Source organism: Molossus molossus, unplaced genomic scaffold (assembly GCF_014108415.1).
Source record: "Molossus molossus isolate mMolMol1 unplaced genomic scaffold, mMolMol1.p scaffold_m16_p_3, whole genome shotgun sequence".
Classification (NCBI taxonomy): domain Eukaryota; kingdom Metazoa; phylum Chordata; class Mammalia; order Chiroptera; family Molossidae; genus Molossus; species Molossus molossus.
The window spans coordinates 123,664,876-123,728,985 of NW_023425366.1; the positions used below are offsets into that span (position 1 = coordinate 123,664,876).

A 64,110-nucleotide genomic window follows, 5' to 3' on the forward strand; every position below is an offset into this window, starting at 1 on the left:
CGTGGTCGTGCAGGAGACAACCAGTTGATGTGTCTCTCTCACATACACGTTTCTCTCTCTCCCTCCCTCCCTCCCACTTTATCTGAAGATAAATGGGAAAAATATCCTGGGGTGAGGATTAAAAAAAAACAACTGTGAAAATTTTAATGTCAACAGGGAGATATCTCTAATGATAAGAGACATGTAACATCTGTATATCTTTTGCAGTTTAAGGCCTGCATATACAAAAATCTCCAAACCTTCCCTACACCTACCAACTTCATGAAGTAGACAAAAGAAGAAAAGAAAAGAAGTCCCTATGAGCAGCATATATTTATTTTATTTATTTTTGTTGTTGTTAATCCTCACCTGAGCATATTTTTTCTATTTTTTAGAGAGAGTGGAAGGGAGGGAGAAAGAGAGAGAGAAATATCAATGTGAGAGAAACACAGCAATTGGTTGCCTTCTGCACGACCCCGACTGGGGCTGGGGATCCAACCTGCAACCTCGGTATATGCCCTTGACCAGGAATTGAACCTGTGACACTTTGGTCTGAGGGCCGATGCTCTAACCACTGAGCAACCGGCCAGGGCTGAGGAGCATATATTTCAGATTGGAGACTCAAGGAAAGGCTCTGTGTGGAGGTTATTGGGCCAATACATGGGAAGCAATACTCCTACTATACTTCCACTGGTCAGACTACATATAGAAAATGGCACTCTAGCCCTAGCCGGTTTGGCTCAGCGATTAGAGCATTGGCCTGCAAACCAAAGAGTCATGGGTCGGGTTCGGTCAAGGGCATGTACCTTGGTTGCACGTACCTTGGTTGCAGTGTGATTTGTCCTTGGCCCTGGTCAGGGTCCTCGGGGAGGCAACTAGTCAATGTATCCCTCTCATGTCAATGTTTCTCTCTCCCTCTCTTATCTTCTCTCTCCCTTCCTTCCACTCAATCTGAAGACATGTAGAAAAATGTCCTCGGGTGAAGATTAAAAGAAAATGGCACTCTATTTGGATGCTGCATTTTAACAGGAACAGAGTCAACCCTCAGCTCATCCAGGAAACACACCCCAGCTGATAAAGAGTGTGCAGACCGTGCCAAAAATATTCAATTCCCTCACTCAACAAACATTTATTGAGTGCAAAACATTACTTGATACTGGAGAGGGTTTAAAAGTAAGGACATCAACATTATGGCTTTCAAAAATTTTTACAATCTAGCCCTGGCTGATGTGGCTCAATTGGTTGAACGTTGTCCTGTGCACCAGGAGGTTGCTGGTTCGATTCCCAGTCAAGGGCACATGCCTGGGTTTGGGGCTTGATCCCCAGTAGGGGATGTGCAAGAGGCAGCCAGCCAATCAATGTTGTGCTCTCACATTGATATTTCTCTCTCTCTCCCTCTCCCTTCCTCTCTCTCGAAAAATCAATAAACTAGTCTTTGGGGGGGGGGGGTAGAGAGGGCAAGATGCATACATACATATAATAAAAAGTTTATATTTGTGCTAAGACATAAGAAGTACAGATACAGCATATGCTGATGACAGAGGATACCAGAAACACCTCAGGAAGGGGTGGTATTTGAGTTATTCCTGGATAGGAAAAGGTTTCCTTTCATCGAAAAACCCATTCCACCTAAGGACATCCCAAATGACAGAAGCAGCATGAGCAAAGGTGCAGAAACAGGAATGTGTATGGTATGCAAGCCATTGAGAAATTCAGTTTGACTAGAGCAAAAAGCTCATTGAGAAAATGAATCTAAACAGTAAAATCTCAGACATCTCATGTAGCAGTATTTTCACTGATACATTGTCTAGAGCAAAGAAAACAAAGAAAGCGCCCTGGTCGGTTTGGCTCAGCGGTTGGAGCGTCAGCCTGCGGACCAGAGAATCCCAGGTTCGGTTCCTGCTAGGGGCACGTACCAAAAGAAAAAAAAAAAAAGAAAACAAAGAAAAAAATTAACAAATGGGACTACATCAAACTAAAAAGCTTCTGCACAGCAAAAGAAATCATCAACAAAATGAAAAAGGAACCTACTGTATGGGAGAACATATTTGTCAATGATACATCTGATAAGGGTTTAATTTCCAGAATATACAAAGAACTCATACAACTCAACAACAGGAAGACAAAAATCCAATTAAAAATGGGAAAATGCCCTGGCTGATTTGGCTCAGCAGTTAGAACGTTGGTCCGTGGACCAGAGAGTCCCAGGTTTGAGTTCTGCTAAGGGCACGTGACTTGGTTGCAGTTTGTTCCCAGCACCGGTTGGGGTCGTGTGGGTGGCAACCAGTCGATGTGTCTCTCCCACATGGATGTCTCTCTCTCTCTCTCTCTTCCTCCCTCTCTCTCTCCCATTCTATCTGAAGATTAATGCAAAAATGTCCTCAGGTAAGGATAAAGGGGAAAAAAAAAGGGCAAAGAGCCTGAATAGACACTTCTCCAAAGAGGACATACAAATGGCCAAAAGACATAAGAAAAAATGCTCAACATCATGAATCATCAGAGAGATGCAAATTAAAACAACTATGAGGCATCACCTCACACCTGTCAGAATGGCTGCCATCAACAAATCATCAAACAAGTGCTGGCGAGGGTGTGAAGAAAAGGGAACCCTAATGCAATGAGGGTGGGAATGCAGATTGGTGCAGCCACTGTGGAGAAAAGTATGGAGGTTCCTCAAAAATTTTAAAATGGAACTGCTGTTTGACCCAGAGATCCACTTCTGAGAATATATCCTAAGAAGCCTGAAACACCAATCAGAAAGAATACATGTACCCCTATGTTCATAGCAGCACTATTTACAATAGCTAAGAATGGAAACAGCCTAAGTGCCCATCAGCAGGTGCGTGAATGAAAAAGCTGTGGTACATTTACACAATGGAACACTATGCAGCTGTAAAAAAAAAAAAAAAAAAAAAACGAGCTCTTACCCTTTCAGATATCATGGATGGCCCTGGAGACTATTATATTAAGCAAAATAAGCCGGTTAGAGAAAGACAAAAATCACATGATCTCACTTATATGTGGAATCTAATGAATAAAATAAACTGATGAAGAAAATCGGTCCAGCCCTGGCCAGTTTGGCTCAGCGGTTAGAGCGTCGGCCTGCGGTCCGGAGAGACCCAGGTTCGGTTCCTGCTAAGGGCACGTACTTTGGTTGCAGTTTGTCCCCGGCCCTGGTTGGTCGTGCGGGTGGCAGCCACTCGATGTGTCCCTTCACGTCGATGTTTCTCTCTCTCTCTCCCTTCCACTCTATCTGTACAAAAAAATGGAAAAATATCCTCGGGTGAGGATAAAAAATAAATAAATAAATAAGAAAATCGGTCCAGAGGCACGGATGCAAGAAACAGAGTAACAGGAGGGTCCCCAACGGCCATCCAGGATGCGCACGGGGCCTGGCATGGTGGCCTCCAGGGTCCGTTATGTAAACAAGGAGATGTTGCCTGTGTTACCAATTGAAGGCAAGCTTTGCACCCACAAAAAGACTACTACTCGAGCCCTGGCCGGTTTGACTCAGCGGTTAGAGCATCAGCCTGCGGTCCAGAGAGACCCGGGTTTGGTTCCCACTAAGGGCACGTACCTCGGTTGCAGTTTGTCCCCGGCTCTGGTTGGGGTCGTGTGGGTGGCAGCCACTCGATGTGTCTCTTTCACGTTGATGTTTCTCTCTCTCTCTTCCTCCCTCTCTCTTTCCCACACTATCTGAAGATAAATGCAAAAAAAAAAATGTCCTCGAGTGAGGATTAAAAAAAAGATTACTACTCACTTGATTGCAATACTGGCTTTGTTGTGGTGGTTTGGAACGGAATTCACAGTACCTCCCAGAAAGGTGAGCCCAACATACTCGATGCTGACACAAGAAATTACTTCCCTGGTTCAAGAGCTGAAGGAAGAGAGATTCAAACACTCAGACAAGAGGAGGAGATGGCAAGTCCCTAGAAGAGGATGTGACCATCATCATCTCACAAAGAGCTTTTCCAAACCTGCCAGGAGGCTAGTCAAGCGCTGACGGGCCTCTCCCAGGAGTGGACCCAGGTCTTAAAGCAGCACTGTTCCCTCTTCCCCAGTCAGGCCTCCCCAGCTGCCAGGGTCTCCTCCTTGCGCTGGGGTTCCTTGCTGCACACAAGGTCAGCTCCTACGTGGACAGTCCTTCCAAATGTAAACAACATGAGACTTACTACAACACACCAAGAAATGGGGGGACTTCTTTATAGAAACAGAATGTTTGGATTCTTTCTCAGTAGCAATGAAAGAAATGCTGTACTTAGATGCATCTTTTACTCACGTTGAATCTTCATGAAACTACATTTTTCAACCAGTGTTTTGTAGTATTACGTACATATTTATCTTTTTTTATTATTGATTAATTTTTGTTACAGATGATTCTCCTTTTTCCCCCCACTGATTCCCCCCTCCCGCTCCCCTCCCTGCCCCTGCCCCAGATTGTTGTCCATGTCCACTGTTCATGCATACATGCGTATAAGTTCTGTGGTTCATCCCTCCCCCACCTCCCCACTCCTTAAGGGATTGTCAGTACATATTTATCTTTTAAGTAAAGTACTTATAAGTAAAGTACAAATGAAAGTACTTAGCATACAGAAACCTAGCATTTCTCCTAGCATTTATATTTTGTTCTCTTCTTAAATATTGTATTATAATTTGAAAATGTATGCAGCTTTGCAATAAAGACTTTTAATAGTAAAAAAAAGAAAGAAAGAAACAGTAACAGAGCTCAGTCAGTGGTGGGGGAGGGGCAGGAAGAGATTAACCAAAGAACATATATGCATAACCCATGGACACAGACAATAGCATGGGGTGGGGGTGAGGGAGTTGGATGGAGGGGGCAAAAAGGGAGAAAATGGGAGACACTTGTAATACTGTGAACAACCAAAAAAACAAAATTTTGTACTGTGAATTTCAATAAATACCATGGTCAGTTAAGAAAAAGAAAGAAAGCCCTGGCCGGTTTGGCTCAGCGGTTAGAGCATCGGCCTGCGGTCCGGAGAGACCCGGGTTCGGTTCCCGCTAAGGGCATGTACCTTGGTTGCAGTTTGTCCCCAGCCCTGGTTGGGTCGTGTGGGTGGCAAACACTCGATGTGTCGCTTTCGCGTCAATGTTTCTCTCTCTCTCTCTCTCCCTCTCACTCTATCTGAACAAACTATCGAAAAATGGCCCTGGCCGGTTTGGCTCAGCGGTTAGAGCGTCGGCCTGCGGTCCTGAGAGACCCGGGTTCGGTTCCCGCTAAGGGCGCGTACCTCGGTTGCAGTTTGTCCCCGGCCCTGGTCAGTTGTGCGGGTGGCAGCCACTCGATGTGTTCCTTTCGCATCGATGTTTCACTCTCTCTCTCTCTGTTCCTCTCTCTCCCTCCCACTCTACCTGAACAACAACAAAAAAAATATATCGAAAAATGTCCTCGGGTGAGGATAAAAAAGAAAAAGAAAGAAAGAAAATGAGTCTGAAAAAATAGATTTGGATCAGAGTAGGTAGGGCCTTGGTTATCGGTAAAGGAATTTGGACTTCACTTGGTAGCTAATGGGAAGAACTTAGAATTTCTAAACAGAAACTTTGAAATGGACACTGTCTTTTATCTGCTCAACACCTTCTGGGCAGAGCATCCCATCTGGGGCGCGCAGTCCATTTTCATTGAGAAAGCCATCCTTCCCCGGCCCAGTTCGTGTCATGCAAGTAGAGATAACTAAACCCCCAATTCCACACTGACTGGTTCAGGGATTTGAACAGGCTCTGAACAGACCAGTAACCAATGGGCGTCACATCTGGGGCTTTAGTTATAAGGAGACAGAAAGAGAGAGAGACAGACAGACACAGGAAGATGAGCTTTTTCCCTTCTGGAGTTCCTGGGGGGAAAGCAGACATGAATCTGCAACTCCTGGCAGCCATCTTGAGAAGAACCACCTGAGAGAAAGCACCTGAGAGAGACTGGAACTGATTCAGAAGAAAGCAGAACCTCAGAGATGGGACCAAAGTCCGAAGGCCATTTTTTGAGTCCCTGGAGCCACCTGTGCCTTAACATCTACCTCTAAGCTTTTCTGCACGTCAGCCAATGAATTTCCTTTCCTGTTTAAGTCCGATTGAGCTGGGCCTTTGACCTCTTGTTACTGAAAGATTCCTGCTTAAACAGGCCTATCTGAGGAGAAAGAAGACAGAAGGAAAAGAGACCGGTTAGCACAGTAGCAATAGTACAGTGAGAAAGTAAAGGCAACGTGAAATGAGGAACCACAAGGAAACATCAGACCAACCCAAACTGAGGAAAGTTTACAAAATAACTAGACTGTAATCTTCAAAATTGTCAAGGTCATGAGGGACACAAAAAGAAGACTAAGGAACTATTCCAGTTTAAAAGAAATGAAGGAGTCATAACAACTGAATGCAACATATGGTCCTGAACCAAAAAATGGAGATTAATGGAACCAATGGCAAAATTTGAAAAAGATCTATAGATTAATTATATTAATGTTAATGTCTTGATTTTAATAATTGCACTGTTTTTGTTTTTGTTTTTTAATGTTTTTCTTTATTGATTTTTAGAGAGAGAGGAAGGGGGAGAGAGATAGAAACATTGATGTGAGAGAGAATCATCGATCGGCTGCCTCCTGCACGCCCCCTACTGGGGATGAGCCCACAACCTGGGCATGTGCCCTGACCAGGAATCCAACCAGCAACCTCTTGGTGCATGGTTGGACGCTCAACCACTGAGCCACACCAGCTGGGCTGTACTGTGTTTTTTTAATGTTAACATTGAGAGAGTGTTGATGAAGGGTATACAGAAATTCTTTCAACTCTTTTTGCAACTTTTAGGTAAATTCTGAAATTATTTTAAAAAGTAAAATATAAAATTAGGGCTTTACATAAAATATAAAATCAATGGTAGAGAGGATGGCTTCAGGAAATACTATGGTAATAAAATGGCAAGGAGATGGCAAGATATGGAGAGATGGAAAAATAAGAAAATAACAGGGTTCAACTCTGAAAGAATGATGGTGGTACTAAAGGAAACAGAATCTGGAAGCGAAACAGGTTTGGGGGTAAAAGGGAAACTTTTGCTGGACATCTGAAGTCTGTGTATCGGCCAGCCTGCAGGTCAAGCTGTTCAGCAAACAAGGACACTTTGGAACTGAACCCAGGCAGAAAGGCAATGGCTAAGGTTAGACATTTTACATAAGGGAAAAGGTTGTCACCATAGAAATAGGATGTAACTAAAGGAGACCCTGCGGAGAAAGAAGGCTGGTGAGGACAGCCCAGGAAGGAGCCCAGTGGCAGCAGGCAGAGCTGACCACAAAGATTTCTGAGAAGGTATCAGCAGAAGAATGCTTATACCAGAGGTGAGATATTTGGTCATAGCCAATCTCTAATACATGATAAAGTGTCACAAGAAAACTAGAACCAAGGTTTTTTGGATTGAAAAAATGGTCAGTAATTAAATCTTAATAAATGATTAAATGTGTCTGACCCCTATTCCTATACAGTTGCTGCTTTCTCAGTTGGTGCTGGCTAGCTGAGATCATTGAAATGGGAATGGTTATTGGACCTCTTCAAATGGTATTCATTTGTGTTACCCTGGGCAAATTACTCACTGGCCTCTTCTGTGACCTTGATATCACAAACAGAGAAGAACTGGTTTAAGACTTAGTCTAGGTAAATCTAAGAGGACAGAGCTAAGCCACATAGCAGCTGTTAGAAAAACTCAAACAGTGTAGTGAGCTATGAGGTAATGAACTACCTGATGGAGAAAATGATTCTTCAAGCTTCTTCCAACTCCATAGCTCAGTAAGCTTCTGCTTTGTTCCCTGTTAAATGTTCATGGTATCTACTTCATATGACTGTTGTGAGGATGGTAAGAGATAAAGTACATAAAAGTGCCTGGCACAGAATAGACGTTGAATATAAATCTATGAAATAGAGAAATCCCAGTCCAATCTCCAAGGAAGTACCAACCTCGGCCACTAGAGGGGAATCTCAGTCACATGCCTTTGGGTGAGAGTAAGACACAGCATGAGGTGGCAGGCACCCCTCTGACTACACCAGCCTTTCCTAAACCAGGAAACTCACTCCCACTCAGGAAACCTGGCTCCATGCTGAACTCCATGGTGTTTCTCTGAGTCATTATATTCTCCCGCAGTTGCAAAATGGTCTGGCAAAAGTCCCTCAAAGGCTTTTACTGCTTCCTGAGTAACATCTAAACTTGCCAGAATCCAAGGCCTTCTTCAATCTGGTCCCAACCTCGCTCTCCAGCCTGGACTCCCCTTAATCCTTTATACTGCAGCCACAGAGGACAAATCATGCTCCTGCCTCTATGCCCGGACTCATGGTGCTCCTTCTTCTTGATGTCTTTCCTCTATCCCAAACTTCTGAAATCCTACTGCTTTTTCAATGACACAAATGCCACCTCCTCATTTCTCTAGAAAGAGTGATCCCACCCACACCTGAGCTCACATACTGTATATTACATCCATCTATCTTGTATTAAATTGATTTATGTATGTGCATCTTTTCAATAGATTAGAAACTCCATGAGTAGAGAGGCCAGTAGGTAATCTACCCAGGGTAACACAGTGGCAAAAATGGGATTCTAACCTGGGTAATCTGGATCCAGAGAGCTCTTACTCTTAACCACTAATTCACTATACAGTAATCTTTCATCTGCCACAGTGCCTAGTTCAGAGCTTTGCACACAGTGCCATTCAACAGCTTATCAAATGAATAACTTTTTAAGACATTGATCTAATTAGCACCTCTTGAACCTTCACTGACTTTTGGGCTATTGGAAACCAGCAATTTGATCTCATTAATCTGAATTAGAGTGCCTGGCCACAGATCTAATTATGAGCAATCTCAGAATCATAATTACTGTTCCACTTTGTCTCTTGATCTATAATGCATAGAAGGACCTCCTCCTAGGTTCTAAGGGAGAGAAAAACAATGCAATACTTACTGAAGCCTAGCAAATGTTTTTCTGAAGCTTCCAGCTCACATCTTCACTGCGAGTGAGGGAGCTGGACTGGATAGTCTCTGAGGGCCCTTTCTCCAGTTTTAACCGTCTGTGATTCTGGGAGACAGAATGGAATTTTAAAAAGCCTCTGCCTCTGTGTTAGAAGACATCATTTTGAGTCTCAGCTCCACAACTCTCAGGCCCTTCATTTGTAAAACTTGATTCATCCATTCAAAAACGTTTAAGAGTACAAGTGCCAGGCATTGTACAGTAATGAACAAGACAGCCATGGCCCGGCTCATCCAGCTAAGAAAATAAGATGACACCTTGATTGTGGAGTTGTCCAGTGAAAGAAACTGAAGTGGTCAAATAATTGTGTAAACTATGAAGTCTAGTACAGAATCAAAAGATGATGAACTTACGGGAAGTGGGGGGAAGTAGAAAAGGGTATAGGGGGGATAAATGGTGATGCAAGGAGACTTGACTTGGGGTGGTGAACACACAATACAATATACAGATGATATTATAGAATTGTACCCCTGAAACCTATATAATTTTATTAACCAATGTCATCCCAATAAATTCAAATCCCAGTAAAAAAAAAAAAAAAGGATGATCTTGACAGGATTCCAGTTTTGCAAAATCCAGTGACAACAAAAATGTTACCTATGTTGCTGTTTTTGAGAAAAGCCTGGTGGTATATTTTAACCAAACCCAGTCAACATTGCAGGCAGCTTTCTCGCCTTTCCCCTTTGGTCCATGCAAAGGTAGGCTGGGCTTGTCTGTCCCCTGCTAAGGGCACTGCACACTGCTGGCAGGGGCCAGGTCCCTGGCCCACTCCCACAGTTCCCCAGCCCTCCGTGGTCTGAGTGATGCCAAGTCGTCAGCCCCGACTCCGGCTTCAGTTTCCTCGCTGTGAGAGGCGGGCCACGTCTGCGAGGAAGCCTCTCCCGTGGCTTCCTGAAGTACGGACGGGATCAGGTCGTCGGGCCGAGGCTGGCCCCAGAGCCCCAGGCCGCCCCTCGGCTGCAGCGGCTCTGCCAGGCGACCCCACCCGGGTCCCAGCTCCAGCGCACACTTGCTGGGTGGCTGTGGGTGTAGGGCAGCTAGGCACCGGCCGGAAGGTCTGCGGGTGCCGGGCGCGCGCTAGCGCGGGTCACGTGACGGGCGCGCGGGCGCGCGGGCGCGCGGGGACAGCCCTGGCGCGCGCGGCTCCGCGGGTGACACGGCGGGCGGGAAGGGGCGGGGCCTCGGGCGGGGCGCTGGGGAGAGGCGGGCGGGCGGGAGGGGAGGAGTGGAGATGGCGGCGGCGGCGGCTCAGGGGGGCGGGGGCGGGGAGCCCCGGGGAGCCGATGGGGTCGGCCTGGGGGTCCCCGGGGAAGTGGAGGTAGTGAAGGGGCAGCCGTTCGACGTGGGCCCGCGCTACACGCAGCTGCAGTACATCGGCGAGGGCGCTTATGGCATGGTCAGGTGAGGGGGCGTTCCGGGGCAGGGGGCGTCTCGGGGGGAAGGGTCTGGGAGGGGTGCTGGGTGCTGGGAGCTTTCTAGCCCTTGGAGATCTGCGCGTCTGGACGAGGCGGGGGCTTCCCGAGGCTGGGGGCGTCCCAGGGAGGGGGCCTTGGAGTGCTTTCTGCGTGCGTTCGGCCGCGAGGGGCTTGGAGCCTTTGAGCCGACCGTTCTGTAATGAAGGGAGGGGCATCTGAGTATATGGCGGGGAGCTGTGGGGACCCTGTAGACATGGGGTGAGATGAAGAGAATAGGTATTCTTGGGACGGTTCTATCCTTAGTGAAGAGGGAGTGAAGGACCCTTCTTTGGGGAGAGGATACCTTGGATTCCCCCAGGGAGGCCTGCCAGGGAAGTTTGAGAGAGAAGAGCAGAGCTCAGGGCTGGGCAGGGTGGGGCAGTGCTTTGGGCCTGGGGCCAGGGGCCCAGTAAGACTTGAGGGGTCCAGGAGTGCCTCCTTGCAACTTTTAGGAGGGGTCCCATCCCCACTGTGTGCTCTGGGCCTTTGTTCATCTGGGAACAGCTCTGCTGCCCAGGTACTTTGCCCTGACACCCGTGCCTGCCTTTTCCCTTCCCTCCAGTTCCTCCTATGACTCCCTCCTTCTCCTTGTATTTGCCTCACTGTATGTCCTCCCCTCATTTCCCAGCCCCTGGACCTGTCTTGGGTTGAAGGAGCCCATTAAGGGAAGGGGAGACTGAAGGGTCAGGGCAACTAGAATGGAAAGAGTTGAGGAGAGGGGAAGTCTGTGAGTGGTCAGTCTCTTCCTCTCTTTGTGAAGTCACTGAAGGGCTGCCTGGCTGGTCCCCAGCTTTCTCCCTGGAGATCCCAGGCCTTTACAGCAGGAAGGAACCAGCATTGTTTACGACTTGGCCAGAGCTCTCTCTTGCTCCCTCCCTTCCCTGCCCCGGTCTGGGTGGGGCCACCAGGCCTGCACTCCCCTTTGTAAGACCACACCAACAACACCTCTCTGGCCCCCTCAGCTCAGCTTATGATCACGTACGCAAGACACGTGTGGCCATCAAGAAAATCAGCCCCTTCGAGCATCAGACCTACTGCCAGCGCACACTTCGGGAAATCCAGATCTTGCTGCGCTTCCGCCATGAGAATGTCATTGGCATCCGAGACATTCTTCGGGCACCTACCCTGGATGCTATGAGGGATGTGTATCCTTCACCTTGGCCAGGCATGGCCTCAAGAGCTGGGCTGGGAGAACATTGGCTTTCTTTCTGTTTCTTTCTTCCCTGTCACCCTCCAAAGCAAACCCAGTGAAAGAAACCTAGCAGAAAAGAGGCCATGAAGTGTAAGAGGACTATGAGGCATCAGATGAATCCTGGCCCGCTGCAGCCAGGCAGTGTGGCCTTGGACAAGTCTGTTCTCTACAGTATGCCCTGTGGGGGTCTGGGCATGATGGTCTCTGTGGGAGTTTCGTCTCCTGACATAGTCAATCCTGTGACATGACCCAGCCTCTGCCTAGTCAGTTCTTGTTTAACAGACAGTTCTTTCCCCTCTGGATCCTCAGACTGGAAGGCAAGTAGGAAGGAAGAAAACTGCCTCTCTTTGAGGGCCTACTATGAGTCAGGTGCAGTGCATGCCCAGGGCTATGGCATTTCTGATTCTACCTCCCAACCTTCCTATAAGATGGATCTCAGCTCCCTTTCATAGATGAGGAAATTGAGCCTCAGAAAGCCTAAAATTAAGTGCTTCTGTTGCTGCCTCTGCCCCTTCTCCAAAAGAGACCCAGTCCTTTCTCCAGGACTTGCCACTCAGAACCCCACCTGTGAACTTGCACCTTGACCAGGGAGGGACAGCCTTGCCTTTGTTGCCCTCCCCGCTTATCACTTTCCTAGTGTGTTGTCCACTTCCTGCCTGGCTCTGTTGTTAGCAGCTTGTAATATCCGTCACCTCTCCCCCACTCCACCCACCCCCAGTCAGTCCCAGTTCTCTGCCCAAGTGTGGGGATTTGTACTGCAGTGTCTGCAGCCCCCACCACAAACTGTGGGCAGGAAACCTCCATGCTCACTCCCAGCTCTCTGTGTGACCTTCAGCATCTTGGTGGGTGGGCCTCTTCGTCTATAAAAGAGCAGGGTTGGTCCATATGTTCTCAGAAGGCCCTTTTGAGGCTGATTCTAAAAGATAGTCCTGACTTATTCTTGCAGAGACAAGCCAAGAGACATTTATGTGTGATTTATGTATGTATGTATGTATGTTTAATCTTAAAATATATAAGGACATCTACTCTATCTTCTGATGCATGGCCAAGCACTCTTTGAGTAGGAGCATGCTGTTGGGAGTTTTTCTTCGTTTGTCTTGCACAAACTATTCCCATAAGGTAGGCATTTATTTTTAAGCAAACGTGCCAGATGGTATTCATACATTATCTCATTTAACCCTCTCAATAGCCATGTGGCTCAGGCATTTACAATAGCAATAGTGGTTCATGTTTGCTGAACATTTACAACATGCCAAGCACTGGGCTGGCTGCTTTACATGGGTCATCTCATCTCACTGTCACAACCACTCTCCAAAGAACTATTTCCCCTACTTTTCAAATGAGGAAATAGAGGTGCAGACAGGTTGAGGTCATAAAATCAATGAGCAGTGGGGGTGGGGATTTCAGACACCAGCAGGTTAACCCCAGAGCTGTTACTCTTAACTGTGAAGTTATCCTGCCTCCTACTTTTATTGTCCCCACTTGTCCCAGTAGGGAAACTGGGGCCACAGAATGGAAGTGCTTTTGCTCAGGGTGACCAACTGAGATGCAGCAGATGCCCTGAGCCCAACTTCTGAGTATGGGCCTTGCCCAGCTTGTGATATGGGTTGGCAGATCTGTTGAGTCCTAGGGGTGCCAACTGGAGGGACATGAAGCCTGGTCACCAGAGCCCATTCTTCTTAACCAAGTGCCTCCCACTACCCCCACCTGTGGGGTCTCCGATACCATCCTCAGCTACATTGTGCAGGACCTGATGGAGACAGACCTGTATAAGTTGCTCAAAAGCCAGCAGCTGAGCAACGACCACGTCTGCTACTTCCTCTACCAGATCCTGCGAGGCCTCAAGTATATCCACTCAGCCAACGTGCTCCACCGGGATTTAAAGCCCTCCAACCTGCTCATCAACACCACCTGCGACCTTAAGGTCAGAGGATTGGGTGCTCACCACACCCCCCCCCAGGGGTCTTGGGCTTCCATATGACTAATAGTCCCCTAGAGTAGGAAAGCATTGCGGGCAAAGGTAACAGCATGGGCAGAGGCATGGTGACATGATTGCTTGGGCCGTGGAGAACTTGAGCACCACGCTTAACAGTCTGGGTTGGATTCCAGATCTGTGATTTTGGCCTGGCCCGGATCGCTGATCCTGAGCATGACCACACTGGCTTCCTGACAGAATACGTGGCCACACGCTGGTACCGGGCCCCAGAGATCATGCTTAACTCCAAGGTAGGGGGCCACCCACCCCCAAAGGGGAGGGGCCAAGTCCCAGAAAGCCCTGGAGCCACCAGGACAGTGACCCCCATAAAGCAGGAAGTTTACCCCCTGGGCCATGTCACATTACTCTGGTGCTTAGGAGCTAAACGTTAGCTCCTCTCCCGGCCTCTGCCCTCTGCCTCCCTGAAGCATTGAATTAAGGTTGGGAAGGTGGCTTAGCCCAGACAACAGGGACCTGTTGAGGCTGGCCCAGGAGCCCACCACTTTCTCCTCCTCCCAAGGGCTACACCAAGTCCATCGACATCTGGTCTGTGGGCTGCATTCTGGCTGAGATGCTCTCCAATCGGCCCATCTTCCCTGGCAAGCACTACCTGGACCAGCTCAACCACATTCTGGGTGAGGGGGGCCTGGCCAGCTGAGTGGAAGGGAGATTAGCATATTAGAGGTGAGATTTCTTTAGGGTCAGGGCTGGTGAGTATGTGAGAGTTGGATCAGGGGTACCACCACATTTGGAGCCTCTACAGCATCTTACAGTGTTTCAATGAGATATAGATACTATCCCATTTGATAAATGGGAAAAGCAAGGTTACATTCCACAATTAGGAAGTACTGGAGCTGAGATTTGAACCTGGGGCTGCCCAAATCCAGACCCCTTGCTTCACCGCCATAGTATTGGCTGGGAGATAACTGTCAGGAATGGGTTGGTGGGAGCTCTTGTTCTTGGCTCCTTCTGTTCATAGAAGGGAGAGAAGATCTCTCACCAAGTCCCCTGCCCTACCCACAGGTATCCTGGGCTCCCCATCCCAGGAGGACCTGAATTGTATCATCAACATGAAGGCCCGAAACTACCTACAGTCTCTGCCTTCCAAGACCAAGGTGGCCTGGGCTAAGCTATTTCCCAAGTCAGACTCCAAAGGTGAGAGAGACAAAGTGGCTGATATGGGATAAAAACTGGGTGCATAAGTCCAGCAGCTTCCTGAGTAGACAGGCCCCCTGCACAGAGAAGTGAAACAGTAGTTCTGGGAACTTCCCTAGCCTTACCTTTGACCCCTGATTCCTGCCCTTCACTAGCCCTTGACCTGCTGGATCGGATGTTGACCTTTAACCCCAATAAACGGATCACAGTAGAAGAAGCCCTGGCTCACCCCTACCTGGAGCAGTACTACGACCCAACAGATGAGGTGGGCCAGCTATCAGCAGCAGGTCTGGTGGGTAAGTGGGTGGATAGGCATCCCTCAGTATCTGGCCTGAGCCTCACTTCTATGCCACTCCAGCCAGTGGCCGAGGAACCTTTCACCTTTGACATGGAGCTGGATGATCTACCCAAGGAGCGGCTGAAGGAGCTCATATTCCAGGAAACCGCCCGCTTCCAGCCTGGGGTGCTGGAGGCCACCTAACCTGAACAGATGCCTCTGCTCTCTGGGGCTGGGTGAGTGCTCCCCACTGCCCGTGCACCCTGAGACATGGTTACCCAGCACACCATACAGTCAAAAGCTTGCTCATGCCCATGATCCATGTATATGGTAGCAACAGAAGGGCCAGAGCCTGCCCAGGCTGTGGCCATCTGAGGACCGGAGCCAGGTTTTGCCTTGCCCAGTATGGGCACAGAGGCAGGTGGGGCAGTAATTGCTTTGGGAAGAGTTAGCAGCACTCAGCCTGACCCAGATGCCACACCTAGGCAAGCAGTTCACACACGTTTGGGGGACTCTTGGGCCTGTCCCAACCCACACGGCTGTTCCCTTCTCCAGTCTTGCTGTCTTTCTGCCAGCTGTAGTCTAATGGAAGGAAGGCAGACACACCTGGGTTCAAACCCCAGCTCAGACACTTAGTAAGAGCAGTGTGATATTGTGTAAGACACCTCACCTCTGCTGCTCAGCTTCCTGGAAACAGTCCTGATAATGAGAGCACACACAGCACTAAGCTTGTTCTAAGAGGTTTATGTGTATGAACTCATTTAATCCTTATAGCAGTATCATGAGTTAGGTACTAATGTTATCCCCGTTAAAGATGAGGAAACTGAGACACATCTCACTCAACTGTAAGGATAAAATGAGAGTTGAGGTCAGGGCTCTGGCAGGTGCTCTCATGGGTACTAATGGTTCCTTTCCTGCTTGCCTTTTTGTTTAGGCCCTGCTTCCTGCCTGCCCCTCCCCTGCTGGACTGTTAGAAAATGGACACTGCCCAGCCCGGACCTGGCAGCCCAGTTCGGGGCACAGGGCGGGCCTGGCCACCTTCCCTTGCTTTGCTCGGGCCTCCTGCTTTAGGCAGGCCAAGGCTCCCTCCATCCCACCCCTCCCAGACCAGTGGGGCTCGTGGCCCCAGAGCACATTCCCCTCAGCTGCTCTGCCTTCCTCTGCCCAGCTATCCCAGTCTCTGGTAGTTCTGGAATCAAAGGGCTCTGGCTGCCCTTTGACCTACTGAGGAGTGAGAGGAGATGGAAGACACTGAGTAGGGACTCAGGGCCAGCCTTGCCCCACTCACCTCATTAACACCCCACCCATTTTCCCTCAAGGAACATTCCTAGGGCTCAAGGGCTAGTATCCTTGAGGAGCAGGGCCCTGTCTAACCCCCTCCCCTAAGCTGCCACACCTAACTCCTGCTGCTTCTGTGTGTGGGTGAACAGAAGTGGAGGTGGGGGCACATGGAGAGCCCAGTGCCCCTGCCCGCTCCTGAGCCTGTATCTAATATATAAATATAGAGATGTGTATATGATGGCCCTGGCTCTGTCTGTGTTTGATGATGCTGTGTCCCTCACCATTGCTGCTTTGAAGACTGACACTCCAGCCCAGCTGCTCCCCAGTTGTGGCTTTACCTGGCCCTGGTGACCTTTGGCTCCCTAGCTGGCCAGGGTTGAAGATGGGAGTGTAAGAAGCTCCAGTCTCCTGGACAGAGTGGAATCAATTTTCTCTTTAGTCACTGTCCTCTCCTCTCTCGAATGGGGTGATTCAGGGGTGACTCGGGCACTCTACACACCCCTGAATTTTCTGGAAACAGCAAGGGGTGGTGTGTTGTGCCCCCTGGCCACATGCATGAGTGGTTAGGAGGAAGGTTATAGCAGACCTATGGGATGAACCTGACTCCCCCCGTGTGGCCAAGGAAAAGAGGGGCGCTGGGGTCTGTGAAGGATCTGGAGGTGTGAGGGCCAGAGCTGCCTAGCCTCTCCTGCATCCCCAGCTGAGCCCTGCAGCCTGGCCCTGGGCCAAGAGCAGGCTGAGCAGGTCCCAGGGGCGTGGTGGTGACCAGTGGTGGAACCAGCCTACATCAGGCCAGGCAGTCGGGCAAGGCAGTGCAATTCGTCAGGGACAGCGGAGCTCACAGCAGCCGGAGCCCGGAGCCCGGAGAGGCAGTGCGGCATGAGCTCTGTGTTGTACTACGCCCTGCCCGCCCTGGGCAGCTATGCCATGCTCTCCATCTTCTTCCTGCGCCGGCCTCGCCTGCTGCACACACCCTACGTTCCGGCCTTCAGGACCCGCCTGGGGGCCCACCGGGGAGGTGAGCTGAGTCAGGGGAGGGGGGGTGTTGGCTACTGAGGGTGGAATAGGATAGCAACGTGTGCCAAGGTGGACGTCAAAGAGTGGTAGGGCTAAGGGGCCAAATGTTAGAAAGAGGCAGAGACCGAGGTAGGAGGAGAGCAGCTGGCAGGGCGTGATGTGGAATGAGGAAGAAGAGGCTGCTTAACCTGGATGATGGGGTGATGAGGCAGGGGCGAGGGGAGAAGTGGGAAGGCCAGACCCCGGGACCCACTGCACTGCCCCACACAGGATCTGGAGAGAAGCTGGAGAACACCATGGAGGCCATGGAGAAGTGAGTGCACCTGTCCATCTGAGCTGCTGCGTAAGGTCATGCCAGCTCTGCGTGGCATGATGCCAAGGGGTGCCATGCACTTCCCGGTGCAGGTGGCTGGAACCCCCTGGAGGCATTACACAGCCTGCATATCCCACTTTAAACTCTCCCCCATGCTCCCCTAAACCTCCCTCCCACCCTGCAGCCTGGCTCATGTCCCTGCGCTGCACACTCTACTGACCTTTGCCCCCCACAGCTCTATGTCCCAGCGCGCGGACCTCCTGGAGCTGGACTGTCAGCTGACTCGGGATGGTGTGGTGGTGGTGTCTCATGACGAGAACCTGTCTCGCCAGTCAGGCGTGAACAGGGATGTGAGCAGCCTGGAATTTGAGGTGGGCCTTGCTCCAGCCCCTCCACCATACCCAGAAAGCCTCCCTCTGAGCTTCCTGATGACATGCTCCCTGCTCTCCCCAGGAGCTGCCTCTCTACAAGGAAGAGCTGGAGATTTACTTCTCACCAGGTAAGAGCATGGGCTGTGAGCCCTGGGCTGGGCCGGCCTGAGTGGGTCATGGCCTCAACTTCTGCCCTCTCTTCTCCTCTGAGACTTGCCCCTCTTCCCCTGAGTTCTTACCTTCACCCCTCCAATCCTCTGATCTCTTCCCACAACCCCCCAGGCCAGTTTGCGCATGGGTCAGACAGGCACATGATACGTTTGGAGGATATGTTCCAGAGGTTCCCTCGGACGCCCATGAGTGTGGAGGTCAAAGAGGGAAACGACAAGCTCATTCACAAGGTGGTGCAGCAGGCAGGGTGGGGGGCCTGTGGCCTGGAGAGAGGCCTAACTCCCCTTCATCTCCTCTCCTCCTTCCAGATAGCCAGCCTGGTGAGGCACTTTGACAGAAATGAAATAACCATCTGGGCCTCAGAGAAGAGCTCGGTCATGAGGAAGTGCAAAGCTGCCGTGAGTCCCTTAGCCCTCGCCACTCCAGCAGCCCCTCCTCCAGGAGCTGGAACCCAGCCTGACCTGAGGGGCCTAGGCTAGAGGGATCTGAGGGGTTCTGGAGGATTTGGAGAGGTGAGGTGGTGGAGGAAGTATGTGAGTAGTCATGCTGGTGCGAACAGGGAGCGTGCGTTTAGGCCTTGCGTGCTGGGCCAAGATGTGACTTTTGTCCTGCAGGTAGTAGGGTTTCCTGAATGTTTGCCCTGTATCCCAAGCCTCTCTACTTCCCCAGAGCAGACTGATCCCCTCTCGCCTCCACTTGCCCCCCAGAACCCTGAGATGCCGATATCCTTCACAGTAAGCCGATCAGTCTGGTTGTTACTACTGTATTACCTGGGGCTGCTGCCCTTCATCCCTATCCCCGAGAGGTTCTTCTTGTGCTTCCTGCCCACCATCATCAACAGGTACGCACAGGGTCCCCATCTCCCTTCTTCATCCCCCAGGCTTCCAGCTGCTCCTGTCCTTGGAAAAACACCCCCATCTCCAGCTCCATTTTGTAGGATCCCCAGCTACCCTCAGGATAACCCCATGGTGCTTTGAAAACAGTGGTTTTTACCCAGCATTCATGAATACTAAGGGTCCATGAACCACCTGAAATTCAATGCAAATGTGTATTGATGCTTTAGAACAAAGGGTTCATTTACTTATCTATTCATCCAACAAATATTTATTGAATTCCTACTCTGTTCCAGGTGCAGTTACACTAGTAAAGAAAACCAATGTGGGTGGAATAAGGCCGCCTCTCAGCTTATTGTTTGGCTAGGGAGACAGATGTTAATTAGTTACAGCATCACATTGATTCTCAAAAGGAAATGCAAGTGTTTTCCTGTTGGGAGACAAGGATTAACAAAGTAACATCTGGGTAAAGTATCAGGAATTTGGATACTTCACCAGCTCTCAGGCCAGCCCCTCCCTTTGCTTTCAGAGAAGTCTGTGGTGGCCCTGTGCTTTCTGCTCCTCTCTATTGTCATGAAGGAAGCTCCTAGCCAGCCCCCACAATCCTTTGCTACAAAGACATCATTACTGCAGAACTCTGTATACATAACCTTTGAAGCAGGATTTACAGTGTTTTCACACCCTTTAGTTCAGTTGAGCTTTACTTTGCAGCACCCCCAGGAGGGACAGGAATCCTGACCAGTACCCATGGAGAACCTGGGGCTCAGAGAGCTTCTATAACTTGCTCGAGGTCATCCAGCTAGAATTACAGAGCCTGGTTTGCCCTGGGTCTGACTCCAAAGCCTGCCCTGGGACATTGTGAAGGGCCTCTGAAGTCACCACTGGAGCGGGACAGTTAGAGGCAGGTAGCCGACCCATGAAATGCTGTCTGGTCTCAGGAAGCTGGTCAGGCCCAACCAGGAGGACCTCCAGATTTTGTGTCCAGCTTGGGAATCAAGCTGGACTTCGGTCCTGGCCCCACCATAGACTTGCTATATGACCTCGGTCAAGTTAATATAACTCCAAAATTCAGTTTCCTTTTCTATAAAACAGCCAAGGATAGGCACACCCTCAAAGCCTGGAGTCAAGGACATAGTAGGATCTCACTGAACAATGGATGAACTGTTCATCTGGACAACTGCAAAGATTCTTTTAGAGAGGCCATATTTCACTGGTCAGGGATCACTACCACCCACACTCCCCACCTCCCACCTCTGTGACACAGACCCATGGACTGACCACCATACTACCTCTCCGCAGAACCTACTTCCCATTCTCCCGCCCTGTGCTGAACCAGCTAGCAGCTGCAGTTTCTAAATGGTGAGGTGGGCGAGAAGGCTGGGTGGAGACCTACCTCTGCCCTTCTCCTTAATCTCTCTCATCGTGGCCTTTGCCATCTCCCTCCCACCAGGCTCATCATGAGGAAAAGCCTGATCCAACACCTGGAGCAGCGAGGCGTGCAGGTGAGGCCAGACCAGCACCTCTTAGTTCACAGCATGGGCCCTGCACAGCATTCCAGTCAACAGCTCTGCTGCTGACCAGCCGGGCGCCTTGCACGGGTCACCTTCTGAGTCTTGGTTTCTTCACCTGTAAATGGGGATAATGATATATCTAGCTCTCCTGGGTATGTAACTGGTACTTAGCAAGGGTCTGATAAATGCTAGCCATTGTAGTGATGTATTAGACTGTCCTGATCCCTGATGAGGGGGGCTGGGCAAAGATCAGAGAAGGGAAAAAACAGCCCAGCCCACCTCCTCCCGCTCCAACCATCAGCTTTGACCAGGCCGTTTAGTTAGCAAACCTTTGTTGAGAATATATTCCAGGAACTGTGGTACTGAGGACTGGGTAAGGATTTACCACAGAGAACGAACCTTTGTTGAGAATATATTCCAGGAACTGTGGTACTGAGGACTGGGTAAGGATTTACCACAGAGAACGAACCTTTGTTGAGAATATATTCCAGGAACTGTGGTACTGAGGACTGGGTAAGGATTTACCACAGAGAACGAAGCAGGCCATCACAGGGGCAACTCACTCGTGGACCGAAAGGAAACAGTGTGGTGGTCTGTGGGGTCAGAGAAGCCTTCTGGAACAAGTGAAGAGCTGGCTCAAGGGGAGGGGCAAGGGAAAGCAACTCAGGCAAGAGGCTTAGCATGTGAGAAGGGCCAGAGGAGCAAGAGGGCTTGGCTGTCTGAGAAGCAGAGGGGCTCCACCAGGCTGCGGTCTGGAGGAAGCGGCACGGGGAGCTGCGGGGAGCTGCAGAAGGCAGCAGAGGCTGAGGCAGGCAACCTAAGGACCTCAGGAAGGAGCCTGGACTGCAGCCCAAAGGGAGGGGAAGCTTTTGAGGGAAGCGACCTGATCCAGTGGAGATTTGTTGAGTGAGGGTCATCCTGGCCACCAAGTGGAGAGGTGACTGCGGGGGCCATTGTGGAAGAAGAGTTGCATGAGGAGGCTGATGCCGCCACTGACAGGATTTGGGCTCAAGTGGTAACAGTGGGGATGGGTGGAAGAGTTTACTCACAGACAAGCCATGGGTTTGGATTTGGGGGTAAGTAAGGATGACCTGGCTCCTTCAGATCAGCCCTCCCACGCCTTGGGGCTTCACCACAGCTCTAGGAGGCTGGACCATAACTCTCAGTTGTCACATTAGGAAACCGAAAGGTCCAGTGACCTGCCCAGGACACAGATCTCATCCCGCCTCTGTCAGTGCCCACAGGAGAGGACTCGGGAGTCGGGGAAGATGAAGAGCAGCAGCAGATGTGGGCATGCTGTGAGGCACTGGCATGCTGGCAAACAGTCCACACCTGGCTCTCCGGGGGGGAAAGGTGCCCTGATTTGAGCAATTCCCTGGTGTATATACTTGGCCAATTTCAGGCCACCAATGTGAAGTCACTGAACACATAATTGGGAGGAGGTGTGAAGTAGCACCTCATTACAGAGTACTTTCCTCGTACACATTTGACAGACTTAAGTAACCTCCAGAGCATAGGTGATAGTAAAATTATTAGGAAGTGATGAGTGTGTAGTATTTATTAGTATTTTGTATGTATCACCTTTTCAAAACCAATTTGAAGAATTTCTGAAAATTTAACAATCAGCTCCCCAGCATACTGCTGCTGGGAGGTCTCCACAGAGGAGAGCTCTAACCATCTGGATGCCAGGGGGGAGTTCCAGGTAAAGTTATTCGGAAACTACCAGCCCGTTTTCTCCCCTCTCAGGTGGTATTTTGGTGCCTTAACGAAGAGTCAGATTTTGAATTGGCCTACAGTCTGGGGGCCACTGGCGTCATGACCGATTATCCTACAGCCCTGAGGCGGTACCTGGACAACCGTAGAGCAGCTGCCCAGGTCTCCTGAGCCAGCAGGTCTCCTTTCCCTCTCCAGTATGTCCCAATAAATATTTTCTTTTCAGTCAGGCCTCTTTGCATTCTTTTTCACTGGGGAGGGGGTGTCTGAGATCCTAGGAAACTGAAGATGACAGAAGAGGCCACCTAAGGCCAGTCTGGGGCCCTAATTAGCCTGACCCACTGGTTCAGCCACATTCCAGACCCAGAGTAATGCCACGCCCTGTGCCAGGCTGGCCTCCACTTTCCTCAGGAATGTCCCTTCAGAGCCACAGATAATGGTTCCATTCTTCTGAGGCCATTAAAAGCACCAGGCACACAGCGAGGGGTTTGACTTGCCCCTGTGGGCCTCGACTTGCCCATGTGGGCATGGCTGGGACAGCCGAGTTCTCAGCACCATGCTGCCTGAACCATTCCAACCTTCCACTCCCGTGTTTCCTATTCCAAAAGCTCTCCAAATTCCTCAGACCTCTCCAGCCCTAGTAACACAATGCAGCATGGATTTCACAAACGTGTATCGACTACACTAGGCCAGACTGGGTACTGGGGCCATGGCAGGGGACAATTCAAGTTTAGAATGGAAGACGTGTTGAAATACATTCAGAGGTGAGAAAGGGAAAAGTGGAAGCACACAGCAGACACCAACTCAGCCTGGAGGAACAGGGGCATCAGAGGAGCCTGCTGCCTGGAGGAGGTGGCTTGTTCCAAGGCTCTGGCTCCCAGGGGTCTAACACCACTGGACACCTTTAGCTCTTCCATTCCAAGAGTCTAGAATGGTGCTTTGGCCAAGACCGTGGACTCGGACCAAACTGAGAATCCCAACTTTGCCTCTTATCAGCTGGATAACCTCGGGAGAGGTGCTAGACTTCTTTGGACCTCAGTTCACCAGCTAAATGAGAACAATAGCAGAAGCTGCCTCAGGATTGCTGCGGGGATTATGAGTGGGGCACGGGCTGTGGGGAACACAGATAATTATGACTAGTATGTCTCCTGGGGGCGTGCATCCAGACGCCGCCCCCTCCTAACCCCACGCCAAGTCAGGTACCTCAGATACGGGCCCCTTCAAGAATCGCAGGAGGCCAGAGGGGCGACCAGATTGGGGCCGCACCGGCCCGCTGGCTGGATTGCGGGCAGCAGCCGCATTTCCGGGCGGGCCGAGCCCGGAGCAGGGGGAAGGGTAGCCCAGGCCTGCGCTGGCCGCTGTGTGACGCGCCCCCTTATTTGCATGCTGTACGCCGATTGGCCACGGCGACCGCCGGGACCAGGGGCCAGCCCCCTCCCCCTCCCGCCGCAGCGGCGGCAGCAGCTGGTCTCGGTGTAAACAAGTCGGGCGACTGCGAACCCGGGCCGGGGGAGGGGGGGAAGGCGCCCACCAGGGCCCCCCACTCCCAGGCCAACCACCCCGGCGGACCGGGCTCCCGCACGCCCAGGCGAGGTGAGGTCCGCATCATCAGGGCTGCGCGTCGCCCCGCGCCCCCACCCCCGCCCCGCCAGCGAGGACTGTCCCCTTCCCCGGCGCCCGCCCCCTTCCCCCGCGCCCCAGGTGAGCCCCGAGGTCTCAGGTAAGGCTCCGCGATGCAGGTAAGAGCCCCTCGGTATAGACAAGGCCTCAGCGTCCCCGGGTAAGAGCTCCTCCCTCCTCGGTGACCCTCCAACTTCAGTGAGGCCTCCAGCTTTCTCCAGGGGAAGGACCTTAACCCTAGGTGAACTCCCTGTACCTTAAGTACAATCGCCTCCTAGCCCCGCCCTCCGCCGTTCAGATGAGGTCCTAAAGACCATCCAATTCCTAACCCCTGCATGCTCCCCGAAACAGAGAACTGACAGCTCATCCACTCTAAAGCCCCTTCCTCCAGTTTCAATTGCCAGGTCAGCAGGATTGAGGCTGAAAACAGGTGGGTGACTCATCTTGGGCTCCTCCTAGCCTCAGTTTCCCCGCTGATGCAACTTGAGGCCTCCTCAGTGAGTCAAAACTAAGCTGGCTCTGGCCCCTGGAGAGACTGCTGGCTCTGGGGAGAGGAGACAGCAGCCAAGTGTGACAGAGAGAGAGTCCCTGTGGCCCTGGGCGTGCCTGCTTGCGTGTGTCCAGGGTCCTGACAATCCACCCACTCACTCCCTCCCAAACAGGCACTGGGCTCCCTCTGCTCCCCGTGGGCCGCTCCCCGCGTGGGGCCACTGCCCCCGGCCCCCGCCATGGTGCGGATTTCAAAACCCAAGACGTTTCAGGCCTACTTGGATGATTGTCATCGGAGGTATAGCTGTGCCCACTGCCGTGCTCACCTGGCCAACCACGACGACCTCATCTCCAAGGTAACCAGGTCACAGTTGGAGCTGGAATGGGAGGCTAGAGGGGCTCCCCACCAATAACCCTGACCCCCTCTTCTCTCCCTTCCATCCTTTAGTCCTTCCAGGGCAGTCAGGGGCGTGCCTACCTCTTCAATTCTGTGTGAGTATTTAGCCTCCCTTCTTTCTTTTCCTGACCTCTATTGTGACCTGTGATCCATGGCATCATGCTGAGGCTCTCAAAGTTCCCTGGTTCAGGCAAGAAGCTAAGGACAGACACAGTCGGATATAAGCTAGAGGTGGGCTTTGTGATGGTGGGACCCTCCCTGGGACTGCCCCATGTCCCCACAGGGTGAACGTGGGCTGCGGGCCAGCCGAGGAGCGGGTGCTGCTGACAGGCCTTCATGCTGTCGCTGACATCCACTGCGAGAACTGCAAGACCACTTTGGGCTGGAAATATGTGAGTCAGTGACCTCTGACCCCAGGCTAACCTTTGACATGACCTCACACCACAAGCAGTCATCTGATCATCTTTCAGAGTGTATAGACCCAGCTCACACAAGTCAAACAGTTTTCTCATCCCGACTGTTTTCTTTCACATCCTGCAAAGACTTAGAATTTTTCTCTTCATTCATCCCTCTCCTCACAGGCACAAGCATCCCCATTTTAGATGATGACATAATTAGAATTGCCATTTATTGCATACTTATTGTTTTGCACTGTTTTGTGCTTGACCATTACACATATGGCCAAATAATGGTATAAATAATTATACCGTTATTTCATTCAATCATTACAACAGTCCTGTTGGTAGAGTCTACTTCATCTTCACTTTACAGAAGAAAGGAAGGCCCAGAGATGTTAGGTAACAGAATAGGGACCAGAATCCTACTTTGTTTTGTTTTTAACTCTAAACCCTTGATCCCAGCTTCTGTTACCATTCAGAGTTTCAGAGAAATTGCCCAAGACCCCACAGCAACACAGAGCTTGGGTCCATGTGCCTCCTTTTCCACTGCCCTCGTTGCCACTGCTGCTGTCCAGGGTTTGATTTCACTACTCTGAGTTTCATTTCCTTATCTGGCAGTGAAGGATAAAGCCACCACTTGGCACCCAAGATTGTTATGGAGATCAGATTAGATGCAGCAAAAGAAGATGCTCTTGGGAAACTGCAGTTGCTTGGAGTTGTGGTGCCTTGATGATGTGGATGTCCCAGGCAAAGACAGGCAGATAGCCCTGTCCTGAGTTCACCTCTGGCCCTGCCACAGATTTGCTTTGTGTCCCTGGGCGGGTGGCTTAGCCTCTCTAGACCTTTCTAAAATAAACAGTTGGCCAGTTTAGAGGTCAAAAACTCAAGTGCCTGCAGGGCCAAGCAGATACTGTGGATCTGCAAAAGAGGCAACATAGATTGGGGGCCCAGGGGAAGGGCAGCCTGTGCCATACTAGAGTGAGCATGGCCTGCCTATATACTAGTATTTCAAAGTTATTTTTACTAAACTCTCTGCTGGCCAAACAAAACACACGTGCAGGCCAAATTTGGCACTCAGGCTACCAATTTGTAATCCCTGGATTTTATAGACATTGCCATATCCTTTGTTGGAGCCAACATTAATACTTAAAAAGTACTTGCCCTGGCCGGTTTGGCTCAGCGGTTAGAGCGTCGGCCTGCAGTCCAGAGAGACCCAGATTCGGTTCCTGCTAAGGGCACGTATCTCGGTTGCAGTTTGTCCCGGCCCTGCTTGGGTTGTGTGGGTGGCAACCACTCGATGTGTACCTTTCACATCGATGTTTCTCTCTCTCACTCCTTCCTACTCTATCTGAACAAAATATGAAAAAATGTCCTTGGGTGACGATAAAAAAAAAAAAAAAAAAATCACAGATTCTGGCTTGAAATGCCAAAATCTCAACAAACAAAAAATAAAATTCAGAGAAGTACATATTTAAAAAAAAAAAAAAGTACCAATGATTCAGAGAGTTCTGTCTATCCCATTAGTGAGAAACTCAGCCCTGCCACTTACCAGCTAGCTCTGTGTCTGTGGGCAGATGGCTTGGCTGCTTTGGGTGCGTTTTCTCATATATGAAATAGGGCCAATCGTATCCATGCCCAACCTCTATCCCTGTTGGTAAGGTAAGGCCCTCGCTCCAGGGATGACGGCCTCTCCCCTTTTTTCAGGAACAGGCCTTCGAGAGCAGTCAGAAGTACAAAGAGGGGAAGTACATCATTGAACTCAACCACATGATCAAAGACAACGGCTGGGACTGACCCCTGCTCTTGCCGCATGTGGCTCCAGCCCGGCCTGGCCGCCAGGGGGCGCTACTGGCTTCCCTTCGCTGCCGGGAGGGAGCTCTGGACCATCAGAGCCCCTGCAGAGGAAGGATTCAGCTCCTGTACATATATTTTATTGCATGCACTGTGACCTTGGGGGGAGATCAGAAGGTGGACGACACCCCCACACACACACCTCCCTGTGATCTGGCTGGCTTGGATCTCATTTTTTTAACCTCTTCCTGCCCCACCTACCCTTATAGATATGGCCTGCGTGCTGTTCTCTTCGCACAGTGTATCATCTGCCCTGTGAACTCCTCCCACTGGGCCCCTCTTACCGCACGCGTGTCTGCTCCCCTTGTTCTGTAGCATTTGTATATAATAAAACAATGGAGTGTAGACAGCCCCATGCTTATGTGGAATCGGGAATCGGGAAGGGGGAACTCAAGTGCAGATTCCTGCCTCTATTGGTCTGTTCCTTCCTGAGGCCCTTGGGGCAGTGGGTGCAGGCACTGCCACCAAAGGTGGGAGTCTGCGCTCCTGGGGCCTGGCTTCAGCCATCCTCTCTAGGACCCAGGACAGGTCTCACTGCCCGTGATTCTGGAGCCCACTGGCTCCCTAGACCTTGACTTCCGCTGATCTGCGTCTTACCAACCTTAGTGTTTTGCCACAGCTGGATCTTCTCCGTACCCAAGTCGGCACTGGGCCTGCTGGGAAGTGTAGTTCCCAGGGTTCTTCAGCACCAGACCTTCAGTCAGGCGCCAGACTGTAGAGCTATGGGGACCTCTAAACTTTTGAGACTTGGATGAGGGTGGAGAATGGAAACCAGGAAGAATTCCAGGGTTTGGCCTTCGGCTGGGGACTCCAGTACACTGCCTAAAAATATGCTCAGGCTGGTCCCTCTAGCCCTGCTCTTTCCCTCCATTCATTCTTCCTCCCTCCAGGCCCCTTCCTCCAAATGAATGGGGGGGGGGGGGAGTGGCGAGCTAGGGGTCACCTGCCAGGAAAGTCTGTGGCGCAAGGTCTGCCCCAGGACTCCAGGCTCCATCCCAGGGTCCAGGCCCCGCCCCCTCAGTAGCTTATTCCTAGCTGGGGCTCCCACCGTGGGAACGGGGACCAGCTGGCCGGAAGCGCCAAACTGCATCCCTGTCCAAGCCCCGGGGATCAATCAGGCCGAGGAGTTAATTATGTAATGAGGGGGCAGGGGGTCGAGGCTAATGAAGACTGGGGGGGAGGGGAGAAGGGGAGGGTACCCAGGTATCCGGCCCCCTCTTGTACCCCTTCCAGGCCCCAGGGGTCTCCACCCCAGCCCAACTCCAGGGCCCCAAAGAGGGAGGGGCTGTGATCCTGGGTCTAGAAGGGGCTGAGCTGTGAGCTATAAAGGGGGCATCTCTCAGCACCGGGGGACTCTAGGCAGCAGGACCTGAGGCCAGACAAGACTACTCCATGTATCATCCAAGAGAGTTGTACCCCTCCCTGGGGACCGGCTACCGCCTTGGGCCCCCCCAGCCAGTGAGTGATTCCAGCTTCCCGCCTGCCCTGGCAGAGGGCTACCGCTACCCTGGTGAGCTTTGGGATGAGCTCCTATGAAGGGATTGGGGGTTGCTGTGACCCTGGGCTGGCTCCTCATTCTCCCCCCATCTCCAGATTTGGACACTACCAAACTGGATTGCTTCCTCTCCGGGATTGAGGCTGCTCCCCGCACCCTGGCTGCTCCCCCACCTCTGCCCCCTCTGCCCCCAGCCCTGGGCACTGAGCCGTCTCCTCCAGCCCCAGAGGCCCTTCATTCACTCCCTGGAGTCAGCCTGAGCCTGGAGAACCAGGAGCTGTGGAAAGAGTTCAATTCTGTGGGAACAGAGATGATCATCACCAAAGCTGGGAGGTGAGGGGCTGGGCCAGGGTCAGAGGACCCAGTGTGTTCCTGGTGGGGGTCTCTTGGGAAAAGCAGAGTTCCTGGTGATGGGACAAGGTTTGAGGGTTTCTAGGGGACCTAGAGCTCTGCCTAAGTTCAGAATGTGATTGTGGCCTGGGTCAGGGGTTACTCATATTGTGGCAAGAGTCTGTTAAGTCTGTGGCTGGTTTGGAGACCAACCTATGGCAAGGGTCATAGGTCAGTCTGGGCCATGGCCAGAACATCTGGCTGGATTATAGCTTAGTGTGTGGCCTAGATCAAGGGGTCAGTCTGTGGCTGGAATCGGGGTTCAGATTATAACTAGGGTCAAGGGCCAGCCAGTGACCAGCATCAGGGAAATCTGGCTAGGATCAGGGTTAGTATTAGGGTTTGTCAGTATGTGACTAGGTCCAGGGTCACCCTAGGGATAGGGATATGGTCAGTGTGTGGCCTTGTGGGGGTCTTTATCTAGTCCAGGAGCTCAGACCCTAGCGTGGTATCTCCTGCCCCATTGAAAGCAGGGCATTTTATTTTCTGAAGCAAATCTGTCCAGTAGCTGTAGATTCTGGTGCAGATCAGGCTGGGGAGCAAGGAGGCCCCTGGCAAGGTTTCCAAAAGAAAAGTATGCCACCCCTACTACTGCAAATGGAGTTTGAAGGGCCAGGAGTCAGGAGTGCAAGTTCTGCTCCAACCTGCTGTGACCCTGGTCAGGTCACCTAACCTGTCTCTCATGTTTCCTATTAAATGGGATGAAACAAGCTTCTAGACCCTACCCTCAGTTCTAACTCCAGCTTGAATGTTCTCTGACAAAACTCTGTGAGCTGGTGACTTGGCCCCCTTGCCGGTGCTGTGCCTGCCTCTGGCTATTAGGTACCTCCAGGCTCTCCTGTCTCCCCTCACATACAGGCGCATGTTCCCTGCTTGCCGAGTATCAGTCAGCGGCCTGGACCCTGAGGCCCGATACCTATTCCTTCTGGATGTGGTGCCAGTGGACGGAGCTCGCTACCGTTGGCAGGGCCGGCGCTGGGAGCCCAGTGGCAAGGCAGAACCCCGCTTGCCTGACCGTGTCTACATTCACCCCGACTCTCCTGCTACTGGTGCCCACTGGATGCGGCAGCCTGTGTCTTTTCATCGTGTCAAGCTCACCAACAGCACGCTGGACCCCCATGGCCACGTGAGGCCCAGGCTGGGACGCCAGGCTGGGGGTTGGGGGTGGAGCCCAGAGCAAGGGGTCACTCTGTTTCTTCCCTCCCAGCTGATTTTGCACTCCATGCACAAGTATCAGCCCCGTGTACACCTAGTGCGGGCCGCCCAGCTCTGCAGCCAACATTGGGGGGGCGTTGCCTCCTTCCGCTTCCCTGAGACCATGTTCATCTCTGTGACAGCCTACCAAAACCCACGGGTGAGTGACCCTGCTTGAGGGAGGTAGGTGGTGGTACCCTGCCTAGGCTGCAAGAGCTTTGACTTTGGATGTGTGCCCCCAGATCACACAACTGAAGATTGCAGCCAACCCTTTTGCCAAGGGTTTCCGGGAGAATGGCAGAAACTGTAAGAGGTGGGCACCGTTTATTCATTCACTCATTCATGTGACAAATCCTTATTTACCACCTATGTGCCAGGCACAGTTCTAGGCACTGGAAAGGCATCAAAAAGCCCTGTCCTCATGAAACTAGAATTCTGGTGGGCAGAGTAGACGAGAACTAATGTATGTTAGAGAGAAGTTCTAAAGATGAAAGAAATAAAGCAAGGAAGACAGGAAACACTGGAGTGAGGTATTTATTAGATCAGAGGCCTGGAAAAGGCCTCACTGAGGGGACATTTGAGACATGCCGTGGAGTGGAACCAGCATATGCAAGGGCCCTGAGGTGGGAACATACCTGTGGTGTGGCTAGAGTAGAATGAGAAGTGATGGGGAAACAACTTATGTTGAACAGTAAAGGTTTATCCAGGAGTTTGGCCTTTTATTCTGAGTACAGTCCCCTGAGCTGGCCCTTGCCCTCAAGGCAGAAGAGGCAGACATTAATCAAAAGCCTACTCTAACAAATATAATCGTACAATTGTTGACATTATCGGGGAGGACATGTGGTGCTGTGGGAGGACTTCCTGGAGGAAGTTATTGCCTGAACTGAGACAGGAGTTAGGCAGGTGAACAGGGAACAGAAGGCTAAAAGGCAGCTAGTGAAGGTGGCCAGAGTAAGCAAGATGGGAATAGTCTAGTAGCTTGGGAAGAAGTTTCCACTGATTCTAAATGCAATAGGAAACTATTAGAAAGTTCTATGTGGGAAATAAGGCTCCGCTTTGCTACCTTCTAGTCCTTTAACACTCTGGCCTTCAGTTCCTTCATCTGAAAAATGGGTATAATAATGACACCTACCTGGTGGAGTCCCTAGCAGGGTGAATGTCTGGCACCTGGTAAGGCTATTATCATCACTATCACCATATTTCCCAGGGAGCGAGATGCCCGTGTTAAGAGGAAACTGCGGGGTCCAGAGCCAGTAGCCACAGAGGCCTATGGGAGTGGAGGTGAGTGTATTACCAGTAGTGATGGGGCCAGGCCTGAGATGCTGATCCTCTTTAGCCCAACCTGTTTCTTCTGCCTCCCCAGATGCACCAGGTGGTCCCTGCGATTCCACACTAGGTGGGGATGTTCGTGAGTCAGATCCAGAGCAGGCCCCAGCGCCCAGGGAAGCTGTCCCCACCCCAGCTCCTCCATGTGGTGGCTCCAGTGCTGAGGCCTACCTTCTGCACCCTGCAGCTTTCCATGGGGCCCCCAGTCACCTCCCAACCAGGTGAGTGGGACAAGGGCACAGAGCTGAGCTGTTCCTATCTGGGGGTCCCTCTCCCCTGTTCTGATACCCTTTTCCATTTCAGGAACCCCAGCTTTCCTCAAGTTCCAGATTCTGGGCGCCCAGCCCCCTACTCAGCTGCATTCCTAGAGCTGCAGTCGGGGCCAGGAGGCTCAGGATATCCAGCAGCTGCACCCCCAGCACCCTTTGCCTCACATTTCCTCCAGGGGGGCCCCTTGCCCTTACCTTACCCTGGGCCTGGAGCCTACCTGGACATGGGATCCAAACCAATGTACTGAGCCAATGCTAGGCATTTCTGCCTCCCTCCCTCAGTCTTCCATCAAATTTCCAGTTCCCTTCCCCCAGGCCTGTAGCTCCATTTCCACTGGCCCCATCCCCCACACCAAATGGCTGCCTTGGGCCTCCTCCACCCCACTTCACACTTTGACTTCATTCCCACCCCCTCTGGCTTCAAAGCTCTGGCTAAGCTGATGGGAGTCCAGCTGGGGCCAGCTTCCCCTTCCAGGCTCTCACCTCAGTGTGAATAGAGGGAGGCTCTGCCTGGCCAAATGGGGCCTTGGACCAGCACTACCAACTCCTGGGCTTCACCCTTGAGCTCAGCTAGTCGTATCTCCTTGCGCCAGTGTGAGACACACCAGTCTGTTCTCAGAACCAGAGTATTTTTGTTAATAAAACTCAAAAGACATCGGTGCCTTGCAAACACTGGGCTAATGGTGCTTGGCCCTGGGAGGGACTGGGTGAGGAAAGGTTTTGTGGGGAGACCTCGGCCACCGATCTAGACTTGCCATTTCCAGCTGCTTGATCTTGTGCGTATAAACCCACCTGCTCTGGCCTGGTTCCTCAAGAAAACGGGGGAATCAATGTCCTGACTCACTGTTCTGAGAATTAAACAGGGCCATCTCTGAGAACCCGGCCCTCTATCTAGCACTCAGGAAGCCTTCAGGAATGGTCACTATCAGTGGGTGGGGACCAGGAGGCTCTGGGCAAGTGAACTGGCCTGAGCCTCACCTTCCTGGTGGGGTCCATCAGGTCCCAGGACAGCATCACTCATCCCCAATCAAGTCTGACACAAATCCAAAGACCGTATTTCTTCTATTAGAATTTTTTTCTCAAAATTTTTATCTAAAAACAAACAACAAAAAAAAGAAAAAAAAGAAAAACAAAAATTATTGGAAACTTCATGGTTCAGGTGGGGAGAAAGGAGAGAGGCATGGAGCTGAGGCTCCAAGTCTCTCCAGAGAAAGTCCTCACCCTCAAAGTGCCCTCTTGGAGGGGAGAGCAGAGCCAAGGACAGCCCCCATGCCCAGCCTCCATCTGGAGAAGAGGGTAGAGTCACAGTGGTCCAAGGGCCAGAGGGGCTGGAGGGGGGAGCAGGAGCCGAAGGGGTCACAGGAAGTAGTCGGCCACGGGCTTCTTGGAGGGGATGCCCCGCGTCTCTTGGGGAGCAGCCTCAAAGATGATGAAATCCTTTTGAAGATGCTCATCCAGCTCCAAGATGGCTGCCACATTCCCACAGCTGAAATTTGAGGGCGGCAGTTAGAATGTGTCAGCCTAGATCCCCACCCCCATCCCAACCTCCTGACCCAGGAAGCTCACCGGTAGCAGTAGTTGGGTGCCGACCACACAGTGAGCACAGTCTCATTGAAGTGCCACTTGTAACCTTCCATCACCAGTTGGTGGGCACGACAGATCATGTCAATGTCATTGGCTGCATTGAATTGAGCCACCACATCACTGCCGAATAGGTAGCCAGCCCCACGGGGGCTCACACCCCAGCCTGTTGTGTCTGAGGCAAATGAAGGTAGAGATGGGGAGAGGTGTCCTCAAGGCTTCTGACTGCCCACTGCCCTTTGAAAGAGAATGCCCTGTCCCCCTCCCCCAATCAGGCCCGTGGGGCAAGAGGACAGGGCTCGATTGTGTTGTGGATCCTGGGGGATAGGGCAGCAAATGTTGAAGCAGATAAGCTCCAATGAAGAAAGACTTTCCTGATAGTTGGAGTCATCTCATAATCTGAGTGACCATGCAACTTACTATCCAAACAGGTACGTAGGCAAGTGAAAGGAGGTGCTCCTAAGAACCACGTGTGCACAGCAGTTGTGAGCAAGGGCTATGGCAGCTAGTCTGGGAGTATAACGGGGCAGTCGGGCATGGCAGCGAGAGAGCGGAGGCTCTGTGTGTTACAGCAGGCGCAGCCCTGGACTGATACCTGGGAGACCTGGCTTTTAATCTCAGCTTTGCTCCATACTAGCTCAGAACCCCAGAAAATGAGGGGTTCTCGGGTCTTTCAGTCCACACATCTGACATCTGCAGAAGCCCCTTCATATTCAGGGAGCCAGTGACTTTGCCCTAAACAAGCCCCTGATATACAGGCCCTAATTCAGTCAGAGCCCAAAGTGCCCAGTTACCCACGATCCTGCTCTGAGGGTGCCAGCCAGTCTGTAGGTCAAACACAGACCATACCAGCCTGCTCTACTCTTCCCCAAACATACCTGGCCTGACTGTACTTTCAAGGTACCTGCTTTAACAAAAGGACTCCCTTAGTCTCTCGCCAAACTAAGGGTGAAGTCTGGCTGCCACTCCCCACCTGCCCTCACCTTCAGGGTCAGACCAAAGCAGGTCACACATGGGCCCATCGTGAGGCACCTCTTGCTTTCGGTCAATCGTCCGGATCTGATCAAGCGTCTGGATGGAGGGGGAGAGGCCCCCGTGCACACAGAAGATCTACGGGGAGAGCACGGCAGCAGGGAAGGGAAGCTGAGGCCCAGCACCTCTCCCATCCCTCCCATCCCCATGGAGCCTCGTGGCCAGCCTACCTTGCCATCGATGATGGCTGACAGGCTGAGGTAGTCAAAGATCTCAGTGCAGTAGCGCCACACGGTCACCGAGCCATATTTACGCAGGCACTCATCATAGAAGCCGTAGACCTGGGTGATCTGACGGCTCTCATGGTTGCCCCGGATCAGGGTGATTCGATCAGGATAGCGAACCTGGAAGTAATCACCAAGCTAGGACTGGGGTCTAGGCTCTGCCTCTCCCTCCTAGATCTCCTCACATCTGCCAGCCCCTCTCCACCCTCACCAGCACCACCACCCTGGACCAGACTCACGTCATCTCATCTGAATGCTGTTGCACACATCTCACAAGACTCCCAGCCCCTCCTCCAGAGAATACAAAGCTGACCCCCCCCCCCCCCCGCTACAAATCTAACGGCTCCTCTTTTACCTACCAGATGGAGACCAGTCCTTAGCAAGACATTCAAGGTGCTTTGTCATCTGGCCCTTATACTCTCTCTCCTACCAGTGGATGCGGTACCCAGCTGAACTCAACTCCTTGTCACTTTCTAAACATAGAGCCTCTGTTCCCTCCCACACAATGCCATCCTGCTGACCTCACCCTTCAGGGGCCCCATCAGGTGCCCCAAGTCAAGGAAAGTTTGTGACCACCCTTGCCAAGCAGAATCTGTCATCACCAGCAGCACAGCTCAGAGTTGGGGGTGGATGGAGCAGGAGAGGAGGGCAGAAAGGATGCAGACAGGTCAGGCCTGAAGTGGCCCAGGTGTGGGCTCCAGAAGACAGCAGTTCCCACCTTAAGTGCCAGCAGCAGGAGGAACGTTTCAACGCTGTAGAAACCACGATCCACAAAGTCCCCCATGAAGAGGTAGTTGGTCTCAGGGACGTCGCCACCCACCTGGGGGGAGGGAGAAGGTCCTAAACTGTTCCCTACTCAGTCAAGTTGATGCCCTTCTTTCACAAAGGGCCCACCTAACTAGAGGCCTCTTGCCACCACTCAACTCACCCAATTCAAAGCTTTCCCTCTCAAAGGGGCCTTCCAGTCACCCTCCAGGTCACCTTCCCCAGTGTTTACCCACACTCACTCTGAACAGCTCCTTGAGGTCATAGAATTGTCCATGAATGTCACCGCACACCTGGGAAATGAGAAGGTGGGTGGGAACTCAGTCTGAAAGCCTCTGCTCTCAGGGGCTACCTTCAAATTATCCCTCTTGGCTAAGCCTCTACTCTACTTCTCAGGACCCAGTATCTACTCTCCCACCCCAAATTAGCCTGGTCTGGAATCAACCTCCATCCCACACTGAATGCCAACTATTCTCTGGGCAAGAGCTAGAGCCATGTCTTTCCAGCTAGACCTGCAGCTCCTGGAGGACCTGGCCCCATCTTTCCCTACTCCCCTCAAGATACCCAGAATGAAGTTACTGATAACACAGAACACATAGAAACATGTGGAATAGAATCACTTACCAAATTAAGAGTCCTTCTGCCCTGGCCAAGAGTAGCCTTCCAACAAATCAAAAGACCCTTCTGATAACTCCCATTTCTTATAGCAAGGGGGCCCTTGAAGATGGGGCTCCCAGGGATGAGGGAGCCCACAAGACTACAGGAAATGTCTATGTGCCTAAAAGACCAAGCTAAGCTCTAGAGGGACAGAGGGTACTCACTGTGACTGGCGAGTCCACCCTCTGCACGTTGCTCTCCTCTACCAAGATCTCTCTGGAGACAGAAGACCAGGGTCACCACAGCCAGGCCAGCCCAGCCCAATTCCTGACCTTTTTAGTGAGGGGAGGGGAGGATATGCAGTGGTCCTTGAACCTCTACAGGGCAGGAGTGAGGTATGCAATTTCCCCAGGAAAGCCCCCACTGCCAACAGGCCAAAGCCCAAACTCTTGTTCCAGCTTTCCAAGCCTTTTGAAGTAGGCTGTGACTTTCCCAGCCTTGACCTCCCCAACCCCTGCTACTTCCTTTCATGCATCCTGCACTCCCAGCAAACAGATCTCCTCTCCACACAGAGCCCTTTACTCTCGCTGCTCACTCAGCCTGGAGTGCTCCCAGACTATGCCCTTGGGGGAGCTCTTACAGTCCCTCTCCACCCATCACAGGAGCCTTCTCCCAGGCTGTTGTTGGAGGGCACACAGGGCTTGCCGTGGGCAGGCCAGTAATCAAAGTGATCTTCAAAGTGATACACTGTTGCTACTTTTTTCATTATTTCTTAAGAGCAGGGGTGGGGAATGTCCAGCTCCTGGGCCATATAAGGCACTCGAAATCACACACCTCAGCAAAGGGAAGCAGGTCCAGCCATCACATTAGAGATGAGTTAATTAAATGCTTGACCAAATATAGCAGGATAATTTTTAAGTCGATAATTTTGTATGGCCCACAAATGATGTTACAAATATCCAAATGGCCCTTGGCAGAAAAAAGGTTCCCCACCCCTGACTTAGAGGAAGTGAGGACTTCATCTCTCCTTGCAATACAGTCTACTTCTACTTGAGAGAGCATGATATAAAAACACTGTCAGGTTCAGACACCCAATTTAAGTATTTCCAGATTTCCGCCTTGAATAGCAGCGGTGAACGTTCCAATTCACACCAAGCACCAGGACTCCAGTATGAGCTTCGCATGGATGATGCATGCAATCAAACCACCACCCTCAAAGGCAGGCACTGTGATGATTCCCACTTCTCAGATGAAGAAAATGATTGAAGTCATACAGATGGGACTTGAACCAAGGCACCTGCTCGGCCCTCACTCTAACAGTCTCCTTCCACTACACTAACCCCTCCTGAACTCAGGGTCTCCTCTCAGTCCCTTAGGATATTCTGCACGATAAAGGCAGCTCCAGGAAGGTGTACTTGGCTTTCCAGGAATGGGAGGGAGAAGGCACTGGCTGTAGTCTCAGGGCCATGCAGCAACCAGGCTCTCCCACCTGTACTGCATCTTGTGTTGAACATCCTTCCACATCAACTGCTTATAATGACCTTTCCAACTGACTTGGGGAGCGTCTTTTCATCTTCATCTGACAGATAAAGAAACCGAGGCTTAGAGAAAAAAGGGGCAGGACCAAGATCACAAAGCTGGAAAGTGTGATTTGGAACCCAGGAGCCCAACTTCCTGATACTTTATGACAGCCTCTTCCAGACTCCAGGTCAAAACCCCACCTCAGTGCCAGTAGGGCCCCAGCAGGGTCTGGAATCAAGGCCTAGCCTCTAACCCGCTGTCACTTGCAGCACATCACCAGCCCTCTCAGGGCTCACACCAGCTCACCTTTACTTCCACAACTAACAATGCCTTTAGTAAGTGCTTACCAAAGTGCCAGGGCCTGTCCCTGGATATGAAGACTCTCATTTAAGTTTCATAATGATTTCAAAAACTTGGAGAGGAGCCTTGGCCGGTTTGGCTCAGCAGTTAGAGCGTCGGCCTGCGGACCAGAGGGTCCCAGGTTCGGTTCCCGCTAGGGACATGTACCAAAAAAAAAACCAAAAAAACACAACTTGGAGAGGTAAAGTGACTTGACCTGGGTCATACTGTTTACAGAGACAGAATTCATACTGAAGACCACCTAATTCAAAACCCTCTGCTCCTCGAACATACTGACTTTTTAAATAGGAGCAAGTTCAGCTCACACACTCCAAGCCTCTGTAATTCCCAGGGTTTGAGTCTGTATACCCTCTGAGCAAGCCAAAGCTCTTGGCACTACCAGCCTTGGCCTGGGTCCCCTGGTAGGCCAGGTGTTAGGGTTGGTTCTCCTTCAGACTGGGATGATAGTGGCCATCTCAGGCCTCAGTCCTAGCTCCATCTCAGTTTCAGCTGGACAAGACCTTCCCACCCCTCAGTCCTCAGTAGTTCTGCCACCTCTCACATAGTCTAAATGTCTCTGCCTGGCTATCCGTGAGCATGAAGTATAGTAAAAGACCTGGATCCAAAACAAACCTCCCCTCCAACTAGCTGTGAGACTGTGGGCAAGACATCATCTTCTCAGAGACTTGGATTTCTCTTTGGTGAAATACTCAACCTCTGCTCTGACTAGTTCATAGGGTTGCTGCAAAGAACAATGTAGATTGACTATACAACTTCTCTGTTATTCTGGAAACTCCATCATGCTATCCAAGCATTAGCTATCATCACCACCACCAAACTGATCCTGGTCCTACAGGGGCAGATAAGACTTACGGGAAAAAGAATGATGCCAGGCAGCAATTGGTTTAAGTTCCTGAAAATGCCATCAAGACAGAGGAAGCAGACAAAACAGGGAAGAGCCACAGAAAAGCATTTAAAAGGGGGCTTGCCTGTTCACCAAACCCATGCAGGCCCTGTTGGGGAGCAAAGTCAAGCAAAGAGCCTGACAGACACAAGTTCAGAACCCAGCTCTGCCACTTCCTCTCCGGGTGACCTTAGTCAAGTCACTACACCTCTAGTCATGGTCTCCTGTTCTGTAAAATGGAGCAAACAATTCCAACCTCACAAGACTGCTGTGGGAAGAAAATGAATGTAAATTCTTTGCCAGTACAAAGCCAGGGTAATAGTGGACCTGTTCAGTAAATTAGGGTAATTCTACTGGCTCTCTTCCCACAATTCTCCAGTTTGGTGGAGGCCATGGTCAAACAGTACCTCAGAGGAGACAGGTAACTGGTCTCCTCATTGTTACCCACACACCTCAGGGCCTCCACTCCTACTCTCGTCCTGCTTGAAATGCCTTCCTCACTGGCTCTGCTCCCATTAGCTATCCAAATTATTTTCATCTTTCAAGGTCACCTTTTCTTAGAAGCCTTCCCTGATTACTTTAGTCCGTATCAGTACTGCCCTCTTCCTTCATAGTAATAACAATAATACCTAAGGATTGTCAAGCATGTACCAAAGCACTATGCTAAGTTCATCTCAAGCACCAACTTACTGACTCTTCACAACCATCTTATTAAGTACTATCATTCCCAATTTACAGATGAAAACACTGAGTTTCAGAGACCTCAAGATCACCAACTCAGCTAGTAAGTGGCAAAGATCAGATTCCAATCTATAGCTACCTTGACATTCCAAAGCCTAGGATCTTAATCACTACATCATCCCACAGAACTCTGAGTTGGGACCCCCTTCATATCATGCCTAATTCTAGTCTGGCTACCAGGTCTTAGGCTCCCAAACGGAACATGAGAGTGATCCAACTCCACCTTGCATTATGGCCTGAAAAAAACAGGACACAGAGAGAAGACTTCAGACTCCATCCCTTACTTTAAGGGTTATTGTTGGAATTAAAAATATTTTATAAACCAGAGTCTTTAACTTTTCTGCCTTGAACTTCTGTTCTTGATGATATTCCTGTTTGTCATCTTATTCTTCAAAGCCTACCCTCAAAGGTCAGTTTCTTCAAAAAGCCTTCTCTGTTACCCTAACAGTTAGGGCTGTTTCCCCAGAGATAGGGCTGTTTCCCTGAGGGTCTTAAGTACTTTCTCTAACTCCTAACTCCAATAAAAATACACCATCTAATACTTTAAATATCTTTATCCAGGTCTGTCTTCACCTAACAGGCTGGTTGTCCTGGAGGGAAGTGGTCCTATTCTGCTCTTCTCTGGGAATGTTTCCAGGATGAACCAGGCCCAAAGTTCTCGGCTGGGTTTGCCCTAGGCCGGAACCCCTGGGCAGCGGAACCCCTTCCCAGGGCCAGGGGCTCACCTGGCCTTGGCGCACAGGGCCTTGACTTCGCTCTCCTTGATGAGTTCGCAGCGCCGCAGCTGCTCGATCTGCCTGTCCAAGTCGCTGATCTCCGCCATGGCCCACCCCCGGCGCGGGTCAGAGCCGGGGCCGCCGCCCCCTCCGCACCGCACGGGGGTCTCCTAGGAAAGGCGAAGACAAGCCCGGATAAGAATGTCTGTGGGGGATGCCAGGGTTTTGGGGAGGGGGGACAACTCGATTCTGGAGCTGGCCCGCCCCCCCCCAGCCTCTCCTCACATCGTCCCGCGGCCCAGGCTGCCCCCTGCTAACTGCTGTCGAGCCCCGCGGTCCCGCGCTAGGGACGGTGGCCTAGAGGGCTTCCCGACTGTTACCGCCGCTGTGACTTCGGCTCTAGCTCTCGGGATCCCAGCCTTCCTCCTTCCCTCCGCTTTGGGCCGCCGCCACCGCCGCTTCTACTTCCGGCCCCTCCGCGGAAGCACAGGGAGGCCAGTTCCGCCGCGCGTCGGATGTGGCGTCATACACACCCGCCCCTCCCACGCCGCGCCCGTAGCCCCGCCTCTCGAGCCTAGGCCGGGAAACGAGCGGAGCGACCGGATGTCAGCCGCGTGCGGGCGGAAGTCGTGGTGGGCGGGACGCAGGACCGTTCTGAGGCCGAGAAACCCTGGCGGAGTCACCTCCCGGCTCAGTTAGGGACGCTGAAGCCCAGCCGAGCTCCTCTGTGCTTTGTTACACGCTTTTGTTCCCCTGTGTAGTGCCCCCCCCATTAGTCCCCGAGGAATGAACTTTGGTTCACCGTCGCAGCCCCGGTGCTTAGAACAAGGCCTGGCACTGGAGGCACACATCAGTATTTCTTCGGTGGACGAAGGAATTTCAGCCCAAATCTCTTTCCATGGCCAGAGAAATCTCTGCCAAGGAGGACCTCCTAAATTAGAGGCAGAAAGCCCCCCAAGCCTATGCTCCAGTCAGCATGGCCTCCCTGATTCCAGAAGGGTCCCCTTGACACCTTTCAGTTGCCTTCTGTTGTCTGCAGGTTTACTCTTTTTTTTTTTTTTAAGAGGAAACTGGCTTAGAGCGGTTAAGTAACTGGTTCACATTTGCAAAGTTAAGAATTTGGGATTTGAATCAAGGTTGAAATTTGAACCCAGGCTGTGTTCTAATTGATCCTCTGCCTCTTACACTTTCCAGAATTCACTTTGTCATAAGTCCCAAACTCCTCGAGTGGTATGAGTTCCTGTTTTTCCCAGTCTCTTGCCGCAGGCAGAGGAAGCAACTGGTCCTTAAGCAAACTTCATGGTGTCTTGCACACCTTGCCCCCGTTTGGAATGTCCTCACTCTCTCTATTGACCTTTAATTTTCATTTGCTTTATTTCAGATGTTTCAGAGTTGACGGTAGGCACAGAAGTGAGGGACAAAGTTTTGAGGAGCACTAGGTGAGGGTTGATTTTGTATGTAGACAACATATGCAAATGTGCAGAGAAGGAAAGGACCAAGTTCTTAAACTCCTAGAAGGTCCCAGGCAGTTCTATGCCTATCACTACTACATGGACTTAGTAGGTCCAGAAAGATCGTGATTATTTTTTTTCTCTAGAAGGGAGCTCAGACAGGAAAGGGCCCATATCAGGAAATTTGGGAAGTAACAGGAACACTAGGTCCCTGGTTTTGATTAGGATCTTTAACAGCTGAGAATATCTGGTGTATTTACTGCTGCACCCCAGCCTGGGTGATTGGGGAAGGGTGATTGGGATTGGGTAAGTGCAGGACCCTCATTCTGGCTTCATGGAATGCAGCAGCTCGAGGTTCAGTTCCTAACCTAGAACCTGAGTTCTATGTGTGTGTGCATTGTTGAGGAGGTGTTGGAGAGGATTCTAGGTTCTCCAAGGCTTTCCACAGCCCAAGGAGACTAACAAGCCAGTTCTAATCCCATTTCCTATGAAAATGAGAAGACGGACAAGCTCCACAGTGTAGATTAAGGAGATGTGCATTAATGTTCCTGTTTCCACCAAAAAACAGTGTGATCTCCAACTAAAGCCTTAAGCATAAATTGGGAATAACACCTGCTCAGAACACTTATCATGTTGCCTGGCTCATAGACTCAGGAAATCTTGGCTTTTGTCACAGGGGTTTTCTACCCCCTTGAGTTCTAGGCCTAAAGTGAGGCTGAGCCTGCAGCTTCCTACAACTAGCAGTTATACACGCTCCCCAACTATGAGCCTTATCTGATGCTGCTGGTAGGAATGGTAAGAGCCCCTGGTGGTTAGAAGAAAATTTCACAAGCTCTCCTCTTGAAGCCCTGGGCAATTATAAAACAAAACAAAACAGGAAAATGCTACCCCACCCCTTCACCATTTTCCTACCCAAGAAGAACACAAAACAAGGGCTCTTTCTTCTGGAACCTGCCACCTTCCCAGACCCTCCCCTGACCCAGACATTATTGACATGGACAAGAAACTCCCCCTTAAATAGTTGTTTATTGGCAGTGGGCTGGAGAGGATATTGGAGTTGGCATACACAGACAACACCACGCACCAACGTCACAAGGAAGGCAAGATTGCTGGGAAAGAGCAGCCTGGAGCCCCGGATGAGGCCTTCTCTTCGAGGGTGAGTGTGGGAGGGGGTGGAGCCTGGAGTGTTGAAGGGGCAGCCCTAGATCACCTCTGCTTAGTAGGCATGGTTAGAGATGAAGAGGGATTGGCTGGCTGCTGCTCCAGCCTGACCACTCGGGGTGTACTTTCCTTGACAGGCGAGGCTATTGGCCTAAGAGGGGAGAGGAGCCAGAGTAAGAAGGTCTGTTCTCAGAATCCCATCCACCCCAGCAATCTGCCCACCTCCTGCTCCCTCCTCACCAGTGCTCGCTTGACATATTCCTCCTGAGCAGCCTTCAGGTTCTCCTTCTTTCCACCCCAGGCCTTCAGAGCAGAGGCTTGTAGGGCTCGGCCATAGGAGAAGGTCAGGGCCCATGGCTTTAGCAAGGGGCACTTGTTGATTGCGTTGAGGTTGATGGATGCCTCCTCCTCACTCTGACCTCCAGATAGGAAGGTGACCCCTGTAAAACAAAGGGTGAAGTGGGAAAGGGGTTGTAGTCAGAGACCCAGGGCACTGGTAAGAGTTCCTAGAAGCTGACCTGGAAATCAGACCAGTGGGCATGAGGATTATGGGTACAGTTTGTCTACCCCCCCAGAGAGCAAGATAAGAGTATGGGTCTTACCAGGGACAGCTGGGGGCACTGTGCGGCGCAGTGCAGTGACAGTTGCCATGGCAATCTCCTCATTAGAAAATTTCTGGGTACAGGCATGGCCTGGGGTGACCATATTGGGCTTCAGCAAGGTGCCTTCCAGGTAGATGTGGTGGTCACTCAGAGCCTTGTAGACAGCAGCCAGCACCTAGAGTGGGGCAGAACCAAAGTGGAGTGGGGTGGGGTGGGGTAAGGGCGCCGGAGTCAGCCCCAGGGCCCTTGGCCCAGCTGCCTAGCCCACCACACTGCCCGGGGAAGGCAGGCAACCTACCTTTTCAGTTACATACTGACAGCGCTTCAAGTCATGGTCCCCATCAGGGAGGATCTCAGGCTCCACGATAGGCACAATGCCATTCTGTGGGGTGAGGGACAGAGTAACTCTGAGGCCTCCTAGACTGGACCCCTACCTACAGCTCTCCACAGCCACTGGCCAAAGTCTTATCTCCATGAAGACAGAGACCCACGGTTTCAAAGCGCTCAGCTTTGCAGGGTTGTGGGAGATCCACCCACATAAACCCTGCCCTGCCCCTCTGCTCACAGAGCCCTCCAGTGTCCTCCACAGGCCCAAGCCTGATGATGGGCGACGATCCGGAACAGTTGCTTTGGGGGAGGTAGATATCATGACAGATGGGTGGCAAGCTAGCTGAGGCTCGAACCAAATGAGGTGGAAGCTGGCCTGTTGGGGACATGGAGGCTCACCTGCTGGCAGATGCTGGCATAACGGGCCAGAACGTTGGCATTTTCCATGATGGCAAGGGCTGAGGGGGTGTGTTCCCCAATCTTCAGCACACAGCGCCACTTGGCAAAGTCAGCTCCGTCTTTCTTGTACTGGGCACAGCGCTCAGACAGCCCATCCAGCCCTGGAGAGGAGACGGAGAAGTTGGAGGGGGGCAGGTGACTCCCACTCACCCTGGGCACTCAGAGGAGCTCAAACCTGGGTGGGTTGGTGGGTAGGACAGGGAGCCAAACAGTTCTCACCTTGGGTAGTAGTCTCGCCATTTGTTCCTGCCAGGGGTACCACGCCCTTGTCTACCTGTTGGAGTAGAACAACAATATAAGACAGGTAAACCATCTCTACTACCCTTTTCTTCTCTAACACACTCTCTGCCCCCAACTTAATCTCTCAGGTGGTTTCTCCTGGTGTGCAAATATTTTCATTTATAGTACCAGATCCTATGAGGCAAGATACGTGGGGATATTTGACAGACAGCCTGGGAACCCACTACTTCCCAACTCTGAGCAAAACACTTCACTGCCTTGAGCTTCTGGTTTCTCATCTGTACAATGATGGGTATTGCCTTGCTCTTAGAACTTTGAGGATTAAAAATGTCAAGCACGCCCAGCCAGTGTGGCTCAGTGGTTGGGCGTCGACCCATGGACCAAGAGATCACTGGTTCAATTCCCAGTCAGGGCACCTGCCCAGGTTGTGGGCCCGATCCCCAGTGGGGGGCATGCAGGAGGCGGCCAATCGATGTTCTTTCTTATTGATGTTTCTCTCTCTCCCTCTCCCTTCCCCTCTCTCTAAATCAATAAAGCGAAGGGAAAAAAATTTTTTTTTAAATGCCAAGCAGGGCCCAGTTTTTAGCTCCCCTTACATCTGATCTGAGGCAGACTCCATCCAAGTCTCCAGGCTCCCAGCACAATATTCACCCCCCAGCCTATTACCCTGGATTTCTTTTCCCCAGACTCATCTCAGACCTCACATCCTGAGGCCCGGCCTCCTCACCTTGATGCCCACAACACCACCCTTGGATTTAATAACTTGGGGGAAGGGACGCCCATCATCTGTCTTCTGATAGAGTGTCTCATGGAAGAGGATGACACCCCCAATGCAGGGATTCACGCGGTCATCGGCAGTCAGCAGCAGTTGGCGGTAGAAGCGCCGGTTCTCCTCAGTGTTCTCAGTGCCAATGGACTGCAGCCGCTTGGCAATGCTCCCTGGAAGGGAGTAGCTCATGGTCATAAGGGGTTCAGCCCATCACCCCCAACCCTGGGCCCTCCTCCCACTGTGTCCTGTCCGCACCAGTGGACTCATCTGCAGCCAGGATGCCCTTGCCCGGAGCCACAATTCGCTGAGCAATGTCAGACAGCTCCTTCTTTTGCTCCGGGGTCAGCGCTGGGTATTGGTAGGACATGGTGCCAGTCAGCTCCTGGGCAGAGGAGACATATGGGGGAACACTGGTTAGCTGGGTCTTCCCATGGTCTCCCAATGAGCAGAGCCCTTTGCTTGGAGGTCAGGGCACAGGTTCCCTACCTCCCCTGCCCAACACCCAGCAGGTCTTGGGGCACTTCCTGTCCACAGCTCTCCCCTACACCCAACTTCCTTATACTAGGCCTGCCTCCTGTACCTTTCCTAACTCTGTTTGTTGCTGGGTGTTGCCCAGCTGAGGGTGGGGTTGCATACTGGCATCTGGGGTAAAGGAATAGGCCAGAGCCATGGACAGGTGGCTCATGTAGAAGCTGGACCCTTCTGGCTTGCGCCTTGCCATGGGGTCACCTTGCCTAGAAGCAAAACCGAACCGGAATATTTTAGAATTTAGAGGTCATGCATAAGGCAGAGGGCCCAACCCCCTCATCTGAAAGGACCCAGAAAAAGGAAGTCTGTAATTCAAGTCACCCAGCAACCCAAGGGCCAGATCTGAGACTAGAACCCAGATCTTCTGTCACAGGGATGTTCCTTCCAATCCATCCAAGATCCTGGAGGTGGAACAGGCACCAAGGCCTCAAGGACATCCCAAGGTCAGGCTTCTCCCCCCAGGGTGTGGGAGGGCATTAGGAAAGGGGTGTGGAGAAAACTATAGGGAAAATCAGAGGCCCAGCCCCAGGCAGAGGAAAGGGAGGAAAGGGATGAGTTTTGCGGATCTCACTGCTTAGGCAGGGTAAGAGTGTGGAGGAGAGGCATGCGCCCCACCCATTCCCCTGAAAAATGCTCCTGTGTGCTCCAAGGGCTGCAGCTGTTCCAGGCTCAGAATCAAGGTCACCAGATAAGGAAAGACAGGGAAAGTGTTAATAGGGCAACAGGCGCTGCCAAGGGTTGCCCCTCCTCACCAAGGATGCTCGACTCCAAGGGCAGAGGCCAACCACCCGCTTTCGGGAACCCTGAAGCAGTATATGAGCTGGCCCCCACTCCTCACTGCCTCTTAGGATCCCTCCAGGGGCAAAGGGGCCATAATCTTTTGCATCAGGGGGTCCCAGCTAGAAAAGGGAGGGGGAATGGCCCTTCATCTCGTCCTGCTTCCTCCCCCGCCATGACTCAGCGCGCAGAGCCGCCCGCATTGCGCAGTCAACTGAGGGAGCTCCAGCTGGAGAGGTTTGGGGAGTCTGGGCTGGGAGCTTGCGTGTCGTGGTGGAGAAGTTGCTAGGATCAGGACGGGGGGCTCTGCCCGACCCGCCACGGGCCCCAGGATCCTTCTCCATGGCCCTGACTTTCGCACGTGGCGAAGAGCGCTCACCTGGCACAGGAGAGGGGTAGGTTTGCGCGGTGCAGTGGTGGAGGGCGGCGGGCTGGCGAGTACACTGAGGGAGCGAACGCGGTAGTCGTCACTACCACCCTGGTTCTGCGGCGCATTCCAAGAGGAACGCAGCCTCTTAAGCTCCCGGGTGGGCGGGGAGGAGGGAGGTGTTACCGGGCCTTATAAGGTCACCGCTCCACCCTCCACTGGGTTTTTCCTTTTGCTGGCCCTGAGGCGCCCCGGCGTCCAATGGCAGGCGAAGAACTGTGGGAGCGCCCGCCCCCAAAGGCAAAGCCCGGAGACAGCTCTTGGGCGGCGCCAGTGCTGCGAGAACACGATCCCTCCCCCCATCCTCCTCGGACGTGACTCGGGCCACATCCCGCGCGGGTCCCGGCCCTCCCTCTCCCTTTTCTCCCCGCCTGGCGCGCTCTAGGGCGCCGTGACTCAGCCGATTCGGGGCACTGGAAGGGATGGGGATGGGGATGCTGGGGCAGGGGCGCGGGTGGAGGAGCCCGAGAAGACCGAAGCTCAGGCCCGGCCCGGCCCGTTTCCGGCCTGCGTGTGTCGTATTGTCACTGAATCCAGAGCTCTGGCGTCTGGCGGCCTCGCCTGCAGGCTGGACTTTCGGGCTCTGGGGCCGACCCTCCCTGTGTTACTGGCCCAGGTGCAAGTGGCATAGAAGAGGTCAGAGAGTGGACGCAAGAAGGCGGGGAGCTGGGGGGAAGGGGGTAGGCGAGGAGGCAGCAGTTCTGGGTGACTCGCCCGAGCGGGTGTGGCCACCCCATTCACACCGTCAAGCTCCAGGAGCCGCCTAGGCCAGCCTCTCTCGCACTCCGCCTGGGGCCGGCGCCACCTGCCTGAAGCCCGAGCCACCACCCAAGGCTGGACCTCGTCGGAAGTGGCCAGCGGCACTCGGTCCAAGCCGGTCAGAGCCCATGTGAAACTTCTCCTTGGGACTTGACATCGCACTCCTGAATAAAATCTGTCCTGTGCTGGTCAGCCTCCCAGATACGTTCTGAGCACCCCATCCTAGGTCTCCCCTCCTAATCCAAACGCCTTCAGCTCCACCCCACCCAAGCTCTGTCCTGCTGGCGCCCACCTGGAAGAAGCTGCCCCACCCCACCCAGCTCCTTCCCGCTGGCGCCCACCTGGAGGAATCCCAAGAAGTGAAGAAGCGGGCAGAGCCTGGTCAGCAGGAGTGAGCCAGGCAGCACCCCGCTGGCTTATAAGGCAGCTAGCTCCTGCCCTCCCCCAGCCAATGTCCCCAACCTTCTCCGGTGACCCCTGCCCTTTCCTCACCAGGGATCCCCTGGCAGGGACCTATATTTAGGGAAACCTGAAGCTCCTGACATTCAGGCCAGCATGAGGCCTTAAGTAAGGAAAGGGGAGAGGGAGCTGTGTGCCTGCCCTATTTTGAGGGTGTGAGGAGAGCCCCTGCACACTCACCAGTACTTCAGAGGAAATTTTTTCCTTGGAAATCCAGACTTAGGCGCTCAAAAGGGAAATAAATCTTTGGACAGGGATCTGTGGGGAGAGAAGGGGAAAGGGGACTCAGATCATGTGGCCCTCCCTGCCTCCTCTGATCCTCCTCCCCTGACTGGGCTCTAATGGGAGCTGTTATGATTCTCTGGAGCCCGTTTATTTAGAGGGAGAGCAGATGCAGGCGCTGCACTCACACCTCAAAATAACCAAGAACCCATGGACTGGGTATGCTAGGGTACCCTATATCCTGATATTTTAGGTCCAAGTTCCTCCCATAATGCTGTCTATGGTTAGTAGTGTCCCCCAACCTCCCCTTCAAACATGTGTTTACTTGGGGAGGGGAAGAGGAAGGCAGGGGCACCTGCCAGAGCACTAGCCCCTCTTTCCTTCAGCCCTATGAGGGGGCTGCGGTCTCGCGGGCCAAGGGCTCTCTGAGTCTTGCTCTGCCGAGAGCCAAGTTTTCCACTGCTGGTCCCCAGGCCATTGAGCCAGGCAGCCCATTTGTGTTTCCAGTGGCCTGAGGCCCCTCAGGGAAGAGGGCATGCGGGTCCCGGGGGCTGGCCGCTCCCCAAAGGGCAGGGACTCTGAGTCCTCATCGGAGCTTGATCTCAAAGCAGAGACAGTTGAGGCTCTGGCAGTCAGGAAGTTGGCATGCACAGGCACAGTCGCAGAGTGGGCAGCAACGAGGGCAGTGAGGGGCCCAACCCTGTGGGAGAGAAAAAAATAGTTAAGGAGGAAGGGGAACCAGAATCTGAAGGAAGGAGGCCTGCAAAGACCCATTTGCCCAGTGGAACAGAGAGTACCATCCACTATTCCGGGGAACAAATCAAATCCCTGTGCTGTTGAGAAATCAGCAAGGAGGCACTGTTCCCAACAACCGAATTCAGGAGCTGGAAGAAATTTTTCAGGGGGTTCTCTCTTTCTCCCTACTTTGTAGGCAAGGAGACTGAGGACCAGAGAGATCTGGTCCCACGCTAGAATCCAGGTGTCCCAATATTCAGCTCAAAGAGAGTTCAACTACATTTTTGTGGCCCTGTGCAACTGAAAGTCTGTAGACAGGGAAAGCATACACACAGTGTCCATGATGAAAATAATTTGGTTTTGTGGATTTTTTTCCCTGGCATGAGACTAAACTGCAGGATCTCATTCATCAATTCTGAGCACCTACTCTGTGCACAACATATACTACATTCATGAATGAGTTTTTTACATCTTTCTAGTTTTTTCTTTTTAATGGCAATTTGCATATTAAACATTTTATAATGTTTCAAAAAGTAGTATCACTTTAAATTATCAGAATCTTGAGTAAAGGGCCTTTTTACAAAAGGGAAAATAGAGGCTTAAAGAGAAGAGCAGCCTAGTCGATGTGGCTCAGTGGATTGTGTGTATCCCATGGACTGAGAGGTCCCAGTTCGATTCCTGGTCGGCACATGCCCAATTTGGGGCTCAGTCCCCAGTGGGGGGTGTGCAGGAGGCAGCTGATTGATATGTCTCTCTCACATCAATGTTTCTATTTCTCCCATCCTCTCTCTCTTAAAAAAAAATCTATTAAAAAATTATTTTTTAAAAAGAGAGAGGACTGATTGCCTGCAGGGGTGGGGAACGTCCAGCCCAAGGCCTGCGAAATCAATACCAGCTTATATCACACGCCTCACCAAATTAGCTTGACCAAATATAGCAAGCTAATTTTTAAGTTGATAATTTTGTATGGCCCCTGAATGATGTTATAAATATCCAGTGGCCCTTGGCAGAAAACAGGTTCCCAACCCCTGGCCTAAAGGAATCCAACTAGGGAGTGCTGCTGTGATGGACCTGGCCCACCAGCTTCCGGCCTTAGATCCCCCGAGACCCCGCTGCCTCCCCAGGCCAGGGATGTCAGCTTCTTTCTGGGTTTGCAAGAGCAGGGACAGTTCATCTCCCAAAGCACATCACGTTTCTCTCTGTCGGCAAAGAAAATAGAAGGATTCTCAGCTCCCAGGGGAAACAGAAGGTCTGTCTCTTGGAACAGCATGTCCTTGGAGACAGGAGGGAAGAGCAGCCTACTTCAACCCACTCCTCTTCTGTCCTGCAGCAGAAGTGCTCTAAGACTGCTTCAGGTATTAACTGCAGTCAGGCCAAGCGGCTGGGGTGGGGCATGCCCAGGATGTGTGACAGAAGATTGGCATCTTGAGTCCTAAGACAGAGCTAGTGACAGTCACAGTTGCATAGATCAGACACCGGGCCAAGCCAGGAATAGGGGAATGACCTTTTGAGTAGCCGAGGTTTCGGGGTGCGGTGTCAGATTACTGGTGATATCAGATATCATTAGGGGCTCCAGTGAGGGGAAGGGACATAGTGTCTCCTGGTAGAAGGGTCTGAATTGGGCTGCAGCTACTGCCAATAGAATTGGCTCTCAAGGAGGAGGCTAGAAGTGTCATGGTGGGACTGAGAGCAAAGTGGTTTCATTGTTTTTGATGAAGGTGTGGTTTGGGGTGTCTCTGAGGAGTCCCAGTCTGGGGATGAAGTCAGTTCTGTGGGATTCTGGAGGACCACACTGTCATTCTGTGTGCAACATTGGCAGCTGAGAGAGCTCCCCTTCCCTCACTTCAGAGAAGAGTATTAAAAGCATTTCCTGGCTCTGTCCTTTGGATCTAGTCATTAATAACTGGCTAATGGATTTCTCAACTCTCAGGTGGCTTCTGGAAGGAATCTACTGTTTAAGTACATTAAACAAGAACTCCACAAGGCTGTTAACCCTGCGTTTCTCTAGGCTCTGCAGTTTTTCACTTTGATTTCTTTTGCTTCAATTTTGTGAAGACCAGCCATCTTTACCGGTGAGAGCTCAGGCCGTTTTGAATCTAGTTCAGGCCCAGGCTTGGCTAATTCATGTTTTAAGCCTCAGTTTACTCATCTCTGAACCCAATTCTTTTTTTTTTTTAATCCTCACCCAAGGACATTTTTTGTTCAGATAGAGTGGGAGGGAGAGGAAGAGAGAGAGAGAGAGAGAGAGAGAGAGAATCATTGACATGAAAGGGACACATCAAGTGGCCGCCACCCGCACGACCAACCAGGGCCAGGGACAAACTGCAACCGAGGTACGTGCCCTTAGCGAGAACTGAACCCAGGTCTCTCTGGACTGCAGGCTGACGCTCTAATCTCTAAGCCAAACCGGCCAGGGCTCTGAACCCACTTCTTAAAGTCATTGTGAAGAATCAGTAGAAAGAACTAAACACGATGCATGGTGAGCACTCAGTGAAGGGAGCAGTTCTTGTCACAGCAGTTCTTTACCCCAGCGTGGGGCAGGATCACATGAGAACTTTTAGAAATTGATGAACTCGCCCTGGCCGGTTTGGCTCAGCGGTTAGAGCGTCGGCCTGCAGTCGAGAGAGACCCGGGTTTGGTTCCCGCTAAGGGCACGTACCTCGGTTGTAGTTTGTCCCCGGCCCTGGTTGGGTTGTGTGGGTGGCAGCCACTCGATGTGTCCCTTTCACGTCGATGTTTCTCTCTCTCTCTCTCCACCTCCCACTCTATCTGAACAAAATATCGAAAAATGTCCTCAGGTGAGGATAAAAAAAAAAAGAAATTGATGAACTCCAATCCAATTCCAGACCTACTGAGTGGTGGAGCCCAGATGCCTGGCTTTCTGATACCTGCTTCTGACCGACATGGCTGAGAACCAACCACTGCACTATATCACATGGTTTCTCACACTCGACTATAGTGGCCTGTCCTCTGCAAGCCAGACTTCTCCCCGAGGACTCCAACATACTATGGAACAATTTGATATGCAAGACTCTACTGTGGGATATTGGAGAAATAACTAAACTTCTCTAAGACAATTTATTCCCCTGCAAAAGGAGGATACAAATGCTCACCTATCTACATGTACAGGCAGAGAGCTGACCAAGGTGTGATGTCAAGTTAAAAAGGGCAAGTATACCCTGGCTAATTTGGTTAGTGGTTGGAGCATCGGCCCATGGACCAAAGGGTCGTGGGTTCAGTTCTGGTCAAGGGTGTGTACCTGGGTTGTGGGTTCGATCCCCAAGCCCAATCAGGGTTGTGAAGGAGGCAACCAATCGATGCTTCTCTCTCCCTCCCTCCCTTCCACTCTCTCTAAAAATCAATGGAAAAATATCCTCGGGTGAGGATTAACAACAACAACAAAAAAAAGGGGTGAGGGAAGACAAGTAGCAGTTGTAATGATATAGTATACATAGTATGACCCATTTATACCAAATAATACTAAAATACAGCAATGATATTACTGTATATTATTATATGAGGGTCATACACAAAACACAGCAACCTTGATTAGAGAGTTGGTTTATAAAGTGCCTTGTATTGTCTATGTCTTTCTACATGCACACTTTGTAATCAATGCTTTTTGTGATCAGAAAAAATATATATACAGGTTTTTAAAAATATCCAGCTCCCATGGGTCACTGAGAAAATAATAATGGAACATAGTATTCACTCAATAAATAGAATGAGCTCTGTGAGAGGTTCTGCTTTTTCTTTGAACTACCATTTTCAGAAGTGATTGTATGCCTACGTGTTACACATGCCACCGTTCTCTAGCTGACACCTGTTTTTCCCAAGCAGCTTTCATTACTAGAAATGATCTGATATGCTGTTTACGTTCTTTTGGGCTGTCTCCACCTGACCCAGTACCTGGAATTGTACCTGGCCTAGAATAGGTGCTGAATAATAATTGTTGAACAAAAAAAATGAATGCACAGACAGTGCCTAGATCAGGGCTCAAGGGGCAAGGGCTAGTGTGAGAACTCACAGCTTCTGTGGGCTGGGGGCAGCAGGCATCCAGGTAGTGCGCTGGGCTAGGCAAAGGGAAGTCGCAGGCTTCTGCGCAGGTCCAGCAACAGTCCTGGGGCCTGGAGGCGCCTTGCTTCCTGCAGGGGGAGCTGCAATCCGTGCAGCAGCCTTGGGCCTAGGAGATGGCAGGGCTCAGGATCTGGGCCACGTGGCAGGTAGGGATAGCCAAGACGTGGTTTTGGGGAGAAGGGAAGGAGGATGTTCACCAAGAGACAGCAGAGGAGGAACTCTCTGGTCCCATGGAAGGGATAGATGGGGGGACAAAATGGCAAAGGAGTTTCAGAGTAAGGGCCTGCAGATGAGGGCACAGTTTAACCGGGTTTTTTCCAGAGCCCCCCCTGCAGTCCCCATGAGGCTCACCAGCAGGCAGTGCCTCGTCAGCAGCACTAGGCCTAGCAGCAACAAATAGATGCCCACAGCGATGAAGACGATGGCAGGGATGGGGAGCAGCAGGGAAGGACTGCTGACAGGAGCCGGGGTGGGATTCCAAGGGCTAGAGGAGGCCTGAATGAGCACAGGAGGAAGGGGTGACAAGGACGTAGGAGGGGCTGCGGGAACACAGAAATACCAGGAGGGACACTGAAGTAGCTAGAAAAAGGGGAGGAAAGGCCACCAGATGATGGGGAGACCGTCGATAGGACTATACTCTCTTTTCCCCAAAACCTGCCTTTTCCCCTCTCACCCCCATTTCAGCACCATAAAGGGCTTGTTGGTCATTCTAGACTTTACCAAGATTTAGTGAACTTTCTTTCAGAATGTGTCTCTCCAAATGGACCTATTCTCTGACTCTTCACCATCCCTCTGCCAACATTACTGCCCCTTAACTGTCTTCCAATCTGCGGTTCTGTCCCTTTCTACCCCAGCTGCCCTTGTGTATCCCTCCCTTCCTTACAATCCATCAATGGCTCTGGTGACTCAGTCCAAACTTGTCTGTGACAAAGCCCCGGTCCAGCCCCACCCACCTCTCCCTCCTTCCCTACACTCCATCCGTGCTTAAGTTGAGCAGTCCGTCAAATACCCTATCCTCTCTCTCACCCAGGTCTCTACCCACACTGCTCCCTCTGCTTGTAATGCCTCTCCTCCTTGGTTCCTTGGCAAACTCTTCATCTTGCCCGGAAGGGCGGGAAAGGGCCCTCCTGTGGGAAGTCCCCATCCCTGGCATTCTCTCTCCAGCTCTGGTCCTGAGCAGGAAGGTTTATGTAGAGTAGAGAGAGCCACCTCTCCAGACCGGCCTGAACGCAGGCGAAGTCGGGTGGAGTTTAGGGCGCGGAGGGCGCCGCTCCTGAGAGGGTTAGGGGCCTAGGACTCACGTCCATGGGGCAGGACAGCGCCAGTCAGGTCAGGAGCTGCAAAGGAGAGAAAGTCCCGGGCCTCAGAGGCGGAGGGGCCCCTGCACTGGTGTGCCCACCCCCTTCCCCCACTTCCCGCGATGGCTCCTGGTCCGGACAGTGGGGATGGGATCCGGGATTCGAGGGCGGCACCTCCTTCGCAGGCCCCAGGCCGACCCAGGTCACACCCCTCTGCTGTCCCCACATCGCAGCTCGCTCCATCCACCACCCGCATCACCTGCACCCTCGGCGCCGCGGACCGTTCACGGATTCCGCGCCGCGTTGGGTCCCATCGGCCTGGGCGGGTGCACAGTCCATAAACCTCCCGCGGCTTCCTGCTGTTGCCATGGAGACAGCACGCCGCTCCTACGGCAGCCCCGAGACCCAAAATTCTTCTCCCCTCCTCGCTTCCACCGCTGGTTGTCTGTGGCTACCAGCTCTCTCTCTTTTTTATTTTTTATTGTTTTATCCTCACCCGAGGACATTTTTCCTTTTTTTTTTTTTTTTTTTACAGATAGAGTGGGAGGGAGAGAGAGGAAGGGAGAGAGAGAGAGAAACATCGACGTGAAGGGACACATCGAGTGGCTGCCACCCGCACGACTAACCAGGGCCGGGGACAAACTGCAACCGTCTCTCTCTTTTTTAAATTGATTTAAGAGAAAGAGAGATTTGTTGTTCCATTTATTCGTGCATTTATTGGTTGATTCTTGTATGTGCCCTGACCGGGGATGGAACCGAAATCTTGGTGTTTGAGGACGATGCTGTAACCAACTGTGCCGCTGACCAGGGCAACCAGCTCTTTTTTTTTCTCTCTTTATTGATTTTTAGAGAGAGAGGAAGGGAGAGGGAGAGAAAGATAGAAACAGGGAGAGGGAGAGAGAGATAGTAACATCGATGAGTGAAGACACTGATCGGCCGCCTCCTGCACGCCCCACACTGGGGATCGGGGATCAGGCCCACAACCTGGGCATGTGTCCTGACCGGGAATCAAACAGCGACCTCTTGGTGCAGGGGTCCACGCTCAACCACTGAGCCACACTGGCTGGGCACAACCAGCTTTTTCCTTGAGTTCAACTCTTGGGCTTCCCCGCAGTTACAGCCTGGAAATGGAGACTTCCTGCCACCAGCCTCCTGGACAGGATCCTCTTCATACACTGGGTCCTGAGGAAAGACCAACCCCAGGCGACACCACCGACTTGCTGTGTGACTTCTACCAAGTCACCAAGCCTGCTGAGTCCATTCCCTTCTCTGTAAAAGGGGGAACTACCTGCTTCATAGGGACTTTGTAAAAATCAAAGCTACTTTAAAAATTTTTTTTTTTCATCGATTTTTTTCCTTTCTTTCTTTTTTTTTTTTTTAGAGGGACATAGAAACATCTAGAAACATTGATATGCTGCCTCCTGCATACCCCCTATTGGAGAGAAAGCTTGCAACCCAGGCATGTGCCCTGACCGGGAGTTGAACCAGGACCTCTCAGTCCATGGAGGGTGCTCAATCCACTGAGCCACATTGGTGGTGTCAACGCTATTTGTTAATTGCCTGGAATGATTCTCAATATTTTTTTCAACCTGACCCCTGATTTTTTTGACAGTCCCTAAATTTAAGACTTCATAATCTGATTTCTTCAACCATCAATCCTCCTCAGAGTGATTTCCTCCTACCCACAGCAGATCTTGTTCCTTTTCTATTTTTAAACCTCTGAAGGCTTCCCACTGACTCCAGGATAAGCCCAAATGCTTCAGCTGACTGTCAACACCTTCCAGTCTGGGTCCTGCCTGTCTTTGGTTGATTCATTCCCAAACATACCCTACTGGGGACCAAGCACTGCTCTAGGCTCTGGATCTCCTGCACAGGATAAGGCAGACAAATTTCCTCCCCTTCTGCCACTTGCCTTACACTGAAGGAGGGGGAATCAGATAATATGTAAACAAATAAGAGTGTTTTGTGCCCATCAGTTTTTTCAAGTCCCCACCGTAGGATCTGTTCACGGTTCCTGAGCCAGTGCATAGGGTTTCACAGCTCCACACCTTTGCAGGTGCTGTGCCCTCTGCCTAGAACAACATCCTTCCCCTATTTCCCTTCTGCCAAACTCCTCCCTCATCCTTCAAGCCTCTGCTCAATTTTGCCTCAGGGGGGTCTTTCTGCCGACCTCAGGCAGAGGTGGCTGCTTTGGGCACCACATACATGCTGCTGTTTTATCACTTTACCACAAGGTGTTTGAAGTCCCCACTTCAGTGCCTGGCTCCCCAGTTACACTGTGAGTTTCATTCATCTCCATATCCCAAGCCCTAGCACTCGGCCTGGCCTTGGGGGCCTCCAGTGAGAGTAATCACTCACCCTGTGAATGAATCTCATCCAACTGTATCCACCAACGAGGTGTTGTTATCCAGATGCCCTAGTTCCCGTGGCTGTCAGGGAGCCAAGGCACTCAGACTCCTGCTTCCCTTCCTGACCTTTTTGGTTCTACACACATGCTTGCATTTCCCCCTGAAAGCGCTGCTGCCAGGTGCCTGGTGGTGCCCGGTTCTCCACCCAGATGTACCTCCGCAGCTGCTGCCCTGGGATCCCTCCGAAGTTTCCGGGGTCTGTGTCGCTGGGTCCCAAATCTCCCCTCTCACCTTCAACCACACTGAGAGGTCCCAGCCACCATGAGGCCAGCCCCCTTAGAAGGGGCTTCAAACTCAGAACACAGGAGTCTAGCTGTCCCCAATGTCACCATCATTGACTCTAAGGCAGGATCAGATTGTCTTCTTGAGGCTGTCTTCTTTTTTTTTATCCTCATCCGAGGACTTTTTTTTTTCCATTTTTGTTCAGATAGAATGGGAGGGAGGGAGGGAGAGAGACACAGAGAGAGAGAGAGAGAGAGAGAGAGAGAGAGAGAGAGAGAAACAATTACGTGAAAGGGACACATGAGTGGCTGCCTCCTGCAGGACCCCAACCAAGGCCTGGGACAAATCGCAACCAAGGCACGTGCCCTTGGCCGGAACCAAACCCGCAACTCATTGGTCCACGGGCCCACACTCTAACTGCTGAGCCAAACCGGCCAGGGCGAGGCTGTCTTCTTATCTGCCCTGGTCTTCTTTGCAGAATCCCAAGGCCCAAGTTGAGTCCAGTCCCAGGAAAGGCCTCAGGTGACACATACTCCCTCCTTCTCTTCAGCTCCTGCCAACCCAGAGATGTGAGCCTTGGCAAGGCCTCTGGACACTTCTGTGGCCTGCAGTGGCCAGACTCACGGCTGATGGTGTTCTGTTCCTACCATGAGCTCATACATTATGCAGGAGAATGGACAGTGCCAAGCCAGTAGGAGGAGTGATGTATGCTACCCACTTCGCCAGGGTTCCACTCACTCCCACATCGCACCATTTGTTGGAGGCTGGGAGAAATTGACTTCACAATAGCTGGATAACCATCAGGACTCCCTCTACCTACAGTTCAAAGCTGGAGATGTCAGATATCATCATATGTAGTTTTGCAGTGTCTCTGGGAAAGAGAAAAGGGGTGTGTACTCCCAATCATCGTGGGTGGGTGGGAGACCCGAGACGCAGAGGAAGCCCGGATGAAAGAAGCCTCGGCAGGCCTGAGCTTGGTTGTAGGCAGGGACTCTGTCAGGTCTGATTTGATCTCACACTGTCAGCCCCTCCTATGAACATCAGACAACATTGCCTCCCAGAGTCTAAGATGAGGCCCCGCAGCCTTCTCATTATGAAAATGAAAGTCCTGTGCTTAGGTAATCGCCCTGGGGGAATAAGAAGCTGAGCTGGGCTGGAGCAAGCATCAGTCCACGCCTCTTCACAGACTTTGTTCAATCCTAACAGTAGACCTGAGTGGCAGAAACCTTTTCTCTCTCTCTCATTTTATAGATGGAACAGAGTTATGACCCAGTTGAGAAGAAATTTTAGAATTGGGCAAGGTCTAGATTTGAATTCTAGTCCTGCCGCTGAGCATCTGTGTGACCTTGAGCAAGTCAGTTGAGGTCACTAAGGCTCAGTCTTCCTCATCTGAAAGGTAGGGATTACAGAGGAGACTGCAGGGCTAATTGTGATGATGAAAGGAAATGTAGGCAGAGTATCTGGCATAGAACAAGGGCTAATTAAAAACGTAAAAACTCTTTTTTTTAAATTCAAGCCTTGAATATACTTTTTTATTGATTTTTTAGAGAGGGAGGGAGGAAGGGAGGGGAGAGGGGGGAAAAAGAGAGAGAGACAAGAGATATACATCGATTGGTTGCCTCCCATATTTGCCCTAACTGGGATTAAACCCCAAACCTAGGCATGTGCCCCAGGAATTGAACCCATGACCTTTTGGTACACAGGGACAACGCTCCAACCAACTGAGCCACACAGCCAGGGTAACAACAACTCTTAATGAATATCACAATTGGTATTTACACATATCTCATCCAATCATCCCAGTAGCTCTATGTAGAGGTATTGCTCTTGTCCCCATTTTGTGGATAAGAACCCCAGGACTCAGAGGCATTAAATCACGTGCACAAGTCCTCCTGGCTGGTGAGCGACAGAGGTAGGATTTGAGCCTAGGCAATGGGACTGTGTGTGTATACATACAACTGAGGCTCAGAGGGGCCTGACACTTGACCAAGGTTGCACAATCAAGGAGAGAGAAAGGGCCTGGGCCCTTAGTTTTCTGAGTGCAACTCACCTGTTGTGCTCTTCAGCTTTTTCTCTTGCACAGCTGAAGGGTGGGACCAGACTTGTTTGGAACAGTACCTAACCCGGGACCGGTACAATTAAAGCATTAAATAATAAATGTTCTGGCACGCTGGCCAGGGCTCTCCCCAGAGCACGGTCTGGGGAATTGGACCCTTCCCTGGGTATCATGTGGGAAACAGGCCACTTCTGGCTGCTTATTGTTTACTTATTCACAGCCTTCGGTGGTATCACCCCTGCACACCTCTGCAGGGCGGGGGCTGCGCTGCACCAGGTATGAAGAGGATGAACAAGAAAGCATTCGGACAGAGGAGCCTGAAGTAGCAGGAAACGGTAAACTTCAGGCCCAGGGTGAATTGTGTGACACTCTGTGAGGACAGCGTGGGGGTGAGAGACCCACCTGGGGAGCTAGGCTAAGTGGGAAGTGGGCCTAGCCGTGGGAGCCTGGACTGGCACTGGGGCAGTGGGTGCCACCCTACGCTGCCCCCTGTGAGCGCTGCCTTCCAAAGGTGGGCGGGTGGGCGAGGCTGCACCCCTGTGCCAGAACTGGCTGGCCTCGTTCCCCTTCCCGCAGGGATGTTTGGACACTCCCGGATAAGGTGTGTGGAATGCATATCTTGGGTTTATTTTAGGAGGTACACAGATCAGCAAGAAAGCACACACGCACACACAAAAGCTGTTCTTTCCAGTTCTCTTTCAACACTTCTGATTATTCCAGGAGAAAGTCTCATTTTGCTGCCAGAAGCCCTTTAACACCTCTCTATCCAGGTTATCTTGTTGTTGTTTTTTTCTTTAACAAAGAGAGAGCAGGCCTCCAGCTCAGAATTTGGAGCAGGTGGTAGTATCTAGGTAGAATGTTAGAACAAGTTTTCTCACCTTATTGTTTGTAATCTTCTATTTATAAGTGATGATGGTTTTCTAGTTTCTATAGTGATAAAACGTTTCCTTATAAAGTACATGGTTAAAAACAAGTCCTCTGAAAATCATACTACTGGGTTCAAATCCCAGCTCTGTCACTTACTACCTGTGTGACTTTGGGCAAGTCACACAACTTCTATGTGCATCAACTCCCTCATCTGTAAAGATGGCATCTCCCTCTTAGGTTATTGTGGGCATTACATTAATTAATATACGTAAAAGGCACTGATTTGTGACTGACATTAGTAAATGCTGTATAAATGTTTGTTATTATTAGGTCAAATGCGAGAAAAAAATCACAACACGCAGAGAACACTTCTTTGGACCAATCCCACCCTTTTTCAAGTGAGGAAATAAAGCTTTGGAATAGTTAATTAAACAGCTGAGCTAGGATCTCGGTAGGTCTTTGGATTCCCAACCCATTTATGAGCCATTTCAACCCTTTATAATCAATGTAACCTCTAGGGCTTGGTTTATTCATCTACAGAATGGGATTGATACAATTTCATTGGATGTTGGGATGGTGTGTAAAGGCTCAGAAAATGAGTTGGTATGATGTCTCTAATGCATTCTCTCTTTTTTTTTTTTTATCCTCACCTGAGGACATTTTTCGATATTTTGTTCAGATAGAGTGAGTGGGAGAGAGAGAGAGAGAAACATCGACGTGAAAGCGACACATCGAGTGGTTGCCACCCACACGACCCAACCAGGGCTGGGGACAAACTGCAACCGAGGTACGTGCCCTTAGCGGGAACCGAACCCGGGTCTCTCCGGACCGCAGGCCGACGCTCTAACCGCTGAGCCAAACCGGCCAGGGCCATTCTCTCTTTTTTAAAGAAATATTTTTCTTTATTGATTGTAGAAAGAGAGAAAGGGAGAACGATGGAAACACCAATGAGAATGAATATCGACTGGCTGCCTCCTGCATGACCCCCACTGGGGATCTGGCCCACAACCTGGGCATGTGCCCTGACCAGGAATCAAACTGGCAACCTCTTGGTGCATGGGTTGACGCTCAACCACTGAGCCTCACCGGCTGGGCTCTAATGCATTCTCATGAGGCGTAATATGCCCTCAAGGTGGCAAAAATTGGTTCTTGGAGGGCAAAAAAATAAATCATACTTTTTAAATATAAAGATGTACGGTATATCTGTTATCAAAATTTCATGAGGAGTGTCTTCAAAAAGATTAGGAAACAAAGTGTCTTCAAAAAGACTCCTTAGGAGAGCATTAATGAAAAAGAAAAAGGTTGATAAACCAAGGCCTTTCCAACTTGGGTCATTACTCACAATGAAATTGGCTTGCTGGGTCATGGCCAGCACTTGGGAGATGAAACTGCTATAGGAAATGCCCCGATGCACTGCGCATAAGGGGCGATAGGTCTTGTGAGAAAGTTTGGGTTCTGTTTGGCATGTGTGTGCATGTGCTGAGTCAGGAAATAAAATGTATCTCTTGGGGGTTAGTCTAAAAAAAGTTAAAAGCCAGTCCTCTAAACATCTATTTTAATTTTTCTCTCCTGATCCTTTATCTCTCAGACAAATCGTGTGGCCTTGGACTGTTAGAAGAGATTAATTAACAAAGGAAACATAGGAGAGAGTCCAGATTCCGATGAAACTGGGGCCTGACCTTTACCAGCTCATGGCCCGGGGTTCTTCCCTTCCTTATTCTATATTCCAGGGTAAGCCACAGGTACAGAGAATGACTGTCCCTTAGCACCAGAGAGGAAAATACCTCCCACTGGGCTGCTCCTCCTCATCCTTTCCTCTGTTTCCCGCTTCCTTCCTCTCCTGGCTTAGAAGGCAGCAGTCATGTTGGCCCTCGTCTGAGTCCCAGCGCTGCCGTTTACTATGCGACCTGGGGCAAGTCATTTCACTTCCCTGAGCCTCAATTTTGTCAGCTGTAATGTTCATTTATTTATTTTTTTAGTCCTCACCCAAGGATGTTTTTCCATTTACCATCAGACAGAGTGTGAGGGATAGAGAGAAACACAGGTGTGTCTCTCTCACGTCAATTGTTTGCTTCCTGCATGACCCGGACCAGGGCCGGGGACCGAACTGCACCTGAGGTACATGCCCTTGACGGGAATTGAACCCAAGACTCTTTGGTCCAAGGGCCAATGCTCTAACCGTCCAGGGCTCAGTTTTCTCGGCTCTAAAATGGGGAGATTATTTTGAAGATTGTAATGATCCTTAAATGAGAGAATGTATGTAAAGCATATTAGTATTTCAATGCAGGTGCTCATAATAATAGAGTTAACAGGCCCAGGACCCTGTGCAAAGCAATTTATATACATTATACATTGTTTCTATTTAGTCCTGGCAATGAGCCTGCGCGGGAGCTGGGAAGATAACAGAGCAGACACCAGACCACGCCTGGTTTCAAGCCTCAGTTCCGTATCACATATGTTTGAGCGCCATCTATAGTTCTTTGTGACTGCACTGACACCCTTTCAAAAAGCTTTCCTCGGACTCCCACATAGTGACTTCTGCTTACATCATATTGGCCAGGCCTCTGACTGCAGTGGAAGCTGGGAAATCGAGTTTTAAAAAACAGGCACATTTTAGTCCCCAACAAAATAAGAAAGACGATGAGAATGGATACTAGATAGTCAACCAAGGGCCTCATCTTCAACAATCTTATTTAAACCTTTAATTTAATTTTCATGCCTGACCGGTGTGGTCCAGTGCATTGAGCATCGTGCCATGGACCAAGAGGTCCCGTTAGATTTCCAGTCAGGGCTCATGCCCGGATTTCGGGCTCTATCCCCAGTAGGGGGCGTGCAGAAGGCGGCCAATCTATGTATCTCTCTCACATTGATGTTTCTCTCTCTCTCTTTCACTAAAAAAATCCATAAAAACATATTTTAAAAAAAATTTCAGGAGACTATCCAGTGGGCGGGCGGATGGAATAGCTAAGGAAGCAAGAACTATTAATTCTCAGAGATAAGCTCTAAAAATGACTGACGTGTCTAAACTGTATTCAATGATGTTTTGTTTCTTTTTGTTTAACCTTTCAGACCCTATAGAAAAATGAATTATGAGTTTTCTGCATCTGCTTAACATTATAGAGACCAACACATTCTCTATGTATTGGTGGAATGGAAAAAAAAAATAATGGGAAAAAACAAAACCTCTACCTCATTCTCTCACTGACAGTTTAACCGTGGACAAGGTACCAAACCTCTCCCTGTCTCTGTTTTCTCATCTGTAAAATGGGTACATTGATAATCCTTACCCACAATGTTGTTTTGAAAGGCTTAATGTTTTTAAACCCTCAAAGCAGTGTCTGGCCCATAGTAAATGTTACATAAGTAGTATTTAGTAAGCTGATATTATTTTCCCAACTTCACAGAGGAAGAATAGAGGCTGACAGAGGTTGACCCACCATCATTCAAGGAATGGAAGAGCCTACATTTGTTTACCATTTAAAAAATTCTAGTTTAGGCCCTGGCCGGTTTGGCTCAGCAGTTGGAGCATTGGCCTGCAGACCAGAGAGTCCCGGGTTCGGTTCCTGCTAGGGGCACATACCAAAAAAAAAAAAAAATTCTAGTTTAGCCCTGGCTGGTTTGGATCAGAGGTTGGAGCGTCAGCCTGTGGACCAGAGAGTCCCGGGTTCGGTTTCCGCTAGGGGCACGTACCAAAAAAAAAGTCAATAAAAATTCTAGCTTAATTTAAATGCACAAATTATACGTTTTTTTGAGAATATTTACATATGTATGCACCAGTGTTCAATATAAGGTCATTCATTTAGTTTGGGCTCCGAAGGCTCCCTGAATCTCCTCAGTCAACACCTTCCCCCAACTTTAAAGGACGTTCTGATTTTTTACGGAAGATATTTTGCCTGTTTTGAACTTCATCCAAATGGAGCCATACAGAATGTTCCTTTTATTATCCGCGGAGTCTGAGGTTGGCTTCTGCTAGAAAATGCAGTCTAAACTATTATCCTACTGTCTTTTATTTCCGGATGGAACCAGAAACCTTGGCCAGTCGGGATGACGCTCTAACCAACTGAGCTACTGTGCCAGAGTGCCCTATACTGTCATTTATTTATTTATTTATTTATTATTTTTTAACTCTCACCTGAGGATATTTTTTTCATTTATCTTTAGATAA

The 64,110-nt window shown here is 51.1% G+C and overlaps 7 protein-coding genes across 13 annotated transcripts; 4 read left to right on the forward strand and 3 right to left on the reverse strand.

Annotated features, from left to right (window-relative positions):
* Positions 1 to 10,211: 10,211 nt before the first annotated feature.
* On the forward strand, positions 10,212 to 16,560 carry MAPK3 (mitogen-activated protein kinase 3). Of its 2 annotated transcripts, XM_036280004.1 has the most exons (9): positions 10,212 to 10,390; positions 11,406 to 11,588; positions 13,370 to 13,559; positions 13,745 to 13,861; positions 14,131 to 14,245; positions 14,634 to 14,765; positions 14,921 to 15,030; positions 15,124 to 15,278; positions 15,977 to 16,560. In XM_036280004.1, the coding sequence occupies exons 1-8, from the start codon at positions 10,221 to 10,223 to the stop codon at positions 15,244 to 15,246; spliced, it is 1,140 nt and encodes a 379-aa protein (XP_036135897.1). In that variant the 5' UTR covers positions 10,212 to 10,220; the 3' UTR covers positions 15,247 to 15,278; positions 15,977 to 16,560. The 2 variants fall into 2 exon arrangements, with proteins under 2 accessions (XP_036135897.1, XP_036135898.1); XM_036280005.1 differs by lacking the exon at positions 14,634 to 14,765 and having other exon boundaries at positions 10,216 to 10,390; positions 15,977 to 16,558.
* A 116-nt stretch (positions 16,561 to 16,676) lies between these two features.
* GDPD3 (glycerophosphodiester phosphodiesterase domain containing 3) lies at positions 16,677 to 22,477 on the forward strand. Of its 3 annotated transcripts, XM_036280024.1 has the most exons (10): positions 16,677 to 17,341; positions 17,611 to 17,653; positions 17,889 to 18,024; positions 18,107 to 18,152; positions 18,307 to 18,425; positions 18,504 to 18,593; positions 18,903 to 19,036; positions 20,328 to 20,387; positions 20,479 to 20,530; positions 22,286 to 22,477. In XM_036280024.1, exons 1-10 carry the CDS (start codon positions 17,203 to 17,205, stop codon positions 22,421 to 22,423), a joined length of 957 nt encoding a protein of 318 aa, XP_036135917.1. In that variant the 5' UTR covers positions 16,677 to 17,202; the 3' UTR covers positions 22,424 to 22,477. The 3 variants fall into 3 exon arrangements, with proteins under 3 accessions (XP_036135917.1, XP_036135915.1, XP_036135916.1); XM_036280022.1 differs by having other exon boundaries at positions 18,307 to 18,593; XM_036280023.1 differs by lacking the exon at positions 20,328 to 20,387 and having other exon boundaries at positions 18,307 to 18,593.
* A 1,244-nt stretch (positions 22,478 to 23,721) lies between these two features.
* YPEL3 (yippee like 3) lies at positions 23,722 to 27,356 on the forward strand. Its single transcript, XM_036280073.1, has 5 exons — positions 23,722 to 23,845; positions 24,535 to 24,717; positions 24,810 to 24,853; positions 25,042 to 25,150; positions 26,861 to 27,356. The coding sequence occupies exons 2-5, from the start codon at positions 24,601 to 24,603 to the stop codon at positions 26,948 to 26,950; spliced, it is 360 nt and encodes a 119-aa protein (XP_036135966.1). The 5' UTR covers positions 23,722 to 23,845; positions 24,535 to 24,600; the 3' UTR covers positions 26,951 to 27,356.
* Positions 27,357 to 28,350: 994 nt separating this feature from the next.
* TBX6 (T-box transcription factor 6) lies at positions 28,351 to 31,929 on the forward strand. Its single transcript, XM_036279995.1, has 8 exons — positions 28,351 to 28,517; positions 28,601 to 28,835; positions 29,751 to 30,018; positions 30,100 to 30,246; positions 30,329 to 30,399; positions 31,294 to 31,367; positions 31,450 to 31,633; positions 31,716 to 31,929. Exons 1-8 carry the CDS (start codon positions 28,400 to 28,402, stop codon positions 31,927 to 31,929), a joined length of 1,311 nt encoding a protein of 436 aa, XP_036135888.1. The 5' UTR covers positions 28,351 to 28,399.
* Positions 31,930 to 32,738: 809 nt separating this feature from the next.
* On the reverse strand, positions 32,739 to 40,568 carry PPP4C (protein phosphatase 4 catalytic subunit). The gene is made up of 9 exons (XM_036280044.1): positions 40,482 to 40,568; positions 40,111 to 40,271; positions 36,105 to 36,156; positions 35,526 to 35,576; positions 35,237 to 35,338; positions 34,465 to 34,638; positions 34,246 to 34,372; positions 33,248 to 33,437; positions 32,739 to 33,167 (listed from the first exon to the last, which is right to left on the reverse strand). The coding sequence occupies exons 2-9, from the start codon at positions 40,206 to 40,208 to the stop codon at positions 33,038 to 33,040; spliced, it is 924 nt and encodes a 307-aa protein (XP_036135937.1). The 5' UTR covers positions 40,209 to 40,271; positions 40,482 to 40,568; the 3' UTR covers positions 32,739 to 33,037.
* A 1,989-nt stretch (positions 40,569 to 42,557) lies between these two features.
* On the reverse strand, positions 42,558 to 47,995 carry ALDOA (aldolase, fructose-bisphosphate A). Of its 3 annotated transcripts, none has more exons than XM_036280011.1 (9): positions 47,943 to 47,995; positions 45,366 to 45,492; positions 45,069 to 45,280; positions 44,321 to 44,375; positions 44,042 to 44,202; positions 43,614 to 43,697; positions 43,316 to 43,490; positions 42,954 to 43,153; positions 42,558 to 42,864 (listed from the first exon to the last, which is right to left on the reverse strand). In XM_036280011.1, the coding sequence occupies exons 2-9, from the start codon at positions 45,475 to 45,477 to the stop codon at positions 42,769 to 42,771; spliced, it is 1,095 nt and encodes a 364-aa protein (XP_036135904.1). In that variant the 5' UTR covers positions 45,478 to 45,492; positions 47,943 to 47,995; the 3' UTR covers positions 42,558 to 42,768. The 3 variants fall into 3 exon arrangements, with proteins under 3 accessions (XP_036135904.1, XP_036135906.1, XP_036135905.1); XM_036280013.1 differs by lacking the exon at positions 47,943 to 47,995 and adding an exon at positions 45,691 to 46,006; XM_036280012.1 differs by lacking the exon at positions 47,943 to 47,995 and adding an exon at positions 46,795 to 46,953 and having other exon boundaries at positions 42,560 to 42,864.
* An 873-nt stretch (positions 47,996 to 48,868) lies between these two features.
* On the reverse strand, positions 48,869 to 54,719 carry LOC118642340 (keratin-associated protein 10-10). Of its 2 annotated transcripts, XM_036280071.1 has the most exons (5): positions 54,652 to 54,719; positions 54,396 to 54,431; positions 53,446 to 53,589; positions 53,045 to 53,200; positions 48,869 to 48,982 (listed from the first exon to the last, which is right to left on the reverse strand). In XM_036280071.1, exons 2-5 carry the CDS (start codon positions 54,399 to 54,401, stop codon positions 48,869 to 48,871), a joined length of 420 nt encoding a protein of 139 aa, XP_036135964.1. In that variant the 5' UTR covers positions 54,402 to 54,431; positions 54,652 to 54,719. The 2 variants fall into 2 exon arrangements, with proteins under 2 accessions (XP_036135964.1, XP_036135965.1); XM_036280072.1 differs by lacking the exon at positions 53,446 to 53,589.
* Between the last annotated feature and the right edge of the window lie 9,391 nt (positions 54,720 to 64,110).

Coding starts and splice junctions, on each gene's coding strand:
- MAPK3 (XM_036280004.1), top strand. CDS start 10,221: ATGGCGGCGGCGGCGGCTCAGGGGGGCGGGGGCGGGGAGCCCCGGGGA. Junction 13,560..13,744: donor ACACCACCTGCGACCTTAAG/GTCAGAGGATTG, acceptor GTTGGATTCCAG/ATCTGTGATTTTGGCCTGGC. Junction 14,246..14,633: donor CCAGCTCAACCACATTCTGG/GTGAGGGGGGCC, acceptor CCCTACCCACAG/GTATCCTGGGCTCCCCATCC.
- GDPD3 (XM_036280022.1), top strand. CDS start 17,203: ATGAGCTCTGTGTTGTACTACGCCCTGCCCGCCCTGGGCAGCTATGCC. Junction 18,594..18,902: donor TGAGGAAGTGCAAAGCTGCC/GTGAGTCCCTTA, acceptor CTTGCCCCCCAG/AACCCTGAGATGCCGATATC. Junction 19,037..20,327: donor CTGCCCACCATCATCAACAG/GTACGCACAGGG, acceptor ACCTCTCCGCAG/AACCTACTTCCCATTCTCCC.
- YPEL3 (XM_036280073.1), top strand. CDS start 24,601: ATGGTGCGGATTTCAAAACCCAAGACGTTTCAGGCCTACTTGGATGAT. Junction 24,854..25,041: donor GCCTACCTCTTCAATTCTGT/GTGAGTATTTAG, acceptor ATGTCCCCACAG/GGTGAACGTGGGCTGCGGGC. Junction 25,151..26,860: donor CCACTTTGGGCTGGAAATAT/GTGAGTCAGTGA, acceptor CCCTTTTTTCAG/GAACAGGCCTTCGAGAGCAG.
- TBX6 (XM_036279995.1), top strand. CDS start 28,400: ATGTATCATCCAAGAGAGTTGTACCCCTCCCTGGGGACCGGCTACCGC. Junction 30,247..30,328: donor CAGCCTACCAAAACCCACGG/GTGAGTGACCCT, acceptor GTGTGCCCCCAG/ATCACACAACTGAAGATTGC. Junction 30,400..31,293: donor AATGGCAGAAACTGTAAGAG/GTGGGCACCGTT, acceptor CATATTTCCCAG/GGAGCGAGATGCCCGTGTTA.
- PPP4C (XM_036280044.1), bottom strand. CDS start 40,208: ATGGCGGAGATCAGCGACTTGGACAGGCAGATCGAGCAGCTGCGGCGC. Junction 36,157..40,110: donor GCCCTGTGCGCCAAGGCCAG/GTGAGCCCCTGG, acceptor TTCTGTCTCCAG/AGAGATCTTGGTAGAGGAGA. Junction 33,168..33,247: donor GCACCCAACTACTGCTACCG/GTGAGCTTCCTG, acceptor CTCAAATTTCAG/CTGTGGGAATGTGGCAGCCA.
- ALDOA (XM_036280013.1), bottom strand. CDS start 45,831: ATGGCAAGGCGCAAGCCAGAAGGGTCCAGCTTCTACATGAGCCACCTG. Junction 44,203..44,320: donor TGGCGAGACTACTACCCAAG/GTGAGAACTGTT, acceptor TCTCCTCTCCAG/GGCTGGATGGGCTGTCTGAG. Junction 43,491..43,613: donor GTCAGTATGTAACTGAAAAG/GTAGGTTGCCTG, acceptor GCCCCACTCTAG/GTGCTGGCTGCTGTCTACAA.
- LOC118642340 (XM_036280071.1), bottom strand. Junction 53,201..53,445: donor TGACGAGGCACTGCCTGCTG/GTGAGCCTCATG, acceptor GCCATCTCCTAG/GCCCAAGGCTGCTGCACGGA. Junction 48,983..53,044: donor GCCCCCAGCCCACAGAAGCT/GTGAGTTCTCAC, acceptor TCTCTCCCACAG/GGTTGGGCCCCTCACTGCCC.